Source organism: Panulirus ornatus, chromosome 16, assembly GCF_036320965.1.
Source record: "Panulirus ornatus isolate Po-2019 chromosome 16, ASM3632096v1, whole genome shotgun sequence".
Classification (NCBI taxonomy): Eukaryota; Metazoa; Arthropoda; class Malacostraca; order Decapoda; family Palinuridae; genus Panulirus; species Panulirus ornatus.
In genome coordinates, this window is record NC_092239.1 from 12,451,112 (window position 1) to 12,523,200 (window position 72,089).

A 72,089-nucleotide genomic window follows, 5' to 3' on the forward strand; every position below is an offset into this window, starting at 1 on the left:
TCATCAGTGCAGGTGTGTGCTGCTTTTCTGGTAAATAATTACATTTATAGAGTTTTGTATGTATTATATTTAGTATTTATTTTGCTTTGTTGCTGTCTCCCGCATTAGCGAGGTAGCGCAAGGAAACAGACGAAAGAATGGCCCAACCCACCCACATACACTTGTATATACATACATGTCCACACATGCAAATATACGTACCTATACATCTCAACGTATACATATATATACACTCACAGACATATACATATATACACATGCACATAATTCATACTGTCTGCCTTTATTCATTCCCATTGCCACCCCACCACACATGAAATATCAACCCCCTTCCCCCGCATGTGTGTGAGGTAGTGCTAGGAAAAGACAACAAAGGCCACATTCGTTCACACTCAGTCTCTAGTTGTCATGTATAATGCACTGAAACCACAGCTCCCTCTCCACATGGTTTACCCCAGACGCTTCACACGCCCTGGTTCAATCTATTGACAGCACGTTGACCCCGGTTTACCACATCGTTCCAATTCACTCTATTCCTTGCATGCCTTTCACCCTCCTGCATGTTCAGGACCCGATCACTCAAAATCTTTTTCACTCCATCTTTCCACCTCCAATTTGGTCTCCCACTTCTCCTCATTCCGTCCACCTCTGACACTTATATCCTCTTGGTCAATCTTTCCTCACTCATTCTTTTCATGTGACCAAACCATTTCAAAACACCCTCTTCTGCTTTCTCAATCACACTCTTTTTATTACCACACATCTCTCTTACCCTATTATTAATTACTCGATCAAACCACCTCACATCACATATTGTCCTCAAACATCTCGTCTCCAGCACATCCATCCTCTTCTGCACCACCCTGTCTATATCCCACACCTCGCAACCATATAACATTGTTGGAACCACTGTTCCTTCGAACATACCCATTTTTGCTTTCCAAGATAATGTTCTCGACTTCCACACACTGTTTAACACTCCCAGAACTTTCGCCCCCTCCCCCACCCTATGATTCACTTCTGCTTCCATGGTTCCATCCACTGCCAAATCCACTCCCAGATATCTAAAACACTTCACTTCTTCCATTTTTCTTCATTCAAACTAACCTCCCAGTTGACTTGTCCCTCAGCCTAAAAATCTTGCTCTTATTCACATTTACTCTCACATTTGTATGGATATGTATTGATATACTTTCATATGCTGTACCTATCTATTGGTGTATCTGTGGAGTATTGATAGAAATGTACATGGCTTTATTAAAATTTGCATATCATTTATTGTTTTTAGGCTGATGAAAACCTTCATCAAAGGATTAATGACATGCAAATACACTTGTGAAATTTTCATTTCATATGACCCTTTGTCCTACACCCAACCAGATCCTTAATATGTTTATACCAGCAGAATTTTCCTTCCTCATTTTAGGCTTTTAATTACTCGCTGTGTGATTCATGAAAGTTTCTCAAAGCTTAAGATGCTATTCTGTTTTACAAGAAGTTGATTCTCATTTACATGGTGTGAATCAAGTACATGTATATGCAAGCATGCATCTTTTGTGGGAAGTGTTTATGCAAATTTTGGATCTCCAATGTGAATCTTGGAGGCTGGCAAAGGATGTTCTTACCCTTACCAGACTGTAGAGGTACGGGTGGGAATCTCAGCTCTGCATGTTCTTGACATTCAGAAGGTGCTTGTTTTTATGCATTTGATTTAAGCAATGTAACGAGAAATGGAACGCAGTAAACTTTTAAAGATGGCTTTTAGTACAAAATTTCTTGGAAGTCAAACATTTTATCTTTTGCCAAAGTGTCTGACCTATTCTTAGGGATTAATTAATCTCTATAGTTGTGTGCTCTGGAATTGAACATGCAGGAGGGTGTCAGGTGTGCATGAAATATGGTGAATTAGGATATGGTCTATAGGGTACAATGTACTATCATTGGACTGAACTAGGGAATATGAAGCAGTTAGAAGAAACCACAGAAAACCCTGTGGGACATGGTTATGGGTAACGGGCTGTAGTTTTGGTGTATTACACTGACACCTACAGTAAGAATCTGAGCAAATGAGGTCATTTCTTTATCACTTTGTAGGGTTGTTTTTCTGATGCAGGAAACTGCAAACAAATATTAAAGAAATGAAAATTTTTATGTATTGCTTAGAGAGATCTTTGAATGAGATAGTCTTCAAAAGTGTGTTTAGTTAGAAAATATCATAATTCTTTACTTTTAATGTTTTAGGCAAAAGACTATTGACACAAAAACCATTTGCCGCTCTGGGGAATGTTCAGGAATACGTGGAATGTTCTGCGGACCATGTTTGAAAAATCGTTATGGAGAAGATGTCAGAGAGGCACTGCTTAATTCTGTGAGTTTTTTGCTTTTCTTTTGTTATTGGTTGTTTAATTTGTTTATGGATGGGATGGTTAGGGAGCTAAGTGCAAGAGTTTTGGAGAGAGGGGCGAATATGCAGTCTTGTAGATAATAGGGCCTGGGAAGAGTCAGTTGTTGTCTGCCGATGATACAGCTCTAGTGGCTGATTCATGTGAGGAACTGCAGGGGTTGGTAACTTAGTTTGGAAAAGTGTGTAAAAGGAGAAAGTTGAGAGTAAATGTGAATAAGAGCAAGGTTATTAGGCTCAGTAGGGTTGAGGGACAAGTTAATTGGGATGTAAGTTTGAATGGAGAAAAGTTGGAGGAAGTGAAGTGTTTTAGATATCTAGGAATGGATTTAGTAGTAGATGGAACCATAGAAATGGAAGCAAGTCACAGGGTGGGGGAGGGGGCAAAGGTTCTAGGAGCAATGAAGAGTGTGTGAAAGGAGAGAAAATGTTATATTGAAGAGCAAAAATGGGTATGTTTGAAGGAATAGTAGTTTCAACAATGTTATATGGTTGTGAGGCATGGGCCATAGATAGGGTTGTAGGGAGGAGGGTGGATGTGTTGGAAATGAAATGTTTGAGGACAATGTGTTGTGTGAGGTGGTTTGATTGAGACTTTTTTGTGCTCCTATTTGCCTACTTTTAAATGTTTTATGCAATATGCCTATAATTGGCATTAATTACATTGTGTTCCTTAAAATGAAACTTTGGGATGTTATTTACAGAAATGGATGTGTCCTCCATGCCGAGGGTTGTGCAACTGTTCCATATGCCGTAATCGAAGTGGAAAGTCTGCAACAGGTGTACTCATTAACATTGCCAGGACCCAGGGCTTTGACAATGTGAAGGATTATCTGGAAGGTCTTATAAAGTAGCTTAACATTGAAATGTTCTTTTTGAGATAGGGATTTTACCCAAAAAAGGTGCCACTATGTTGACAGGAAATACTGTTTCAAGGTCAAAAGAATACTCAGATATTTTAGTACATATGTCCTTTGGATATAGAATATGGCAAACATTGACAACTCCAACATATGTAAATTTTTTATCTTGTAATATCTTTCATGCAGGTCATGGTTGTGACTTTTGAACTTGTGGTAACAAAGATATTTGGTTATTCCTGTAAATATTTTTAACATAGTCATATTTAGATGGCCAAAGATTTTTAAACAAAATGACTTGCTATGATCATATTCTTATCCAAGGTGTTGAAGTATTTGTTTAATAGATGAGTATCTATGAAAGCACTGTTAGATTTATTGCAGTATTGTACTGTCATAGAATTCTAAATTATAATATATAGGGTATAGATAAAAATTCTATTAAAGTTATGTAAGTTTAGAGAATATGAATAAAAATATTTAGCTTTGAGTACAAATTATTATGTATATATTGTAGAGAACATACAATAAAACTTTAACTGTTAGCCTCAAGATAGTGAAATTGAAATTAAAATCATGAAATAAACTAACCGGGAAAGATGGTATAACTAGAAAATTACAAAATTTCAAGATAAAACTGCTTATAGACATTTAAACATATAACGCATAGACACAAAAGGAGCGTTAGACTGGGGGAATAACAGTGTGGTTTCAGAAGTAGTAGATGATGTTTGGATCAGTTGTTTGCTTTTAAGAGTTGTGTGAGAAATACTTATGAAAACAAGGATTTATACATGGCATTTATATATCTGGAGAAAGAATATGAAGGGGTTGATAGAGATGCCGTGTGGAAGGTTTTGAGAAGTACATGGTGTTGGAGGAAAGTTGCTAGAAGCATTGTCGAAAGTTAGTTCACAGTGTAGTATACAAAGCAGAAAAAAATGTAGATTTTCTTTTTACCTGTATCATTATCAGATAGGTTGGGAAGAAAGCTTAGTTCTTGCATTTGTTTTTGCCTTTGGGTGGCTCAACCTGGCAACTGGGACGGAACAAATCTGCTGTTAAAAACGCAGCAAATTTTATACTGAATGAAGTACACCCTTCCCTTGTTATATGTTGGATTGATATATGCAGTTTTGTTATTCTGTAAGGAACCTACTACCAGTTCCTCTTTTTAAGCAGTCAGAAGTGGGTGTGTGGTCAAAATCTTTCATCCCATCCCTTCACCTCTGACACATATATCCTCTTTGTCAACCTTTCCCCTTACATTCTCTCCATATGTCCAAACCATTTCAACACGCCCTCTTCTCTTTTCTCAACCACACTTTTTATTTCCACACATCTCACCCTTTCATTACTTACTTGATCAAACCATCTCGCACCACATATTTTCCTCAAACATTTCGCTTCCAACATATCCACCCTCCTCCACACAACCCTATCTATAGCCCATGCCTCGCAACCATATAATTGTTGGAAGTACTCATCCTTCAAACATACCCATTTTTGCTCTCTGCGATTACGTTCTCTCCTTCCGAGCGTTCTTCATTACTCCCAAAACCTTTGCCCCCTCCATCACCCTGACTCGCTCGTTTCCATGGTTCCATTCACTGCTAAGTCCACTCCCTGGTATCAAAAACATTCCACTTTCTCCATTCAATCTAATCCCTATAACTTGTCCCTCAACCCTGCTGAACCTAATAACCTTACTCTTATTCACCTTTACTCTTGACTTTCTCCTTTCACACACTTCCAAGCTAGGTTTCCAACTTCTGCAGTTTCTCACTCGAATCAGCCACCAGAGCTGTATCATTGGCGAAGAGCAACTGACTCGCTTTCCAGGCCCTCTTATCTCCAACACTCTGCATACTCATCCCTCTCTCCAAAACTCCTACATTTACTTTCTTAACCACCCCATCCATAAACAAATTAAACAACCATGGGGTCATCAACCACCCCTGCCACAGACTGACCTTCACTGGAAACCAATCACTCTCTGTTCCTACTCATACACATGCCTGAAATCCTTGGTAAAAACTTTGCTTTTTGCAACTTGCCTCCCACACCATGTACTTTTAAGACATTCCACAAAGCATCTCTATCAGCCCTATCATATACCTTCTCTGGATCCATAAATGCTACATACAAATCCATCTATTTTTCTAAGTATTTCTTACACATTCTTCAACACACACTTGATCCACACATCCTCAACCACACTGCGTGTATGAGTGAATGGATCTTTCTTCGTCTGTTTCCTAGTGCTACCTCCCTAATGCAGGAAACAGCAATCAAGTATAATAAATAGATAGATATTTCATAGGAATATATCACTAAAAGGAGTGGATTTGGTTTGCTGATGAAAAATGTGACAGTAACAACAATGAACACAAATGCTAAATGTTTCACTCTGTTCTTGACTGGTACTTCTTTAAAACGTAGGATTTGATCCTGTTATGCTGTTGACATAATGTTAAAAATTCATTCAACATAGGCTACCAGTGTATGACCTAAAAGTTCGATAATTTTCAATTACTTTCATTATTGCTGTTGGGTACATGGCCAAGGAGTGCTGCATGAAGTAATTCTTATTTGGACAAGAGTCTGCATATGTAAAGTAAAATTATTTTATTAGTTTTGTGCCATGTATTTATTTTGACATTTTCTCTTCACTATTAGATGTGTGTGTATTCTTAAATGTAAAACCTCATTTGTTCTGATTTGGAAAATCCCCTCCTGAATTATCTTGGAGCATGAATGATCGAAAGCTGTAGTGCAAGATTTTTTGAAGTATGGATGTGTATTTTAGAAGGTTGGTCCCTGAGAAAGAAGGATGATGAATATGTAAAAAAGATTAAAAGCCAAGTTCTGATTGATTGATGTGGGCATAGCATCTGATAAAGGTGGGACTTACAAGAAAAATAAAAACTGTATTCAGGTAAAATCATGGGAAGTAGGCCAAGAGAGAGGTAGAAGAACACAATGGGGGATGTTTTATGTGCCAGAGTGTATGTTTCTGCAGGAAGAGAAATATATGGACAAACCTTTGCTCAAGCTACCCTTCGGGATGGCAGGTGAAGCAGTTGATATGAGTAGATATATTTTGAATTGCTGGTAATAGATTACTGGTGAATGATTCTTCACATATGACTTCTCATTGCTTCTGATAGTTTTTGCACTTAAAGGGACTGGGTGATTTGCATTTTTTTTTTATTATATGTCTTGACCTTCTTCTGTTTCCCATTTTAGAAAGTTAAAGTACGAGGAGGGGAGGATTTCTGGCCCCCGCTCCCGTCCCCTCTAGTCGCCTTCTACTACATGTGAGGAATGCGTGGGAAGTATTCTTTCTCCCCTATCCCCAGGGGTAATATATATATATATATATATATTATATATATATATATATATATATATATATATATATATATATATATATATGGAGCGGGGGGCTGGAAATCCTCCCCTCTTGTTTTTTTTTAATTTTCCAAAAGAAGGAACAGAGAATTGGGCCAGGTGAGGGTATTCCCTCAAAGGCCCACTCCTCTGTTCTTAACGCTACCTCGCTAATGCGGGAAATGGCGAATAGTTTGAAAGAAAAAGAAAGAATATATATATATATATATATATATATATATATATATATATATATATATATATATATATATAAACGCGGGAGACAGCGACAAAGCAAAAAAAAATATATATATATCTATATATATATATATATATATATATATATATATATATATATGTGTGTGTGTATATATATTTTTTCTTTCTTTCAAGCTATTCGCCATTTCCCACATTAGCGAGGTAGCGCTAAGAACAGAGGACTGGGCCTTTGAGGGAATATCCTCACTTGGCCACCTTCTCTGTTCCTTCTTTTGGAAAATAAAAAAAAAAAACGAGAGGGGAGGATTTCCAGCCCCCCGCTCCCTCCCCTTTTAGTCGCCTTCTATGACATGCAGGGAATACGTGGGAAGTATTCTTTCTCCCCTATATATCCCTATATATCCCTGGGGGTAGGGGAGAAAGAATACATCCATGCCTCACAGACCTTTCCATTAATTTTACAATATCTTAGCCCAGTAGGCCCTTTGGTTGCCCATTGTACCTATCTGATCATGATAAATTCACAAATTCTTGATGGTCTTATGTACTCTAGTATTTCTCCTTTTACCACAACGGTTTTCTAGAAGGCATACATAATCAGTATCGATTACCAGAAATTTAGGATTATGTAAAGCTTGTATAGTTTTATTTACAAATGTTTACTGTACACATTATATATGGTTTCATAACATTTTTTAGAGATCTGTCAAGTAGTGTAGAATATTTTGGCCCCATGGTACCCAAGTCCTTAATATACCACTGATTTCGAAGCTGATCAGACCTAATTGATGTACAACTCTACAACACTTATTTTATTTATGTGAATTTAATCTGGTAATTTTATGAACAAAATTCCAACATAAACTCATGAAAGGTTGGTTTCCAATGACAAAAAACAGTTCTGAATATAATTCCAGTGCTTATAAAGTTATTCCTCTTCTACATAAATGTTGTCATAACATTAAATTCAAAAACATCCTTACCATTTGAATAATTATTTAAATAAACTTACTTTGCTCATACTAGAAAATGGCTAATACATGTTTTACAAGCAAAAACTTTCAAGGTCATTATCATGGACATTATTAATTTGACACATTTTTTTTATCTATTTTGAATTTAGGACTAATCCTGTGTTTTTCATGGCATCTTGTATGGGACCAAGGTTTAGGTGCACTTATGGACTGGATTATTACCTGCAAAATTCCTGCTAGGAGAATTTCCAGAAAATTTTTCATAGTTCCAACCCATTGTCCAAAGAAGAGGTTGAGATGTCTTGATTGTGACTTTTCCATGACATGTAGGATCATATGTGTTTGATGTGCTCACCAAGTGTCCAAATGCCAACACCTGGTTGTCTAAATTCCATTTCAAGCCAGTCGTGGAAACAGTGGATGGTTGTCCAAGTGGTATAAGGCCACACCATGACCACTTAGGGTCAATCACATCATCCGCTACCTGGATGGTGTGGTCTCCAATACTTAGTAGCCAAAATATACTTCCTCGACTCAGAACTACTACAGGTACAGAGATAAGAGTTCCTACCTTATACAGTGTGGCCATATTAGCTATGACATGGTCAAAGCGCTCACTGTGAATCCCAGCAATTATAACCACATGATTTATCTTCAGTTTTTTTTCCTCAACATGTTTCTCCAACACTCTCACGGATTTAGTAAAGTCTGTTTCATCCTGGTCAGGTGTTGATACGATATTAACACCTAGACTGCCATAAAGTTATATATATATATATATATATATATATATATATAGAGTGAATTGGAGCGATGTGGTATACCGGGGTTGACGTGCTGTCAGTGGATTGAATCAAGGCATGTGAAGCGTCTGGGGTAAACCATGGAAAGCTGTTATTTTTTTTTTATTATACTTTGTCGCTGTCTCCCGCGTTTGCGAGGTAGCGCAGGGAAACAGACGAAAGAAATGGCCCAACCCCCCCCCATACACATGTATATACATACGTCCACACACGCAAATATACATACCTACACAGCTTTCCATGGTTTACCCCAGACGCTTCACATGCCTTGATTCAATCCACTGACAGCACGTCAACCCCGGTATACCACATCGCTCCAATTCACTCTATTCCTTGCCCTCCTTTCACCCTCCTGCATGTTCAGGCCCCGATCACACAAAATCTTTTTCACTCCATCTTTCCACCTCCAATTTGGTCTCCCTCTTCTCCTCGTTCCCTCCACCTCCGACACATATATCCTCTTGGTCAATCTTTCCTCACTCATTCTCTCCATGTGCCCAAACCACTTCAAAACACCCTCTTCTGCTCTCTCAACCACGCTCTTTTTATTTCCACACATCTCTCTTACCCTTACGTTACTCACTCGATCAAACCACCTCACACCACACATTGTCCTCAAACATCTCATTTCCAGCACATCCATCATCCTGCGCACAACTCTATCCATAGCCCACGCCTCGCAACCATACAACATTGTTGGAACCACTATTCCTTCAAACATACCCATTTTTGCTTTCCGAGATAATGTTCTCGACTTCCACACATTCTTCAAGGCCCCCAGAATTTTTGCCCCCTCCCCCACCCTATGATCCACTTCCGCTTCCATGGTTCCATCCGCTGCCAGATCCACTCCCAGATATCTAAAACACTTCACTTCCTCCAGTTTTTCTCCATTCAAACTCACCTCCCAATTGACTTGACCCTCAACCCTACTGTACCTAATAACCTTGCTCTTATTCACATTTACTCTTAACTTTCTTCTTCCACACACTTTACCAAAATTATTTGGTAAACAGAGAAGAGGTAGTGAAAGCTTTGCGGAAGATGAAAGCCGGCAAGGCAGCAGGTTTGGATGGTATTGCAGTGGAATTTATTAAAAAAGGGGGTGACTGTATTGTGGACTGGTTGGTAAGGTTATTTAATGTATGTATGACTCATGGTGAGGTGCCTGAGGATTGGCGGAATGCGTGCATAGTGCCATTGTAAAAAGGCAAAGGGGATAAGAGTGAGTGCTCAAATTACAGAGGTATAAGTTTGTTGAGTATTCCTGGTAAATTATATGGGAGGGTATTGATTGAGAGGGTGAAGGCATGTGCAGAGCATCAGATTGGGGAAGAGCAGTGTGTTTTCAGAAGTGGGAGAGGATGTGTGGATCAGGTGTTTGCTTTGAAGAATGTATGTGAGAAATACTTAGAAAAGCAAATGGATTGGTATGTAGCATTTATGGATCTGGAGAAGGCATATGATAGAGTTGATAGAGATGCTCTGTGGAAGGTATTAAGAATATATGGTGTGGGAGGAAAGTTGTTAGAAGCAGTGAAAAGTTTTTATCGAGGATGTAAGGCATGTGTACGTGTAGGAAGAGAGGAAAGTGATTGGTTCTCAGTGAATGTAGGTTTGCGGCAGGGGTGTGTGATGTCTCCATGGTTGTTTAATTTGTTTATGGATGGGGTTGTTAGGGAGGTAAATGCAAGAGTTTTAGAAAGAGGGGCAAGTATGAAGTCTGTTGGGGATGAGAGAGCTTGGGAAGTGAGTCAGTTGTTGTTCGCTGATGATACAGCGCTGGTGGCTGATATATATATATATATATATATATATATATATATATATATATATATATGAAAAATGTAAGAAATAATTTAGAAAACTGAAACTTCTAGATTGAAATGAAATGAAAAATGGATGTCACATAATGGCTATGGAAAAGGAAAATGTATAATTTATTTACACAAACGTCAATAGTAGTTTTCATCAATTTAACCACTGTATCATACTGCCTGGTCCACTTCTTCTCTTATCATGAAACTGGAATATAATGATATATAAATGGAACTTTTACCCAAATCAAAATTGTTTACTTAATGCAGCACTTTCTGCTATAGATTCTGTTTTGATTTGACTTAACCTTTTACATTTCTCTTTACTGTCAGAGGCAAGCAAAGTGACACCTATATTCTGAATAGGATCAACTGATGTTTTACATACAGTGAACAGGATTCTGTTAGTAAAGTTACAAGGGTATTTTCATAAGAAAAACATCATGTCCAAGTCATTGTTGTAACTGTGATTATGACGGAGCATTTTCACTACATCTTGACAATTATAGCACTAGATTTGACCTGAGATTTTCAATAATAATGAAATCCTTGTAATAGTATTGGAAAGGGTTCTGTTCAATGTACAGTACAAAATATGCAGGAATCGCTTCTGCTTCCCTGTGATACTAACAAAAAGAAAATTTGAATCTAGGTTGCTAGCCACAGCAGAAAGCACTCTGCACTTAGCATATTTCAGTCCAATTAAAACTTCCAATTAGAAAAATTTACATATTCTAGATCATACGTGTAGGAAGAGAGGAAAGTGATTGGTTCTCAGTGAATGTAGGTTTGCGGCAGGGGTGTGTGATGTCTCCATGGGTGTTTAATTTGTTTATGGATGGGGTTGTTAGGGAGGTGAATGCAAGAGTTTTGGAAAGAGGGGCAAGTATGAAGTCTGTTGGGGATGAGAAAGCTTGGGAAGCGAGTCAGTTGTTGTTCAGTGATGATACAGCGCTGGTGGCTGATTCATGTGAGAAACTGCAGAAGCTGGTGACTGAAATTGGTAAAGTGTGTGAAAGAAGAAAGTTAAGAGTAAATGTGAATAAGAGCAAGGTTATTAGGTACAGTAGGGTTGAGGGTCAAGTGAATTGGGAGGTAAGTTTGAATGGAGAAAAACTGGAGGAAGTAAAGTGTTTTAGATATCTGGGAGTGGATCTGGCAGGGGATGGAACCATGGAAGCGAAAGTGAATCATAGGGTGGGGGAGGGGGCGAAAATCCTGGGACCCTTGAAGAATGTGTGGAAGTCGAGAACATAATCTCGGAAAGCAAAAATGGGTATGTTTGAAGGAATAGTGGTTCCAACAATGTTGTATGGTTGCGAGGCGTGGGCTATGGATAGAGTTGTGCGCAGGAGGGTGGATGTGCTGGAAATGAGATGTTTGAGGACAATGTGTGGTGTGAGGTGGTTTGATCGAGTAAGTAATGTAAGGGTAAGAGAGATGTGTGGTAATAAAAAGAGCCTGGTTGAGAGAGCAGAAGATGGTGTTTTGGAATGGTTTGTGCACATGGAGAGAATAAGCGAGGAAAGATGGACCAAGAGGATATATGTGTCGGAGGTGGAGGGAACGAGAAGTGGGAGACTAAATTGGAGGTGGAAAGATGGAGTGAAAAAGATTTTGAGTGATCGGGGCCTGAACATGCAGGAAGGTGAAAGGCGGGCAAGGAATAGAGTGAACTGGATCGATGTGGTATACTGGGTTCGACGTGCTGTCAGTGGATTGAATCAGGGCATGTGAAGCGTCTGGGGTAAACCATGGAAAGTTCTGTGGGGCCTGGATGTGGAAAGGGAGCTGTGGTTTCAGGCATTATTGCATGACAGCTAGAGACAGTGTGAACGAATGGAGCCTTTGTTGTCTTTTCCTAGCACTACCTCGCACACATGAGGGGGGGGGGATGTTATTCCATGTATGGCGAGGTGGCGATGGGAATTAATAAAGGCAGTGTGAATTGTGTGCATGTGTATATATGTATGTGTCTGTTTGTGTATATATATGTGTACATTAAGATGTATGGGTATTGTATATTTGCGTGTGTGGACGTGTATATATATATACATGTGTATGGGGGTGGGTTGGGCCATTTCTTTCGTCTGTTTCCTTGCGCTGCCTCGCAAATGCGGGAGACAGCGACAAAGCAAAATGAATAGATAAATATGTGTCTTGCCCTCTTTATTTCACTGCACAATAGAATGTATGGTATGTTTACTGAAAATTTAAATGTTTTCTGTGAATGGAATGAGTTAATATTTTACTATAGTTAGATTTTCTGCACTTTGTTTCGTTATAGTAGTTTTATAATTGATTTTGTTTATAATCTCTTCATATAGAGGAAAATATTTGATATTTTATTTATGTGGGATCTGTCCTAACAAACATAGCTTTAACCCTTTGAATGTGTTTTGTTTCATGAGCCAGTTCCTTTAAAATGTCATTTTGCCATGAAAAAATTATTCATGTGACCTTTATCATTACTTTTTATGTGAAAAGATTCTAAATTTTCCATATGTGGCATAAGAATTGATTGAAACTGATGTGTTATGGTGAGAAATCATTTTTATCCAAAAGTCATGTTAAATTTGCATATGTTCAGTCTGAAATGAATTATATGATTATTGTCTCACTTTATTCCAATAAGGCCAGAATATATTCTGAAGCATGACAAATGCTTTCTTTGTATTGTAAATCTTCATAATACAACCATACATATGCATATATACTTTTCCATCTCCAGGGGAGAAGAAAAAATGACATGTTGTGATTTGGCTTGATGTCTGGTAAAACAATATGCAAAGTATGGTAATGCATTTTCAATACAATAAACTTGTGAAATGTGATATGTACCCAATATATTCTATCAACTACTTCAGTCCTTGAGGGAACTAACCTTTAAGGGGTGGCTATGACAGAAAAACTTGTACCATTTTGTTCAGTATCAATATACGATTACTGTATTGTGCTGAATACAAAAAAGAAAACAATGACATGAAAAACAAAATAAAACACTTGCACGGTGCAGCTATAATCTTCCCTTCTGTATGTGTGGATGGCAGTAAAATGCCACTTTAATATTGGAAATTCATTTAACCGTAGTTGAACAGTATCTCCAAAGGGTTAAGGAACCCCAATTATTACTGAAGGTAACTTCATTAGTGGAGTAAGTAGGGGCCTCGCAATGAAGAGAAACCTCCCTACTCTAGGTGTATGTTGACCTGAGCATTCATGGTGTACCTATAATTGCTCTTGACATTTTTATGCATGTGCTCCACCTTGTGTACATGGAATATGTTAAATTTTTGTTATTTAATATACCTTTAGCTTTTTAAGGAAAGATTGTCATGCATGAAATGAAGTAAAGTCATACCTTAAAGAAATGTATTATGATTACCTGTTTTTGGAATACTTTTGTCAATTGACCTGAAATTTTTTTTTTTCAAATGTATAGATAAATACTACCATTATAGTACAACTAAAAACTTTGACTTGAATAACATGTAGCATGGGTTCATTCAGAACATCACATAAAGATCCACTTTTGGATAAGCAATTCACTTGTGTTTTTAATGCTTTTAGATACATATTTTTTTGGATCAGATTTTATGAATAAATTTGTGTCCTTCAAAAAATCCACTCATTACTCTTCCACCTCTCCTTCAGGCTAGTATTCTTTCAACTTTCAAAGATGTGTTTGAAGGTAAGGGGCACAAAAATGAATGTTCAACTTAGAGAGGTAGAAATATGATGAGTATATTTAATAATGTGTATGGGTGAGTGGTGATTTAAAAGGTCTTAGCACAGAGCAGCTTAATGGGAAGGTTTTAGGAGTTGTAGACGGTATATGAACCAAAAGTTTGCAATAAGGAATTTATGTTAGAATGAGAGAGTGAATTATAACTGGCATTCATGAATTTGGAGATGTATGTTAGGGTAAACAGAACAAAAGAAACTATGAAAAGAATGTAGAAAAGGCAGCTAAACATACAAAACTATTTCATAAATTTATCAGAACCCAGTTGTAAGTTTAAGAGCAGGAAATCAAGGCTGAGAGACTTAGAAGGAAGTATTATAGAGGATGATAAGGCTATAAGATGAACTGAATAGCACGTTCAAAAGTGTTTTTGCAGTGGTTAACACAATAGCTTCAACATAAAAGAGATAGAATGGAGAGGAGGCTTTGGAAATTGTGATATCTTGAAAAGATATCAACAATACCAAAAGGACTTAACCCATAAAAGGTCCATGATCCTGATGAAATTTCAGCATATGTAATAAAGAGATGTGCACATACGTTTAGTAGACCACACAAGTTACTGTTCAAGATGTTACAAAGACAGTGTCAAGGGAACAGAAAAGGGCAAACCTCATACCTATATAAGAAAGGCACTGAGCTACAGATTGGTTTCATTAACAAGTGTGGTTTTTGAGGTTCTGGAAAAGATTAGCAAGTGGATGACTTGCTGTGGAGTAGAAATTTTCTGAGTGAAAGACAGTATGGTTGAAGGGAAAAGAGGTCGTGTAATTAACCTCTTTTGAGTTTTATGAGAGTCAACTTGGTCCTGGACAAAAGGAAAGGCTGGGTGGACTGTCTGTATCTGGTTTGCCAGAAGGCATTTGCAACTGTACTACAGATAAGGCTGGATCATCAGGCAGTAATAAGGGTAAAATCCTCCAGTGAATAGATTACGTCAGTGGGTGAGAACAAAGGAGGCATGTTAGAGTTGGGGTGAAGTGACTAGCGGAGTGTCACAGGGTTTAGTTCCAAGACCATTACTCTTCATGCTCTATATGAATGACCTATCTGAAGGTATGTATTCCTACCTGAATATGTTTGCAAGATGATGAAAAAGTCATTAGGGAAGTGAAAAGCATAGGCACTGCATCAACTTACAAGGGGACCTAAACAGACTTCAAAGTTGGTGTGAAATCTGGATGATGAAATTCAACCCTAGCCAATGTAAAGTAATGGGGATGGGACAAAACAAAAGACAGCCTCAATATGATTATCATCAGGCAGGAAATAGATTTCAACATTGTGTGTGTAAGAGGGACTTGGGAGTAGAGATCCCAAATGTGGTGCGAGAGTTCCATGTTAGGAGAATAGCCGAGATAAACTCTTTGCTGGTAAAAATCAGAATGACTTTCAAGTTTATGGATAAAGAAATATTTGGCAAGCTATTAATGTCCTATAGAAGGACAAAACTAGAATACCCTTCTCAAGTATGGTTTCCACACCTACAGAGGTACGAAGACCTTATAGAGGTCCAGGGAAGGGCGGCAAAGATGTAATCAGATAAGAGAGCTAAGCTACACAGAAAGGCTGGAGGCATTAAATCTACTCATAGTGAAAGAGTGAAGGCTAAGGGATGACCTGAACATAACCTTGAGTTTAAGAAGAGATGGACAAAGCAGACAGTTGAAAGTACCTTATGTGATGTAGGGATAGAGCCAACAGATCACATAACTAAATTGAGCAAGCAACCTTTAAAGAAGAGTATAAAGAAATGGATGAATGGAAAAGAATGACTGAGGACATGGTTAATGCAAACTTTACATAAATTCAAAAGATTGTGTGACAGTACAGTGTTCAAGGAATGAAGCCCCACGAGGGCAAAACTCCTCACCCTTACAGTACATCCATATAGGTAATTAAATCCTCCTTCGTCCATTCTTTCTCAGCCCATGGCTTGTAACCATACACGGTTGCAACTACTTCACCTTTAAACTGACCCATTCCCCCCTCCCCCCCAGATAACAATCTCTCTTTCCATGTACTCCTTCATGCTCCCAAACTTTCATCCCCTCACCCACACTGTGACTCACATCTGCTTCATGGTTCCATTCATTGCCATGTCCACTACCAGGTATCTAAAACACTCAGCTTACTCCAAATAGTCTCAATCCAAACTCACACTCCAGATAATCTGTCCCTATACACTGCTAAACCTAATATCTTTTATTCAAATTTACTCACAATTTCCTCCTCTCACTCACGCACCCAAACTCAGACACCAGCTCCTGCAGTTTCTCACTGAATCTACTAACAGTGCTGTGTCATCTGTAAATAACAACGTTCAATTCCTAGGATCCTTTATACGCTACGGACTGCATACTCGCCTCTTTGAAACCCTTGTTTTTACCTCCCTTATCACCTGTCCATAAACACTTGAACTGCCATGGTGACATCACACACTCCTGCCACTGACCTGCCCTCCTCTTTACGCACTCGTACACACACCTCACACTTTTGATAAAAACTCTCTGCTTCTAACAACTTTCCTGTCACACCATATATCTGGAACACCTTCCAAAAAACGTTACTGTCAGCCCAAACATTTATACTTTCTCGGGATTTATTAATGCTAAATACATGACTAGAGGTTTTGGGAAGGTCTGTATCACTAACAACGTAAACTTAACCAGTTTGGTCACTCAGGAACCTAGTTATATAATCACTGGGGATAATAGGCTGTCATTATTGCCGGTAGTAATTAACCTGCTGCATTCTTAAGCAGCACTGGACAAGCTATGTCGAGTCGCTGATTAATTTTCGTTCGGCAGCTGTGGAGGAATGTGCTCCTGTAAAGTGGGAAGGTAATACCATTCAGTGAGGGAGCTGTGTGATTTAAAAGTTCTCCAGTGGAAAGCTGGTGTTCCAGTGGGTAGATGTGACATAGGGTTCTCTAGTGAGGAGTTATGTGACTTGGAATTCAACTATGAGGAACCATTACCATTTCTTTAGGTAAGGTTAAAAGAAAAGAGAAAATCAAGTGCATCCTCGACTTCGGTGATCTAGGCTGGCTGCGTTTTGACAAGGCGTCTCTATGAGGGATGACTCTGAACGGGAGATCTAACGGCGAGTCCGAACGGGAGACGGCCGTTCAAACGGTGGGGGATTGGGTACGCTGTGGTCAGAGACGGACTAGTACAGCCGCCTACCCTGTTATACTACCAGACGCAAAAATGATATAATGATGACTGTCATACGTAGTATTTATGTACCTACTTTTTCTCCAGTGAATGGGATTGTCATTCTCCACAGGACACTGGAAAGTATGACGTCTTGAGCGTCCATTTAGGAAGCAGAATATAGTACCAGCACTGTCCTTGAACATTTTATGTACCAGGTATCCATGCGCCACCGCTCACATAATGGGTAGGAGTGCACAAAGAATTTACGGCTCTTGTGGGAAAAAATCAAAATCAATGCTGCCAGACGAGATTCTCCACCTCAACACTGACACAAATATGTTCCTTAACTTAGTAAAGGTGGGCTTAGACCGTGTGGTAGACTGTCGGATATATATATATATATATATATATATATATATATATATATATATATATATATATATATATATATGAATAAAGTGCAAATGAACGCGCACCTTCATACAACATAAAAACCTCCAACTGCCAGGATGCCAGGATGAGAGAGCTTGGGAAGTGAGTCAGTTGTTGTTCGCTGATGATACAGCGCTGGTGGCTGATTCATGTGAGAAACTGCAGAAGCTGGTGACTGAGTTTGGTAAAGTGTGTGAAAGAAGAAAGTTAAGAGTAAATGTGAATAAGAGCAAGGTTATTAGGTACAGTAGGGTTGAGGGTCAACTGGGAGGTGAGTTTGAATGGAGAAAAACTGGAGGAAGTAAAGTGTTTTAGATATCTGGGAGTGGATCTGGCAGCGGATGGAAACATGGAAGCGGAAGTGGATCATAGGGTGGGGGAGGGGGCGAAAATTCTGGGAGCCTTGAAGAATGTGTGGACGTCGAGAACATTATCTCGGAAAGCAAAAATGGGTATGTTTGAAGGAATAGTGGTTCCAACAATGTTGTATGGTTGCGAGGCGTGGACTATGGATAGAGTTGTGCGCAGGAGGATGGATGTGCTGGAAATGAGATGTTTGAGGACAATGTGTGGTGTGAGGTGGTTTGATCGAGTAAGTAACGTAAGGGTAAGAGAGATGTGTGGAAATAAAAAGAGCGTGGTTGAGAGAGCAGAAGAGGGTGTTTTGAAATGGTTTGGGCACATGGAGAGAATGAGTGAGGAAAGATTGACCAAGAGGATATATGTGTCGGAGGTGGAGGGAACGAGGAGAAGAGGGAGACCAAATTGGAGGTGGAAAGATGGAGTGAAAAAGATTTTGTGTGATCGGGGCCTGAACATGCAGGAGGGTGAAAGGAGGGCAAGGAATAGAGTGAATTGGAGCGATGTGGTATACCGGGGTTGAACTGCTGTCAGTGGATTGAATCAAGGCATGTGAAGCGTCTGGGGTAAACCATGGAAAGCTGTGTAGGTATGTATATTTGCGTGTGTGGACGTATGTATATACATGTGTATGGGGGTGGGTTGGGCCATTTCTTTCGTCTGTTTCCTTGCGCTACCTCGCAAACGCGGGAGACAGCAAAAAAAAAAAAAAAAAAAAAAAAAATATATATATATATATATATATATATATATATATATTCTTTTTTCTTTTAAACTATTCGCCATTTCCCGCATTAGCGAGGTAGCATTAAGAACAGAGGACTGGGCCTTTGTGGAATATCCTCACCTGGCCCCCCTCTGTTCCTTCTTTTGGAAAATTAAAAAAAGACGAGAGGGGAGGATTTCCAGCCCCCCGCTCCCTCCCCTTTTAGTCGCCTTCTACGACACGCAGGGAATACGTGGGAAGTATTCTTAATCCCCTATCCCCATATATATATATATATATATATATATATATATATATATATATATATATATATATATATATACATATAGATATATATTATTCTGCTTTGTCGCTGTCTCCCGCGTTTGCGAGGTAGCGCAAGGAAACAGACGAAAGAAATGGCCCAACCCACCCCCATACACATGTATATACATACACGTCCACACACGCAAATATACATACCCATACATCTCAGTGTACACATATGTATACACACACAGACACATACATATAAACACATGCACACAATTCACTGTCTGCCTTTATTCATTCCCATCGCCACTTCGCCACACATGGAATAACATCCCCCTCCTCCCTCATGTGTGCGAGGTAGCGCTAGGAAAAGACCACAAAAGCCCCATTCGTTCACACTCAGTCTCTAGCTGTCATGCAGTAATGCCCGAAACCACAGCTCCCTTTCCACATCCAGGCCCCACACAACTTTCCATGGTTTACCCCAAACGCTTCACATGCCCTGATTCAATCCACTGACAGCACGTCGACCCCGGTATACCACATCGATCCAATTCACTCTATTCCTTGCCCGCCTTTCACCCTCCTGCATGTTCAGGGCCCGATCACTCAAAATCTTTTTCACTCCATCTTTCCACCTCCAATTTGGTCTCCCACTTCTCCTCGTTCCCTCCACCTCCGACACATATGTATATATACATATATATTCCTATGAGTCCACGGGGAAAATGAAACACGAAAAGTCCCCAAGTGCACTTACGTGTACTAATCACATCATCAGGGGAGACACAAGAGAGAAATATAACAGTCAGTTGATATACACCGAAGAGACGAAGCAAGGACAGACAAATATATATACATCAGGGGAGACACAAGAGAGAAATATAACAGTCAGTTGATATACACCGAAGAGACGAAGCAAGGACAGACAAATATATATACACCAAGGGTCAGGCGCATACACATTTCCCTGTCCATCGACATATTTGTCACACTATCGGAGTCGCGTGAGAGTAAATCTATGCTGTCCCCAATGAGGTGAGGTTGGGACACACGTGAAGCAGAGGCAGCCGAGTCCCTGACTAGGGTTCGAATCCGACCCTTGGTGTGTGCATATATATATATATATATATATATATATATATATATATATATATATATATATATATATATATATATATATATCCCTGGGGATAGGGAAGAAAGAATACTTCCTACGCATTCCTCACGTGTCGTACAAGGCGAATAAAGGGGACGGGAGCGGGGGGCTGGAAACCCTCCCCTCCTTGTATTTTAACTTTCTAAAAGGGGAAACAGAAGAAGGAGTCACGCGGGGGGTGTTCATCCTCCTCGAAGGCTCAGATTGGGGTGTCTAAATGTGTGTGGATGTAACCAAGATGAGAAAAAAGGAGAGACAGGTAGTATGTTTGAGGAAAGGAACCTGGATGTTTTGGCTCTGAGTGAAACGAAGCTCAAGGGTAAAGGGGAAGAGTGGTTTGGGAATGTCTTGGGAGTAAAGTCAGGGGTTAGCGAGAGGACAAGAGCAAGGGAAGGGGTAGCACTACTCCTGAAACATGAGTGGTGGGAGTATGTGATAGAGTGTAAGAAAGTAAACTCTAGATTGATATGGGTAAAACTGAAAGTGGATGGAGAAAGATCGGTAATTTTTGGTGCATATGTACCTGGGCATGAGAAGAAAGATCATGGGAGGCAAGTGTTTTGGGAGCAGCTGAGTGAGTGTGTTAGTAGTTTTGATGCACGAGACCGGGTTATAGTGATGGGTGATTTGAATGCAAAGGTGAGTAATGTGGCAGTTGAGGGAATAATTGGTGTACATGGGGTGTTCAGTGTTGTAAATGGAAATGCTGAAGAGCTTGTAGATTTATGTGCTGAAAAAGGACTGGTGATTGGGAATACCTGGTTTAAAAAGAGAGATCTACATAAGTATACGTATGTAAGTAGGAGAGATGGCCAGAGAGTGTTACTGGATTACGTGTTCATTGATAGGCGCGCGAGAGACTTCTGGATGTTAATGTGCTGAGAGGTGCAACTGGAGGGATGTCTGATCATTATTTTGTGGAGGCGAAGGTGAAGATTTGTAGAGGTTTTCAGAAAAGAAGAGAGAATGTTGGGGTGAAAAGAGTGGTGAGAGCAAGTGAGCTTGGGAAGGAGACGTGTGAGGAAGTTCCAGGAGAGACTGAGTACAGAATGGAAAAAGGTGAGAACAAAGGACGTAAGGGGAGTGGGGGAGGAATGGGATAAATTTAGGGAAGCATTGGTGGCTTGCGCAAAAGATACTTGTGGCATGAAAAGCGTGGGAGGTGGGCAGATTAGAAAGGGTAGTGAGTGGTGGGATGAAGAAGTAAGACTATTAGTGAAAGAGAAGAGAGAGGCATCTGAACGATGTTTGCAGAGAAATAATGCAAATGACTGGGAGATGTATAAAAGAAAGAGGTAGGAGGTCAAGAGAAAGGTGTAAGAGGTGAAAAAGAGGGCAAATGAGAGTTGGGGCGTGAGAGTATCATTGAATTTTAGGGAGAATAAAAAGATGCTTTAGAAAGAGGAAAATAAAGTGCGTAAGACAAGGGAACAAATGGGAACTTCAGTGAAGGGGGCTAATGGGGAGGTGATAACAAGTAGTGGTGATGTGAGAAGGAGATGGAGTGAGTATTTTGAAGGTTTGTTGAATGTGTTTGATGATAGAGTGGCAGATAGAGTGTTTTGGTCGAGGTGGTGTGCAAAGTGAGGTTAGGAAAAATGATTTGGTAAACAGAGAAGAGGTAGTAAAAGCTTTGCGGAAGATGAAAGCCGGCAAGGCAGTAGGTTTGGATGGTATTGAAGTGGAATTTATTTAAAAAGGGGGTGACTGTATTAATGTATTGCCTGGTTGGTAAGGTTATTTAATGTATGTATGACTCATGGTGAGGTGCCTGAGGATTGCCGGAATGCTTGCATAGTGCCATTGTACAAAGGCAAAGGGGATAAAAGTGAGTGGTCGAATTACAGAGGTATAAGTTTGTTGAGTATTCCTGGGAAATTATTTGGGAGGGTATTGATTGAGAGGGTGAAGGCATGTACAGAGCATCAGATTGGGGCAGAGCAGTGTGGTTTCAGAAGTGGTAGAGGATGTGTGGATCAGGTGTTTGCTTTGAAGAATGTATGTGAGAAATACTTAGAAAAGCAAATGGATTTGTATGTAGCATTTATGGATCTGGAGAAGGCATATGATAGAGTTGATAGAGATGCTCTGTGGAAGGTAATAAGAATATATGGTGTGGGAGGCAAGTTGTTAGAAGCAGTGAAAAGTTTTTATCGAGGATGTAAGGCATATGTACGTGTAGGAAGAGAGGAAAGTTATTGGTTCTCAGTGAATGTAGGTTTGCGGCAGGGGTGTGTGATGTCTCCATGGTTGTTTAATTTGTTTATGGATGGGGTTGTTAGAGAGGTAAATGCAAGAGTTTTGGAAAGAGGGGCAAGTATGCAGTCTGTTGTGGATGAGAGAGCTTGAGAGGTGAGTCAGTCGTTGTTCGCTGATGATACAGCGCTGGTGGCTGATTCATGTGAGAAACTGCAGAAGCTGGTGACTGAGTTTGGTAAAGTGTGTGAAAGAAGAAAGTTAAGAGTAAATGTGAATAAGAGCAAGGTTATTAGGTACAGTAGGGTTGAGGGACAAGTCAACTGGGAGGTAAGTTTGAATGGAGAAAAACTCGAGGAAGTGAAGTGTTTTAGATATCTGGGAGTGGATTTGGCAGCGGATGGAACCATGGAAGCGGAAGTGAATCATAGAGTGGAGGAGGGGGCTAAAGTTCTGAGAGCTTTGAAGAATGTGTGGAAGTTGAGAACATTATCGCAGAAAGCAAAAATGGATATGTTTGAAGGAATAGTGGTTCCACCAATGTTGTATGGTTGCGAGGCGTGGGCTATGGATAGAGTTGTGCGCAGGAGGGTGGATGTGCTGGAAATGAGATGTTTGAGGACAATATGTGGTGTGAGGTGGTTTGATCGAGTAAGTAATGTAAGGGTAAGAGAGATGTGTGGAAATAAAAAGAGTGTGGTTGAGAGAGCAGAAGAGGGTGTTTTGAAATGGTTTGGTCACATGGAGAGAATGAGTGAGGAAAGATTGACCAAGAGGATATATGTATCAGAGGTGGAGGGAACGAGAAGTGGGAGACCAAATTGTAGGTGGAAAGATGGAGTGAAAAAGATTTTGAGTGATCGGGGCCTGAACATACAGGAGGGTGAAAGGCGTTCAAGGAATAGAGTGAATTGGAACGATGTAGTGTACCGGGGTCGACGTGCCGTCAATGGATTGAACCAGGGCATGTAAAGCGTCTGGGGTAAACCATGGAAAGTTGTGTGGGGCCTGGATGTGAAAAGGGAGCTGTGGTTTCTGTGCATTATTACATGACAGCTAGAGACTGAGTGTGAACGAATGAGGCCTTTGTTGTCTTTTCCTAGCACTACCTCGCGCACATGAGGGGGAAGGGGTTTTTTATTACATGTATAGCGGGGTGGCGATGGGAATGAATAAAGGCAGACAGTATGAATTATGTACATGTGCATATATGTATATGTCTGTGTGTGTGTGTGTGTGTGTGTGTGTGTGTATATATATATATATATATATATATATATATATATATATATATATATATATTTATTTTGCTTTGTCGCTGTCTCCCGCGTTAGCGAGGTAGCGCAAGGAAACAGACGAAAGAAAGGCCCAACCCGCCCACATACACATGTATATACATACATGTCCACACACGCAAATATACATACCTATACATCTCAATGTACACATATATATACACACACAGACATATACATATATACACATGTACATAATTCATACTGTCTGCCTTTATTTGTTCCCATCGCCAACTCGCCACACATGGAATAACATCCCCCTCCCCCCTCATGTGTGCGAGGTAGCGCTAGGAAAAGACACCAAAGGCCCCATTCGTTCACACTCAGTCTCTAGCTGTCATGTAATAATGCACAGAAACCACAGCTCCCTTTCCACATCCAGGCCCCACACAACTTTCCATGGCTTACCCCAGACGCTTCACATGCCCTGGTTCAATCCATTGACAGCACGTCGACCCCGGTATACCACATCGTTCAAATTCACTCTATTCCTTGCACGCCTTTCACCCTCCTGCATGTTCAGGCCCCGATCACTCAAAATCTTTTTCACTCCATCTTTCTACCTCCAATTTGGTCTCCCACTTCTCCTCGTTCCCTCCACCTCTGACACATATATTCTCTTGGTCAATCTTTCCTCACTCATTCTCTCCATGTGACCAAACCATTTCAAAACACCCTCTTCTGCTCTCTCAACTACACTCTTTTTATTTCCACACATCTCTCTTACCCTTACATTACTTACTCGATCAAACCACTTCACACCACATATTGTCCTCAAACATCCCATTTCCAGCACATCCACCCTCCTGCGCACAACTCTATCCATAGCCCACTCCTCGCAACCATACAACATTGTTGGAACCACTATTCCTTCAAACATACCCATTTTTGCTTTCCGAGATAAAGTTCTCGACTTCCAAACATTCTTCAAGGCTCCCAGAATTTTCGCCCCCTTCCCCACCCTATGATTCACTTCCGCTTCCATGGTTGCATCCGCTGCCAGATCCACTCCCAGATATCTAAAACACTTTACTTCCTCCAGTTTTTCTTCATTCAAACTTACCTCCTAGTTGACTTGACCCTTAACCCTACTGTACCTAATAACCTTGCTCTTATTCACATTTACTCTTAACTTTCTTCTTTCACACACTTTACCAAACTCAGTCACCAGCTTCTGCAGTTTCTTACATGAATCAGCCACCAGCGCTGTATCATCAGCGAACAACGACTGACTCACCTCTCAAGCTCTCTCATCCACAACAGACTGCATACTTGCCCCTCTTTCCAAAACTCTTGCATTCACCTCCCTAACAACCCCATCCATAAACAAATTAAACAACCATGGAGACATCACACACACCTGCCGCAAACCTACATTCACTGAGAACCAATCACTTTCTTCTCTTCCTACACGTACACATGCCTTACATCCTCGATAAAAACTTTTCACTGCTTCTAACAACTTGCCTCCTACACCATATATTCTTATATATATATATATATATATATATATATATATATATATATATATATATATATATATATATATATACGTTTAGATATATACTTATGTATATTTGCGTATGTGGACGTGTATGTACGTACATACATGTATATGTGGGTGGGTTGGGTCATTCTTTCGTCTGTTTCCTTGCGCTACCTCGCTAACGCGGGAGACAACGACAAAGCTAAATAATAAGATAAATAAATCTATCTTTCTATCTATCTATCTATCTATATGCATATATATGTATATATATATATATATATATATATATATATATATATATATATATATATATATATATATATATATATATATATGTATATAATTTGACTGTCATCATGGAAAATAAGGACCGTTTACTTAGTGGTTTTAAGATTATCTTTAAACACCTCAAGAGGGTGTTAAGAGGCAATTAGTGTGGTGGCTGTAAGTTGCCAATGACAGCATTTAATGACCCTGGCAGGTTGTAGACCTATAGGCTAAATAACCAACCAATCATCCGAGCCGGAATATATATATATATATATATATATATATATATATATATATATATATATATATATATATATATATATATATATATACATATGTTGTAGACCTATAGGCCAAATAACCAACCAATCAACCGAGCCGGAATATATATATATATATATATATATATATATATATATATATATATATATATATGTTGTTCTCACTCCTAACAATGCTTTAGTAGCCCGATTGCATTACCTCCTACAATGCTCAACCACTGAGCCATTCACCTGGATGCCTCACAGCCACCATTCATTACGAAGAATTTAGTTTAGCAAGGGTTTATCCTCACAAAATTTCGGCAATATACTTATATACAACACACTACTATACAATCGCTTTTACAATAACAGATCCAACAGCATTTCCAGTATTACAGTACATTGCTACTGTAGCAGCAAGCATAACCGTATCACATCCCAATTGCCTCAATACATCAAAAAAATTCGTCTAAGCACCAGATCTTATGCTTTCGAAAAATCTGCAAATATAACAAAAAGTTTTATTTTCTTTCTCCTGGCAGTATCCGTAAGTAATCGTAATGTCACAATATGTTCTATACAACCTTTTTACCTCTGTGCCCCAGCTTGTTCCCTATATGGGTTAAGCCACTAATATAGCCTCTCACATAAAATCATGCCATATAACTAAACAATAGAATTAGACACTAATATCTCGGTCATTGTGTGGTGTATCGGTTAGCGTTACTAAGTCAAGCGAGTCAGTTGGGACAGCCTAGCCGGTCCGAATCCTGAGCACGGCAGTCGGCCTACACCCAGCCCTGATGTTCATCTTCTCTGAGCTGGTCGATAAGTGGATACCTGGCTTACGCTGAGGTGTAAGTTGGTGTGTTTGCATGCATGCATACGTAATAGTAAAGACATCATACATATAAACAAAGTTAAAAATGTGTCAACACTACCTGGTTAGCAATAACAAGCCGTATCACACACACACACACACACACATACACACACACACCTGCTTGTAACGCTACCTCGCTAATACCGGGAAATGACAAACATGTATGAATGAAAACGACCTCCTCTTGTTCATGTACTTGTGATAACGCCGTGAATAAAGTTACTTTTGGAGAGGCTATCATTATCACCGGATGAAAAAGAATATGTATAATTTATCCAGGACCATTCCACTCAATGAAAATCTATCACTTCCTTAACTACTTGATCGTACTGCAACGCTCAAGGTGCAAGGAACCCCCAGGAAAAGGTGGGAGGTAGGTGGGGGATCATGGTAATCGAAAATAATTTTTTTTTCGCGATAGCCTTGTCCTTAACGGTCGCTGCTCCTGCATGTTGCTACCTCCCATACGACCTCTCTTTGTTCCTGGAGGTGTCCCACCCTCGCCCTGTGTGTGTGTGTGTGTGTGTGTGTGTGTTTGGGGTGGGGGGGGGGGAAAGGATATATTCGTTAGCTCTGGCATGGGAGAGGTCCCTCAAGGACACTACAGCTTACATTCCGGGCAAGTTAGTCCGCAGTTGCCCTGCGCTGGACAAGCACCTGTTCCCGCCGCGTGCCCCTCCAACCCACTGGTGAGCTCTACCAACCGTCCATCATTGAACGTCTGAGTGATTATCTTAACTATATCTACCACGCCAGCCGGTAAATATCATGTCTATGTCGAATAACGCTTAATTTGGACGGCGTACCGATTTCTTGACTTTGTCATTCTCTGAAGCAAATTCAAATGATTTCCCCTCCCCTCTCTTTATTTTCCTGTTTCTGATCTCTCTCTCTCTCTCTCTCTCTCTCTCTCTCTCTCTCTCTCTCTCTCTCTCTCCCACACCCCACCCCCCATGTGAAAAGCTAACGAGAGTGCGATAATCAACGAAAGAAAAACAGTTTACTGCCAACACTCAGTGTTCTTGTCGTTACTCAGGTGGAGAGCAACATGGGTGCATTCAGCATAATGGACCTTCTCTCTCTGGAAAGGCTTGGCACCTTCTTCTACATGGTCAAACCCAGCAAGTCTACCTTCCAGAATGTTGACGACGTTCCCGACTACATCAATGAGGTAAGAGAGAGAAAGAGTTACTTACGTAGAGTTACAAAAGATACACAGACCACTCAGACCCAAGGTCCAAAGCGAAGTGGTCTGGTCCTAAAACTACTTAAAAATGCAGTCCCCTTTAAAAATCAATAGAAGAACAGGATAGTACTGCGAATGAACATAATGATAAATGTACATATATCTACTCATACTTTATGAAGATAGAAAAAAAGTGTGCAAACGTACTTGCGAGTGACCAAAAGTTCTCATAGAGAAAGGAGATAGGGAAAGCTTGTGATAGAAAACGAGAGTGAGCCAGCTGACGTTGCCAGCAGACTAATATTACCGCGGTGCTTCCAGCCACATATTTGTTATGCCTTTTCTTTTGAGGAAGAAAGTAAAAGAAAAAACTTGCAAATACTAATATAGACATATAGATATCATGGACAATATGAACACTACGTGTTAGGTAAGTCCTTTTCTTATCTCGTTATCTCAAATACTCAATAACTGATAAATTTTACGAGTCAATTAAAATGTTGAATGAATGCAGCTGTGGGATTTTTTTTTTTTGTCATGGACTATTACTGGTGAAGCTTGGATTATATTTCCCATTTTTTTTCTTTTCTCGCGTATGTAACGTACATATGAGGAAGGTTTGGAACTCGGCAGGTATTATTGAGGTCCCGAGATCGAGTGACGTCTGGCGTGAAGCCAGCAGAATAAAGATCATGATAGTCTGAGACACACTTATGATCAGCGTTGGCAATATTATCCAACCTGCTCCCGAGATTTGAACGTGCTGCCCCACTTCTTCTGAACATATATATTCCATATATAAATCTCTCCATATATATATATATATATATATATATATATATATATATATATATATATATATATATATATATATATCCTGGCTTTATGTACTCAATTATTGACTAGATGTTCAGTGGGTGGGGATGAGCAGCTAGGTCTGGGAGTATGTAATAAGGCTGACTACTTCGGCTGGCATGTGTGTGTGTGTGTGTGTGTGTGTGTGTGTGTGTGTGTGTGTGTGTGTGTTTGCCATTACTTGATTTTGCATTGAGGTAAGAGAATTTTACACCAGTAGGGCCCCATCTCTTGAATGTCCTTTACTGTCATACATTTTTCTAAAACTTTCGTATTCTGTCAAGCATTTACAATATCATCACTCAGCTTAATCTATTAATCCATTCCTCTCATGCTACGTAAATACTTCCTTGTTTCTCCTCTAACACGTCTCTTGGTTAATGTCTTGTCATGGTCTTTGGTTGCACTATCTTTGCATCTTCTCGAAGAGCTGATCATTGTAGATCTCATCAAACTGGTTCACAGCTTGAAGTTTATGATCAAGTCATCCCTTATTCATTTATGGCTCCTAAACTCTCATTTTAACAGCTCTCATAACTCTAGTATCATCTTGGTCGCCCTCCTCCATACCTTCTCTGACATTACTTTGTGCATCTGTTAGTGCACTAACTAAATTTCAGAAGCATATTCTTGTGTTAGCCTGATATACATCGTGAACAGGGAATATCAAATGCAATTAAATGCAGTTCTCATATTTCCAGGGGATAGCTTGTCTTCTTTATAGTTCTAAAGTGGAGCTATAGTGATAGATTGGACATAAAGTTAACCCAAAAGCTATTCACACCCACAGATTCTTGCTATATAATACTCACAAAGAAGCCTTCTCTTACTGCGTCCCATCCCCATTACTTTGCACTTTACTCGGGATGATTTTTAACAACCGCGCATCACAACCAACCCTGCAGTTTATTCAAGTCCCTTTGTGAGTTCTTGGAATCTCTTCACTTCCCGTTTATGTGTGTGTGTGTGTGTGTGTGTGTGTGTGTGTGTGTGTGTGTGTGTGTGTGTTACCTCAAACTGATACATTTCTTTTTCACGAACTTATCTATTGTAATCCTCGGTTCATTTGTTGCGTAGCGAAAGAAACACTTTATTAATGAATGATGTCATCAAGAAAATTAGGTATGATAATGATAATAGTCAAAGCAATAAGAGCAGAAGTAGCGACAACAGTAGTAGTAGTAGTAGTAGTAGTAGTAGTAGTAGTAGTAGTAGTCGTAGTAGTAATCATTGATGTTGTTGTTGTTATTGTAAAAAATGGAGTAGTAATAACAATATAGCAGTAATAGTATCAGAGAGAACAACTATAGTAACAACACTAAAATAGCAATAGTGACAGTAAGAAAAGATAGGTAGTAACAGTAACAAAATAACAAGATAACAGTGGTAGACAGCAGTAAGATTACTGTGGTAATAGCATATGATAACAACAGTAATGGTAAAATAGTGACTAACATTAGCAAAATTAAGATTGATAATAGAAAAAAATAGCTGTAATAAAAGCCCAGAAGTAATAGCCACAATATAGTCATGATAATGAAAGTGAATAAGCGTGGTAACACCAACAAAATAGCGAAAGTCATTGCTATAGAATAGCATAGAAGAACAACAAAAATAGCTGTAGTAATAACAACAAAAATAGCTGTGACAATAGCAACAAAACTGAGGTAGCAGCAACAACAAAATAGCTGTGGTAGTAGGAATAAGACAGCACAAAAGACCGCAACAAAATAGCCGTAGCGCTGGTGACAGCCGGAATACTAGTAATGATAGCACTGGCTTGACAACACGGCTCTGTCTCTCCCTCCCATTGTTCACAATAGGTTATCGTCTCATGGTTTTCATGGCGTCACGGCCCGCTTAACACCTCTCTCCCTCCCCCAACAGGCCATCCCATGGTTCATGGTGTCTGTGGTCATCGAGCACTTCTACGGCCTCATGCAGGGCAAGAAGGTGGGACGCCTCAGCGACAACCTCTCCTCCGTCGGACATGGTCTTCTCTATGCCTGCGTCAGGTAGGTACTAGTGCCTAAGGATATATCCACACTACTACGCGACATACTTCTGTCCCTAATGAGACCGAGGAGTTTCAGGAATTAGTATACAATGAGGGACATAACCTCCCTTCTCGACAGAGTTTATCATGTATGTGGTATGTTAATCATGAAACAGTTCATAACACTAGAAACACGCTTGTTCTCTTTGCAACACAGTTGTATTCTCCACAGGAACACAATTATACTTTCTGAAGCAGTAATACTCTCCCTAAGTCATGTTACTTGCAGCGCATGTGCACCCTCCGACTCGGTTATCGTCTAACACAATAATACTTTTCGCGATGCAGTCAATTTCTCCGTAACAGTAGATCTATCATTACTAAAACTTTGTTATAGTCACTGCAATACAACTATACGTTCTGCAACACCCGCAGGTTGGGGGTCTATCGACAGCCTAAAGTTATAAACAACCAATATAGAGAAAATATTCAGGTGTCTGATATAACTTTAGGGCCAATCATACACTCACTACAAATATGGCCCTTGCACCGCAGGTTCGATAAACACCTTTCACATTTAATAAAGTAGCCACATGTGACTGGCTACGTCTGCATCAAAGAACGCCACTATTTTTCCTCCTCTTTGGCTTTTATTGCTCAACTATGAGTGTGGAAGAAGTAGTTGTGTCTCCCATTTGTTTCACACCCAGATGGAAGGGGATATGGGATTGTGAGTTATAAACCAATGACCGTGATCGAATCGTATGCCTCTTACCCACAGGAGGAGGAAGAGGGTATGACCTAACCTTACCCAACGGCGGAGGAGGAGATTACGAACTACATACCAAAGTATGTAGCAAGATCTTAACAACAATATAACCCCTACCAACTTAACAAACAACACCTCTGTACACTTCAGCAGAAAGAGCTAAGCTCACATTGACGCCAAGAAGCCAAAACCTAACGTAACCTACAACTTTTGTTCATATGAATAAACGTAAACTTATGAAAGTGCATCAGGCGCTAGCGGTGTATGAACACAACTGAAGGTGATTAAAGAACGTATCAGTGGCCAGTAACAAACGCTCTTTGTGTCGAGATTGACATACACTATAGAGAGATAGGTAGACATAAAAACTGATAAATAATTTATTTATATTGCAATGATAACAAAGAGGCAGTATATTCTCCAGTACAAATTCAGTTCATATTTTGAACAATTATCTTCCTGTTAGTGGACCACCGTAGTGTAGCAGATATCATTGACGACTGAGGCGTTCGTTCACGAGCCGCCAGGGATCGAATCCGCAAATATTCTAGTTCTCTTCGCAGCAGTGTGTTCACAGGAAACCCAGCGAGGCCTGGTTAATGTATTAGGTACTTAGGTTAGGGTAACGTACAGCCGTTGTACAGCTACGTCAGGGAAACGCTGGTGGACCTCTTCTTCTTTTGTATATTCTTTTTCATTTCCATGAACTGGAAATCAGTAGTTACAAACTATAATACGAAGAAGCTTCCAAGTTGTCATTCATGTTATGTAAGTGTCCACTCGTTCGAAGTCAAGCCAATAGTTTTTCAACAAAGTGGACTCGGGTGAGCAATGATCCGATATCCTTATCCTTGACAAGTTGGATCATGAAGTTTCCATGTCGTTCATTAATTCATGACGCAGTTCTCAGAGGGAAAGCATGTTTGCTTCTACTTCCAGTCTTTCCACTTGAGTGTATGATAAGGCCAAAACAAGCACGCATGCATTGTTCTGAAACTTGTTTATCCTCCTCGTGTAACGCTCGTTAACCGGAACCCAAACTGTGAACAGAGACGAATTCAGGAATACTGATATTTCATTTCTCTTACAAACAATGACCAAGCAATAAGTTTCTTTATTCTTAAATCTTTTCCTACGGATTTCCAATCAAAATTCAAGTATAGAAATTCAGCAAAATTTTAAAGTGACGGTGTAAATAGTGACTGTGTGATAGATAGCCTAGTCCACCTACCGTAGTTTCCGTCTTCGTTACTTTAATTTCCGTATTTACTACTGAACTTTGCGCCTTACTATCGGTAGTTAAGATGACCAGAGAACTGGAAAACCGAAGTATTGTTTTACATTCAGATTCTCTCAGCGCAGTGCAAGCTATCGACAAACTGAACCCATCACATCCAACAGTGAGGGAAATCCAAGATGAGCTTGCAGTGATGTCCGCTTGACGCAAAACAATGAATCTGTGTCGGGTACTTTATTTATGGGAATGAACGAACTAGTCAGAAGGCGGAGGCGGCAGCGAATACCTGCTCTGATACTCGCCCGAGATAAGGGCATGTCTGCGCCACATCATGTGAGAATACGAAGGAAAACTGACTAAAACTGCGGGAGTTTAAGGGAGACCTTATAAGCTAGCTGTATGAAGAGTGTTTACACCAACCGACAGAGATACAAGTGGTTCTAACAAGGTCAACAAACGGACGAACAAGACAAGACTCAGGAGACCAAACTTCTATCTGTGAAGTGTCAAATATCAGACTGTAGCCCATGTAGTGGTCGAGTGTAGTGTTCAGTGCTTCAAGAAGGAAGTAATGATCTCTTCTCTCTACACTCAGGAGTATCCTGGAAAATATTCATTATACTATTCTGTTTGGTTTCCTACGAAAAAAAACAATTCACTTTGCTAGATATGACATGTTATAGTATTCAGTCGCTAATGATGATGTCCAAGTCTCCCAGAAAGAATTTTTTTATATAGTGTTGCTGCCAACACATTGAATCTAGCTCATCAACAGCACTGGGAGAGACGATAAATCGAACAAATACGTGTCTTCAAAATCTTTTCAACATGCGACAGTTAAATAAGAACTTGAAGCTTTTAGAGTGCATAGATGGTTAGCACTTGACCTTCATCACCCCTTTGTTAAGTGCTAATAGTCTTCTGAACTACAGATTCATCGTCTGTATTTTTTGAACTGATCTGCGGTAGATTAATGAGTGAGTAGCACTGTTTGCGTGGCCCTTAAGACCCCTACAACTCTACGAGAAAATGTATAAGTGCGTTGGTTTAAATGTGATCAGAACAGCCAAAGTTATAAGTATTTATTTCCTTATTTTGACGGGCGTGTCTCCTGGAAAGAGTGATCAGCCTCGTAGGAATGTGTCGGTATCCATCGATTCCAGTAAGGAAACTTTGTTGAGTTCTTTCACGTCGGAGCGACGCTCTCGGCAATCGCGAGTTTACTTACGTTAAACCTGTTCTATTCAGTCTTTTTAAAGGCTAACCAAGGTAACAGTTTCTTTTTTCTGAACGTGTTCTCGATGGGTTCATCGTTTCAAAGCCTTTAGCAGTTGCTTTGGAGGGAGGTTGAATTGTTGTTAGAGAAGATTTATTGATTCTCGGGCCAGGTGGCAGTTGAACACGTTCATTTCATTCTGAAAGGGTCAAAAAAGGATTATCTGAATTTCGGTGTCCCATGAATCTCCTTTCTGGCCTCATTTTATGTACGTCTGTCTGTGGTATGCAGACTTCTGGAAACCTATTTGCAGACCATTAATGGTTCAAGCGAAGGTGGTTATCCTTGCAAGTGCCGGAAAATGAATCCTTGGACATTTGTTGTTGTTATTCAGAGGTAAGGGTACTGTGGGACGAATTGGAAGGTAAAGAAAACCATGACACGGAACTTAAAAGATTAGAAAAATGAAATACAAAGGAGTTGAAAAGTTGGTGAGCTACCACCAGCCTAGCAGAGACCGCAAGGAGTTCCGTATGTCTGATGGTACTGAGCCGTTCGTTCGTGTACCTCACAACATTTTTCGTCAAGGAGACTTGCCAAATTTCAAGGTTACTTGGTGAGAGGGGAAGGCCCTCGTCTCGGGACGCGAGCGGGTAGGCAACAAGAGACTTGTCTGCCGCCAGCAACGTCTTCCATCAATATTCCGTCATGCTGCAGGGTGGGGGTGGGATGGGGAGGGGGGGGTATGGGTATTGCTGAGTCAGGAGACACTTGTTACCCGCTGGCCTCAGGTGCCTCTGAGGGGGGTAGGGAGAGGAGGGGGTCAATCGTCTCTCGCCGTCAACAAGTTTGGCCATCATTCGGGCAGTGTTTGCTCTGCTCGAGAGTTCTGGTGCATTATTACACTCACTATTGTCTATGATATCCCTATGAGAAGTCATGATTATCTTAACGTCACGACCTCAACTTCAGCTTCCTCAGCTTCAGAAGATCCTGAACCTGATGTGTGTGACCGATCTTTGATGAATGTCACTAGCCAGTCTCCTCCTCACCAGTTATGCAGGTCCAGCCTTGCCCGTGAATCACCTCCTTGATCATAGAGGAAGCGAAGGAAGCAGGACTAGGTGAACTGGTCACGACACCAGTAAGTCTGGTACCAAGAGCGGGGTCGGTGCACTATTCCTTACCCTGTGCTGGTCCAGCGGGACGATGCAATGTCGGTGGGAGCGAGGCTTGACCTCTAGGTACTGGATGGGTGTGGGAAAAAACCTGTTCCCTGGCAAGCAGTAGAGAGTAGGCAGTCGAACGTGTCTGTCAGTGGCGGACGCCAGGAAGTTGCAATTTTCTTTTTCCTCCGAATTTCTCGCAAGGGAAGAACACTGCTTAATCCAAACTCCCAGAGACTTTGGGGAGAAGAGACGGACGACGATCGTTCACAGTCAGAGAGCGATCACTAATGCAATCATCCATGCTGTAGGCGAAGATGAGTAGCGACGCTGGTTTGATGATGATGCGTGATTTTTCATGCGACTTGTAACCCCGAGTGAGAAAGTTACAATTCATGGCCACACGAAGCTAATTCAATGACTGTGAAAAACTTCAGGTCATGAAGGAAGGTCTCGTCAAGGTCAAGCCTTAACAACGAAGGAGAAAAAAAGGAATATATATATATATATATATATATATATATATATATATATATATATATATATATATATATATATATATATATATATATATATGCGAGGTTTTCGGATACAGAAAAACACTTTTACAAAATAGTTGGATTTCAGCTGCCAGGACTGATATGGCATAAATAATGACCAAAAAGAATGGAAGGAAAATAGATATAGGAAGGACAAATGAGGAGGATAGGTTTTATTATGTTAAGCCTAGCCTGTCTTTATCACCTTCTAAGATCGTGAAGACCATCCGAAATCGTCTTTCCCAACTTTTTCAGGTTTGCTATGTTGTAATGGGACGAAACAAAATTGGCAATAGCGACCCGTGTATGATAGTTCCAGGCATTTCATCCAGCACTCTTTAGCTGGGACATCTATCTATCTATCTATCTATCTATTTATCTATATGTCGTCTAACTTCAATTGGTGTAGACGAAATCTGGTTAAGCTTTTAATGTCTCCAAGACTCACCTCTCTATCGAAAATTCTTCTCATCTTCCCTTCTCTCCTCTGACGGTTATGTAATTCCACCATTTGCCTCTGTGAACATCCTTGGTATTAATGTAACACCCACTCTCTCTTGGAAGCCCGTGAGGTAGTAGCTAAGTTTGCCTCTAAGAAACTTGGTGTCCTGTTTAGATGTTGATTTTTTTTTTTTTCCTTCTGAACAGTTAGTTGCTCCCGAGAATTGGCTGCTTGTATGCCCCCAACACTAGCTAGGCCATGCATTACTCGACAGGCTGCTGGCCGTTGGCAACTGATAGATGGGTTGTTTTGAAAACCGTTTCTATGCCCACACCTCGAAGCTTTGGAACTTTCTACCCTCTCATATATTTCCCAATAACTATGATCTAGCACATTTCAAAGGACAGGTTTTTCAAATCCTTAAGATTCGTAAATACGAAGCTAGGACGCCATTTGGACAAGCACATGTTTACCAAATGGCGTCCCAGCTTCGTCTCTTCGATGTATATCAACTGACTTATATTTCTCTCTTGTGTCTCCCCTGATGATGTGATTATTACACGAAAGTGCACTTGGGAACTTTTCGTGCTTCATTTTCCCCGTGGACTCATAGGAATATATATATATATATATATATATATATATATATATATATATATACACACACACACACATATATATATATATATATATATATATATATATATATATATATATATATATTCATTCATTTATAGTACTTTGTCACTGTCTCCCGCGTTAACGAGGTAGCGCAAGGAAACAGACGAAAGAAGAGCCCAACCCACCCACATACACATGTATATACATAAACGCCCACACATTTCAACGTATATATACATATACACACACACACACACACACATATATATATATATATATATATATATATATATATATATATATATATATATATATACACAGACATATACATATATACACATGTACATATCCATTCATGCTGCCTTCATCCATTCTCGCCGCCACCCCGGCACACATGAAATGGCAAATTTCCCCCGCGTGCGAGCGAGGTATCGCTAGGAAAAGACAACAAAGGCCACATTCGTTCACTCAGTCTCTAGCTGTCATATATATATATATATATATATATATATATATATATATATATATATATATATATATATATATATATATTGGAAGAGGTCACAGTGGTACCCGTGATCTTGCATATGCATATATCTAACTCTCAAGTCATTGATAGCTGTGGGACGTGGAGCTGTTCAGGCACAATCTACCGAAACTAAAGGAGAAACAGGAGGCAGGCATGCTGGGAGGTAAACAAGCAGCAGCCAGAGAGAATAACGCCAAACCGGTTATCGTCATGGGAGGAATCGTGTGGGACAACGTCACCTTGAGGAAAGTTATTCCGGCGAGGTTTGTGTGTGTGTGTGTGTGTGTGAGCATTTACCTTACCGATTACAGTCATCGTAAAAGCCATGATGTTTACTCTGCTGGCGTGGTTCCACTCAGGACTGTGTCTTCTCCACAGTTTTCCTACATCGTGTTTTCCTTTCGGGATTTTGTATATACATTTCTTTCTCGGTTATTTAGAAATGATCATTTATAAAAGGTTGTGTCGCCATGCGAACACAGAATGGTACTCGACTCCCCCCCCCTCTCCAGACTGTTACGTATCGCGTTGTATTCCAGGAACAATCTAATCCTCTTGTCCTTGACAGGCCAGGCCTTCGACGGAGTCTCGTAGCCATAACCGTCGGTCTCCTACCAAACATCTACTTACGACATCGGTACTTAGAAAAGCCACACACCTGCGTATCACACCCTTTACAACTTCGCTGATTTCTAAAATCAACATACGAGTTAGCTCTCCTCTGGAGACTTGAGTTTACGTTTTTGTAATATTGTTCGACACACCCCCCCCCCTCCCCGCTAGAGGCCATTCTCCTTTGGCAAGATTTAGTAACAGCAGAGAAGTGGTTCGTGTTGCTTCGGAACTGTATCAGAACGATATAATCCATGTCTCGAACGGGTGTCGCTTCAGCTTCATATCTAGTCACGATAGTGCTTTGATCTCGTGTGTGTGTGTGTGTGTGTGTATACATACATACATATATATATATATATATATATATATATATATATATATATATATATATATATATATATATAATACGTAGAACCAATGCTAATGAGACGTCTAGCCAGGTGCATGTGCTAGTTGTACATACAGACAAGCCTGCGGGTACCCGTGCACGCAGCCTAGTGAGGACTTGCGCATTAGGATGAACATAATGATAGAATTACTAACAGAACCATCGAGGAAAACACGAGCCAGTCGTGGCTGGGACAGCATCCGAAGACTGACGAACCTCCATCTTTATCACCCTGTATGTCTCGTGTGCTCCAAGTTTAGCGTTCATGTGTTAAGAAAAACACGAAGCAGAAACTCTTGCATCATGGATCGCTGTGATGCAAACGCGCCGAGGCGCAAGGGATGACTTAAGGATGCGTCTGTCCTTCACATCTCAAGGCCCTTCGCATTTATTTTCCCACCTTCGATGTAGAGCTTAAGTCGTCGTACCATCTTGCTCATGGAAATACTTTCCACTTCCAGGGAAAAGAGCGATCGGTGCGCCCCTGTCTCTCGGTCGGTCTGACCAGTTGAAGTTGACGTGTGTGGGAAAACCACATTCTGGCTCACTCGCCTCGCTGCACAAGCACCATAGCACATTTAGAGATACATATACTGCAGGGCCATATGTAAATGACCTCGAATCTTATCGTTGTGTGAGTACTTCATGACACAGGCTTGGATTCATAGACCCGCGAGATCAGGCATGCTCTCTGCAAGGGAGAAGGGAGGAGGAAGGGAAGGTGGGGAGGGAGTTGGGCCGCGCGCCCTACGCCAAGTTTAATCCATCCCCGGAGGACAGCATACCGCTCGGGCTGTGAGGTGGGTAGACCTACACCAAAGCCAAGGGGAGGAGGTCGAGCCACCTCCACCATAGCCTTCGTCACGAGTCTTGTGTCTGGCTGGAAAGTTCACGAACGGAATGTGAGTTGGGGGGGTGTTACTCCCTCTCTCCCCGGGGGTCTGGGTGGGGGTGGGGGGTGTTCCTCGCTGACGAAAGCTAACCAAACGTCGACGCGATGAAGACCCAGACTTTACGGCTCTCTTTCATGCACGTTGACCAGAAGCTGTGCGAGCGGAAAAAAAAAGGTAGAATATCGAAGCCAACGAAGGAAAAAAGAAAAATTATAAATTGAACTCAAGCTAGGCCCAGGTAGGAAGCAAAGCGATCATGGAATGCACTTTGTTTCCCTTGGAGACACAAGGCCTTGATGTGGTAATCTCTCGTGCATCATCAGAGACGCTAAGCAGGTCTCGGCTGGGAGCTTAAATGTAACGCTATTCATCTTTCCAACTCTCCTCTGCATCTCTCTCTCTCTCTCTCTCTCTCTCTCTCTCTCTCTCTCTCTCTCTCTCTCCCTCCCTCCCTCCCTCTCTCTCCTCCCAACGCCTCGCTCAGAGAGACGATACCCTACCTAAGACGATATCCAGCCAAGGATGGCGAGGCTAGCACGGCGAGTTCACTAGTGAATGTCTTGATATAGAAGGCTATATTCCTCTCACCTGCCATTTCCATTCTCTGATAATTATCGATTCTGCGGCTGATTTCAACCATACGTTAGATGACAGAGAGAGAGAGAGAGAGAGAGAGAGAGAGAGAGAGAGAGAGAGAGAGAGAGAGAGAGAGAGAGAGAGAGAGAGAGAGCCTCCGACGCTATAGGTATAAACACAGAACCAGTTTAAGTTCAGGAAATACCCTGGTCCTTACGTCACTGGCTTCCCCCGTTTTCTTTCTCACCTGAAAATCCCGGTACAGCGTCAGCGTGGCGAAGTATACTGTATCTTTATAGAGGAATACAGGCAGTACCTCTTCCACAGGCCTACTTATGATGTTACAAGAGGACGTTGGATAACACCCAAGAAGAATGTTCGAGATGAAGCAGGGGCTAAATGGCATCAGTGGCTAGATCTGCTCGTAAAAAACGACATCTTGCCAAAACGTATATAGAAATGGATTTCTTTTCTTTTTTCTTTTTAAAGTCAGCTGAGACGACAAGGGCATGCGTCACGGTCAAGAACGCTAAGCGGTACACCACGAAGTTTCATTATCATCTTATGTAAGCATGCGTGGGTTCATTCGAATCCTCTGTTTACGTAAATTCTGATAGGATACAAAATTGCATCCGAACTACGAACGCTGTGTGAGCATTATTGTGATTTGTTTTCGACGTTTTCCACTAGAGATAATCGCTGAGAGTGACTGTATTCTCCTTAAGGATGGAATATGTGATGTATTCTCCTTATGGTGAATCATGTGGTGTATTCTCCCTAAGGATGGAATATGTGATGTATTCTCCCTTATGGTGAATCACGTAATATATTCATCCTAACGAGGATAATGAGATGTATTCTCCCTAACGGTGAATATGTGTTGTATTCCCAGGGTGATTTTTTTCCAAGAATGTAGTCTGTGATGTATTCTCTCAAACGGTAGCTTCTTTCATGTATTTTCAGTAAGGGCAAATTATGTGTTTGTATTCTCAAGGGTAGATTCTGTGATGTATTCTCCTCAAGGGTAAATTCTGTTATGTCTTCTCCCTAAGGGTAAATTCTTTGATGTGTTTGCCCAAAGGCTAAATTATATATTGTATTCTTCCTAAGGAGGACGTATGTGTTGGATTCACCCTAAGGGTGTGTTCTTTAACGTACTTTCCCTAAGGATGATTCCTGTGATGTACTCTCCCTGAGGAAGAAAAAAATCTTTGATGTCTTCTCCCTGAAAGCGTGTTTATGATGTATTCTTACTGAGGATGAGTTCTGTGATGCATTCTCTCCAAGTATGGAATAGTATGATGTATTTACGCAACGAGTTGATACTGTCTTGTATTTTCTGTATTGAATAGATTATATGAAACATTCACCTCCTAGGGTGAATTTTGCGAAGGTCATACCGTCATGCTGAAGGGTCGTACCATCATGCTGAAGGGTCATACCGTCATGCTGAAGGGTCATACCGTCATGCTGAAGGGTCATACCGTCATGCTGAAGGGTCATACCGTCATGCTGAAGGGTCGTACCATCATGATGAAGGGTCATACCGTCATGCTGAAGGGTCATACCGTCATGCTGAAGGGTCATACCGTCATGCTGAAGGGTCATACCGTCATGCTGAAGGGTCGTACCATCATGATGAAGGGTCATACCGTCATGCTGAAGGGTCATACCGTCATGCTGAAGGGTCATACCGTCATGCTGAAGGGTCGTACCATCATGCTGAAGGGTCATACCGTCATGCTGAAGGGTCGTACCATCATGCTGAAGGGTCATACCGTCATGCTGAAGGGTCATACCGTCATGCTGAAGGGTCATACCGTCATGCTGAAGGGTCATACCGTCATGCTGAAGGGTCATACCGTCATGCTGAAGGGTCATACCGTCATGCTGAAGGGTCATACCGTCATGCTGAAGGGTCGTACCATCATGATGAAGGGTCATACCGTCATGCTGAAGGGTCATACCGTCATGCTGAAGGGTCATACCGTCATGCTGAAGGGTCGTACCATCATGATGAAGGGTCATACCGTCATGCTGAAGGGTCATACCGTCATGCTGAAGGGTCATACCGTCATGCTGAAGGGTCGTACCATCATGCTGAAGGGTCATACCGTCATGCTGAAGGGTCGTACCATCATGATGAAGGGTCATACCGTCATGCTGAAGGGTCATACCGTCATGCTGAAGGGTCATACCGTCATGCTGAAGGGTCATACCGTCATGCTGAAGGGTCATACCGTCATGCTGAAGGGTCATACCGTCATGCTGAAGGGTCATACCATCATGATGAAGGGTCATACCGTCATGCTGAAGGGTCATACCGTCATGCTGAAGGGTCATACCGTCATGCTGAAGGGTCATACCGTCATGCTGAAGGGTCATACCGTCATGCTGAAGGGTCATACCGTCATGCTGAAGGGTCATACCGTCATGCTGAAGGGTCATACCGTCATGCTGAAGGGTCATACCGTCATGCTGAAGGGTCATACCGTCATGCTGAAGGGTCATACCGTCATGCTGAAGGGTCATACCGTCATGCTGAAGGGTCATACCGTCATGCTGAAGGGTCATACCGTCATGCTGAAGGGTCGTACCATCATGATGAAGGGTCATACCGTCATGCTGAAGGGTCATACCGTCATGCTGAAGGGTCGTACCATCATGATGAAGGGTCATACCGTCATGCTGAAGGGTCGTACCATCATGATGAAGGGTCATACCGTCATGCTGAAGGGTCATACCGTCATGCTGAAGGGTCATACCGTCATGCTGAAGGGTCATACCGTCATGCTGAAGGGTCATACCGTCATGCTGAAGGGTCATACCGTCATGCTGAAGGGTCATACCGTCATGCTGAAGGGTCATACCGTCATGCTGAAGGGTCATACCGTCATGCTGAAGGGTCGTACCATCATGCTGAAGGGTCATACCGTCATGCTGAAGGGTCATACCGTCATGCTGAAGGGTCATACCGTCATGCTGAAGGGTCGTACCATCATGATGAAGGGTCATACCGTCATGCTGAAGGGTCGTACCATCATGCTGAAGGGTCATACCGTCATGCTGAAGGGTCATACCGTCATGCTGAAGGGTCATACCGTCATGCTGAAGGGTCGTACCATCATGCTGAAGGGTCATACCGTCATGCTGAAGGGTCATACCGTCATGCTGAAGGGTCGTACCATCATGATGAAGGGTCATACCGTCATGCTGAAGGGTCATACCGTCATGCTGAAGGGTCATACCGTCATGCTGAAGGGTCATACCGTCATGCTGAAGGGTCATACCGTCATGCTGAAGGGTCGTACCATCATGATGAAGGGTCATACCGTCATGCTGAAGGGTCATACCGTCATGCTGAAGGGTCATACCGTCATGCTGAAGGGTCATACCGTCATGCTGAAGGGTCATACCGTCATGCTGAAGGGTCGTACCATCATGCTGAAGGGTCGTACCATCATGCTGAAGGGTCATACCGTCATGCTGAAGGGTCATACCGTCATGCTGAAGGGTCATACCGTCATGCTGAAGGGTCATACCGTCATGCTGAAGGGTCATACCGTCATGCTGAAGGGTCGTACCATCATGATGAAGGGTCATACCGTCATGCTGAAGGGTCATACCGTCATGCTGAAGGGTCATACCGTCATGCTGAAGGGTCATACCGTCATGCTGAAGGGTCATACCGTCATGCTGAAGGGTCATACCGTCATGCTGAAGGGTCATACCGTCATGCTGAAGGGTCATACCGTCATGCTGAAGGGTCATACCGTCATGCTGAAGGGTCATACCGTCATGCTGAAGGGTCATACCGTCATGCTGAAGGGTCATACCGTCATGCTGAAGGGTCATACCGTCATGCTGAAGGGTCGTACCATCATGATGAAGGGTCATACCGTCATGCTGAAGGGTCATACCGTCATGCTGAAGGGTCGTACCATCATGATGAAGGGTCATACCGTCATGCTGAAGGGTCATACCGTCATGCTGAAGGGTCATACCGTCATGCTGAAGGGTCATACCGTCATGCTGAAGGGTCATACCGTCATGCTGAAGGGTCGTACCATCATGATGAAGGGTCATACCGTCATGCTGAAGGGTCATACCGTCATGCTGAAGGGTCGTACCATCATGCTGAAGGGTCATACCGTCATGCTGAAGGGTCATACCGTCATGCTGAAGGGTCGTACCATCATGATGAAGGGTCATACCGTCATGCTGAAGGGTCGTACCATCATGATGAAGGGTCATACCGTCATGCTGAAGGGTCATACCGTCATGCTGAAGGGTCATACCGTCATGCTGAAGGGTCATACCGTCATGCTGAAGGGTCATACCGTCATGCTGAAGGGTCATACCGTCATGCTGAAGGGTCATACCGTCATGCTGAAGGGTCATACCGTCATGCTGAAGGGTCATACCGTCATGCTGAAGGGTCATACCGTCATGCTGAAGGGTCATACCGTCATGCTGAAGGGTCGTACCATCATGATGAAGGGTCATACCGTCATGCTGAAGGGTCATACCGTCATGCTGAAGGGTCATACCGTCATGCTGAAGGGTCATACCGTCATGCTGAAGGGTCGTACCATCATGCTGAAGGGTCGTACCATCATGATGAAGGGTCATACCGTCATGCTGAAGGGTCATACCGTCATGCTGAAGGGTCATACCGTCATGCTGAAGGGTCATACCGTCATGCTGAAGGGTCATACCGTCATGCTGAAGGGTCATACCGTCATGCTGAAGGGTCGTACCATCATGATGAAGGGTCATACCGTCATGCTGAAGGGTCATACCGTCATGCTGAAGGGTCATACCGTCATGCTGAAGGGTCATACCGTCATGCTGAAGGGTCATACCGTCATGCTGAAGGGTCGTACCATCATGATGAAGGGTCATACCGTCATGCTGAAGGGTCATACCGTCATGCTGAAGGGTCATACCGTCATGCTGAAGGGTCATACCGTCATGCTGAAGGGTCGTACCATCATGATGAAGGGTCATACCGTCATGCTGAAGGGTCATACCGTCATGCTGAAGGGTCATACCGTCATGCTGAAGGGTCGTACCATCATGATGAAGGGTCATACCGTCATGCTGAAGGGTCATACCGTCATGCTGAAGGGTCATACCGTCATGCTGAAGGGTCATACCGTCATGCTGAAGGGTCATACCGTCATGCTGAAGGGTCATACCGTCATGCTGAAGGGTCATACCGTCATGCTGAAGGGTCATACCGTCATGCTGAAGGGTCATACCGTCATGCTGAAGGGTCATACCGTCATGCTGAAGGGTCATACCGTCATGCTGAAGGGTCGTACCATCATGATGAAGGGTCATACCGTCATGCTGAAGGGTCATACCGTCATGCTGAAGGGTCGTACCATCATGCTGAAGGGTCATACCGTCATGCTGAAGGGTCATACCGTCATGCTGAAGGGTCATACCGTCATGCTGAAGGGTCGTACCATCATGCTGAAGGGTCATACCGTCATGCTGAAGGGTCATACCGTCATGCTGAAGGGTCATACCGTCATGCTGAAGGGTCATACCGTCATGCTGAAGGGTCATACCGTCATGCTGAAGGGTCATACCGTCATGCTGAAGGGTCATACCGTTATGCTGAAGGGTCGTTCCGTCACACTCAAAAGTCGTACCGTCGGACTGAAGGGGTCGCACCGTCATGCTGAAGGGTCATGCCGTCATGCTGAGGGGTCATACCGTCATGCTGAAGGTTCGTACCGTCATGCTGAAGGGTCATACCGTCATGCTGAAGGGTCGTACCATCATGCTGAAGGGTCGTACCATCATGCTGGAGGGTCGTACCATCATGCTGAAGGGTCGTGTCATCATGCTGAAGGGTCATACCGTCATGCTGAAGGGTCGTACCATCATGATGAAGGGTCATACCGTCATGTTGAAGAGTCGTATTGTCATGCTGAAGGGGCGTACTGTTGTCACCATCCGTGCTTATTTTGCAACCATTGACTACCTGCTGCTTCATCTTGCTTTCCTTCTTCCAGGCTGTTCACGAAGTGGTTTGAGATGAGCGGGTACGTGTGGCTCTACCGCTACCGGGTGATGGACATCCCTTGGAACTCACCGCTGGCCTGGTGGGCAGGGTTCCTCGCCGCTGACTTCGTCTACTACTGGTTCCACCGCGCGTCTCACGGTACGCAGGAGGAGGTTTGATGTGTGGCTTCTCTCTCTCTCTCTCTCTCTCTCTCTCTCTCTCTCTCTCTCGTTTGGTATTTCTATGTATCTAGTGTGTGTGTGTGTGTGTGTGTGTGTGTGAGACGAACACCTGGTTTGGGTGTGGGCTAACTGCTGCTCCTAGGATTCGAACCCATGCAGGCCCGGTGTGCTGTCTTATAGTTGGTAGCTGTGTGTGTGTGTGTGTGTGTGTGTGAATTGGCATGTGTGAGTCTTTGCATCCATGTATATTTATACCTTCGCGCATCACGAATACAAACTTAAAAAAAAGAAAGAAGACTAATCAGTATATCAATTAGATTTAATGCAGCAGGGAAGAGGCTGGTCCACAACATGAATATGTACGAACACCAACGTTGATAAGAGAGACACTCCTCGATTTCTCGAATGTATTACGTATTACCGTAGCGCCTCTGGCATGAGAATATCAAAGCAAGACTGAATTAGCATCATCTCCCCACAGATATCGTTCATACCTCCTCACTTGCTCTATGCCTCTCTTCTCATACAGTGGTGTAATGTGAGGGCAGGAAGTACGTGTATAGATAGGTACGTGCGAGTGTTATGATTCCCTATTCGTAATCTATGTGGAAGGAATTCTACACTCGTAGGCACCCTATCCCTTGAATATTCTCTATTAACTTATAATTTCTTTGTATTTTTTACACTGTCTGTGTTAACTGTGATCAAGTCCCCCCCCCCCTTACTCTTCTCTCTTCAATGTTAGGCAAATTTAAGGCTCCTTCGTGCTATTTCCCTATGACCCAGTTCTCTTAATTCTGGTACCATCTTTGTCGCCTCCTCTGGATCTTCTTCATTAGCTGTCTGCGACAGACATGCGGTGATCAAACGAGAAGCATATTCTAGTGTCGGTCTCATGCACAACGTGAACAGCCTGCTGAATCTTACGGTGACCCTGAACTTGAATGAAACTCGAATGCGTGCGCGCGCATTGTGTGTGTGTGTGTGTGTGTGTGTGTGTGTGTGTGTGTGTGTAATGGGGAAAGGCAAAGGATGGGGGATTTTGACCCAGTTTTGCAAAGGAAAAGAAAATAAGGCTGAAAAAATGAACTGCTGGTAACCTGTGTGACTACACTGGCAGCACTGGAGGGTTTAAGGTGTCGTAACTCATACACTGGAGGGGATGGTGTGTCGTGACTCATACATGGGAGTGGTTGGTGTGTCGTAACTCATACACTGGAGGGGATGAGGTGTCGTAATTCAATCACTGGAGGGGTTGGGGTGTCGTAACTCATACACTGGAGGGGTTGGTGTACTGTAACTCATACACTGGAGGGGTTAGGGTGTCGTAACTCATACACTGGAGGGTTTGGTGGGTCGTAACTCATACACTAGAGGGGATGGTGTGTCGTAACTCATACACTAGAGAGGCTGGTATGTTGTAACACACACTGGAGGAGTTGCTTTGTCGTAACTTAAACCACTGGAGGAACTGGTCTGGTAGCGTCGTAACTCAGTACAATCAGGGTCGTAACTCAAAATAAGAGGGGCTGGTGTAATTGATAGCAAGGCTGTTAATCTGAAAGAGTGACGAGTATTAACCTTGAAGTGACAGACGTACTTGAGTATCATACAGTAGGCTCAGGCATGGTGGGACGTGTCGCATTATGCTACACCAGCTGAAGGTATCTGGTATGTAGCACACCCACAGCACGGAGAGTGGGCGTAGGGGTGTGTGTGTGTGTGTGTGTGTGTGTGTGTGTGTGTGTGTGTGTTACAATCACTGTATGAACGCAATCGTCAAGTGTAGCTCCATTACAAAACGTCTTCAGACTACACTTATGGGACTCTGTGTATCATATATCGTTATCTGTTATCATCATCTTTATAAACCCCAGCATCTCTCTCTCCCAAGTCCACTGATGACGACGAATATTATGCATCCTCCCCGAGGGTAATATTCTACTCTCCTGCAGGTGGTAGTCAGGCAGTACCAGGGGCCGGCTTGCGTCTCTTCCCTGTTATATTCACTCCCTCTAGCAGTTCAGCGTCAGCCCAGCCTTACAGACGAGGTTCTGCCCTATGGCGAGAGCCCTCGTTGCATATGAATAGGCAGGCAACCTTGGCGTTCCATGCAACTTCAGTCTCCCCTCCTCCCTCCTCCCTCCTCATGGTTTATCCAACGACCATCGTCATTGGGTAGGCTTAATCCGTTCACACCTCTCAGAGACGTGTACCATCTTGAGAAGTATAATGTCGTCTGGTCCTTAGCGGCGGAGTCTCTCTCTTTTTTTTTCTCTCTGTCTCTCTGTCTCTCTCTCTCTCTCTCTCTCTCTCTCTCTCTCTCTCTCTCTCTCTCTCTCTCTCTCTCTCTCTTCTCCAGAAGAGCTACTTCCCTTCCGGATCTTTTGTCCTTTTCCCCTTCCATCTTTGCTGTTGTCTGTCTTCAAATACTTGTCTCGGTAAGTACAATCTCATCCTTGCTTATCTGGCTTAACACCAATCCTGGAATACTTAATACTTAATACCACCATTGGTCATTACCGCGATTTTTTACATTATTTCTGGTTTCGACTGAGGGAGACCATATTCAGTTCCTCTTATGTTCTTTGTTTTATGGACAGAACAACCTCATTCCTTTCCTCGACCTCCCTCACTAATGTCATTCTTAAAAGACGCTCGACAGATTATAGCATGACTTGTTTGTAGGTCTGGCTCAGCGTCACTGCGTTACTATGTTTCATTCTTATTGTAATGAGGGCAACTCTTAGGTTCATTTCCCTTCAGTACTGACCAGTTTTAATTGTTTTTCGTGTTTCAGAGACAATCAACTTCTATTTTCTTTTTTTTTTTTTCATGGCTTCCAGAATTTCATGCATTTTTTCAGTGCTTCCATAATCTCATGCATGCATTTTTTCAGTGCTTCCATAATCTCATGCATGCATTTTTTTCAGTGCTTCCATAATCTCATGCATGCATTTTTTTCAGTGCTTCCATAATCTCATGCATGCATTTTTTCAGTGCTTTCATAATCTCATGCATGCATTTTTTCAGTGCTTCCATAATTTCATGCATTTTTCTTTTTTTGGTCTCTTGTAGAAAAATGTACCTTTACTTAGCCCTCTGAGCTTGTCTTCTCCTACGGTTGTCATTGCCGACAATTTCCTACCAGTTCATGGTTCACTATTTTCGTAAATAACATTTAGTTGAATCCTGTAACTTGCCACCGTTTCCGACAATGTGTAATTATCTATCAGCTCTTCGTCTTGTATCACAACCAGTGAATTTCTTCCTCAGCTTCGAACTCAGTACGAAATGATCTCAGGTCTTCAAATGTGATGACATCATGTCCTATGATCGTGTTGTTTCCTTTTTTTTTTTTTTTTTACAACAGTCGTGTGAACCACTTCATACAGTCCTCTCTCTTTAGCCTAGTCCGGTTCTGTTTTTTTTTTTCTATAGAGGGATTCACCATTTACCCAATTCTAAAGTAATGATATCTTGTTTATCGTTATCTTTCGGTACATTTCTAATTGCTATTAACTGCTCTTTTCGCTCTCTCAACCCTTCTCGTTCACCCCGAGTGTCAATGTTAGCATCGTATCGTCTGCATGTAGCCATTATGTGAGGTTACTTTGCCGTTGCTCAAGATGATACACAGTCGTCTATCGTCCAGCAAGATTCTCCTCGGTCATGCTTCACAAGCTTGATCTGCGAACTTATGATATTCTACAATACATGTGACATCATCACCACATTTAATCCCTCGATTTTCCTGGAAGATGATTCCTTGGCTATTTGTAAACACTTTAAGCTGTGATCATGTCTATATATATATATATATATATATATATATATATATATATATATATATATATATATATATATATATAACCTATGGCTCATTAGTGTGTATGTGTAAGTGTGTATGCGTGTAAGAGTGTGTGTGTGTGTGTGTGTGTGTGTGTGTGTGTAAGTGTGTGTGTGTGTGTGTGTGTGTGTGCACGGATACATTTTTATACAAACAAACCACGGAAAGTGGTAAACAAAGTGATTAAAGTAAACTAAGTAGGTTACCCACTTTCCTTAAGATGACCCATACCACAGTCTTCCCAATGGCATCCTATCTTAATCCGGTGTAACCACAGTGGTTAGGATAGGTTAGGTTAGGGTAAGTTAGGTTTGGTTAGGTTAGGTTAGGTTAGTTAGGATGAGTTAAGTTAGTTTAGGTCAGTTAGATTAGGTAAGGTTAGGTTAATTTCGGTTAGGTTAGGCTAGTTAGGATAAGTTAGGTTAGTTTAGTTTAGTTAGATTAGGTAAGGTTAGGTTAGTTTCGGTTAGGTTAGTTAGGCTAAGTTAGGTTGGTTTAGGTTAGCTAGATTAGGTAAGGTTTGGTTAGTTTAGGTTAGGTTAGGTTAGGTTAGGTTAGCTTAGGTTAGTTTGAGCTTCCTAACTCCTGTGACTGATCAAGATCGTGTGGTAACGTGTGAAGTGAGGGACGCAGGAGAGATATATAGTTAAGCAAAAGCATCGTTCACCGTCTCCCGATGCCCATGTACGATCTTCATCCCAGAGATGATCATAGGCTGCAGTGAGGCACGTACTGCCCCCCAGACACACACACATACACACATACACACACACACACACACACACACACTCATTTCAATGCTAGGCGTCATCGAATGCATTCTTGTGCATCAAGGTGAGCTGCTGCAGTTCACCATGCATTACTGCGCTTTGCATTTAATGCTTGTTCTAGGATTGGGAGGCGCTGTGTACTGCGCAGGAGGTGCTACAATACGGATTAAGTACAGAGATTATTGCACAAGATGTTGATCAGTTATCTACCAAGGCCAATTTAACGTCATGAGCGCCGTGTGTCCTTTGAGAAAACGTAAAGAATATTAATCTTTCATACTCAGATTTACTACACATCATCTTGTGAGTATACTGATATCCCTTAGGAAACCAAACGAACTAGATATATCCCAAATGTTTCCCAATTTACTCCAAGTTGTATAGAACGTCCAGACACGGGCGACCACAATCAAAGGCGCCAGAAGTGGAGTACGACTGTTGGATCAGGTAGTCGCAGCTGCATTTGCTTCCTAATATGCGTGTTCTCTCCTACGACTGCTAGTGTTAGCGGAGACCCAACAACGACAAGCTTTGTGTCGAGCGGATAACGCCACCTTCACTATAACGTTGTACACTCTGCTCACCACTGCTTTGGAAAGGCATGTGCAGGATGTCAAGCACTTTGACAGGCGGCTTTGACAGGAAATTCATCTGTATTTGTGTGGTGAAGCAACATCCCTACAAGGCTTGGGGACTGGGATGACGATTGTTTCCTTCTATCTTATTCATTCCGTTCCCTCCTTGAAGATCTTGTTATACAAGGACAACACGAAATACAGAGACCCCTAGATAAGTGCTCACTCATTTGATCGGAGATAACGTCACTTCCTGGAGCTGTCATTCGGCAAAGATTGAGAACGGAATCTAATTTCCTACTCGTAAAGTGAAGGTTTCGGAGGATTCTACAGATCCTCAGCTGTTAAACGAAGGTGGTGTTCGTTTGATTCACCCGCAGCCTTGCGAACTTGTAAACCGTGTCCCATACGGAAAAATAACGTTGCTTCTGAATTTTTTGAAGACACGTAATGCAAACATAAGCTACATCTGGCTACCTCGGAGACTAGGCGCGGATCCCCATGCACTAAATCAAGGTTACATCGCTTGGCAGTCGTCTCACATGCAATAGTGCAACTTTTCCTGTTTTTTTGATGTCCTCATATGTACCATTGGAGTACAGGAGGTCGACAATATCTCCCTCTGCCTCCTGGGATCGTCGATTCTGCCGCATTATGGCTGTCATGCCTTTGAGAGTTGTTTATTTTTTCTTTGTCACAGACTGGACGTCCTCGACAGAGTCCTGCGTCACTGCAAGACGCTCAAATAGACTCCAATCAGCAGCGTCCTGTTGCCTTCGTTGTATCCCACTTGTCCGGGTGCAGTCTCGCTTGATAAGAATAAGGAAAAGATTGCCTCCGTGTAATTCTTTTTGAAGTCCCATGTAGAATCCAGTTCAGTATCTGCAGAACAATGCGACAAGTCATTATAGGAGTAAATCCTAGTGTGAAGGGGGAAATTGGTTGATCTAACACTCTCCTGGTGTTGGACATCCCGTCTCCCCAAGAAGAGAAAAGGGAGAGATTTAGCAATTCAGTCACGCTTTCCAAACTTACAATGTCCATCTCTTGTTGGGGAAGATGTATGGGTGAAACAGTGTATGACCTTATTAGACCAATCCCTCTGCCTTAAAATCAAGTGGCGACGCAGTTGGCAACTATCCTTGGTCGGTGATCCAGTTAGTAAGTTGTAGGTGTGGCCAAAGGGCCTTAAGATTTCACACCCTTCCAAGAGAGGACATACTTTCTGGGCCGAATTGGCTCAAATTGGCAAAGTGCAAAGGGGAGGGTTTGTAGTCTATTGGAGGAGAGCTGTTACTCTCAAGGTAGGGACACAATGACCAATAGAGGCAAAAGGATCTCTTTCATCGCCAGCCACAGCCTTTGACGGCCGACTCCCGCTTTTCCCGGACAAAGGAGCTTGGATGACCCCGCTGGCCTAAGTCCTCGAAGCATGCAAACCGTTCTGCCACGCTAAGACGGCTCCACTGGGAGGGCTCCATGGGTAGGGGGTGATCACGACGTAGCCTTACCACACCCTACTGTTGCCTTGATTAATACACAACAGCCTCTTTGTCCTTTGCTAGGCGAGGACGAAGAAAACAGTTGATAAATACTTAGCAGCTGTCAATCATATCAGAGCCACTAAAGCAACTCTATTAATATATAAAGTACATGTGTCTAAGAAAGTTGTCTCGAGTCCTACGATGGTCATTAGAAACTCTGTAGCACGAAAATAAAACATAAACACAAAGTTCATGCAACAAAACTGCCATTGCTGTAGGCCAGCGCATGCTTCCACCGCTTTGTGCCGGCAACACTAACCCTGGAACAGGGGCTGAGCGAACGCACACCCCTTCCTTACAGAGTACCAGCAACAGGAAGGTGGGACGGGCTGGCAGCAAACAGAAAGTATCTCTCCGACGACTGTTAACGAGCAACACCATCCAGGGAAACACCCTGACCGCCAACGCATAACGTCCCTTCCTGACAGTGTAACAGCAACACTAAGGGACTGGCTGTCGACAAAATTTCGCCCCGCCATACGTTATTCTGTTACCCTCCACGAGTAAGTAACGATGCCGTAGTACAAATACCAAAATGGGTGTCTCTACCCGTCTTACCCTCGCTTTGACGTCTGGTATCGATATCCGCGGGCGAGGTCAGAGCACAGATCATGCGTTTATGGCTCCCACTAACCACATTAAGATCTACAGGTATGAATAGGTGACACTCCACGAGAAGTGGAGCAGCTATCCATGAGGGAGAGGGAGGGATGATTCCACACGGGGACCTAGCAAACTAAAACTCAGGTGAAACACGAGTGTCTCATTTCCAGGAAACGGTGAAAGGCACGAGTGACCTGTCGTATGTGAGAGTTATTATTGAGTCGATGGACTTTCTTTTAACTGTCGCTCACCACTGGGAAATTCTAGACTTGAGAAAAGAGGCGTGTGAGTTGCAGGTTGTCAAGTCTTGTATGTGAGGTAGACCGTGTATGTGTGTTTGTGGGCTGTATGCCAGAAGCCTACGTGAATGCAAGATAGAAAGGAAGGAGAGCAAATCAGGTCAGGGAGAAAAACATGACAGCCACTGTAGTGCTGGCTGAGTGCATCTCCGTCACTAACCCTCCCGATGCTCAGGCGCTAGGACTTCCTTGATCGCCGGTTGCCTGCCATATACTGCCTGAGTGTGTATGTGTGTGTGTGTGTGTGTGTGTGTGTGTGTGTGTGTGTGTGTGTGTTTTAGTATACCATAAGGCACCTATCAGACCTTGTGTAACCTGATGGCCTCGTATGTCCCCACCAGAAATAAGCATCCTTTGGGCGTGGCACCAGGTCCACCACTCACACGAGGATTACAATGTCACCGTCGCCCTCCGGCAGTCCATGTTCCAGCGGCTGTTTGGCATCTTCTTCTACCAACCCATGGCTCTTCTGGGGGTCCCACTGCCCGCCATATGCGTCCATTTCCACCTGAACCTCCTCGTCCAGTTCCTCATCCACACCGATGTCATCGGCAAGTGTGGACCGCTCGACTGGGTCCTCAACACCCCGTCGCACCACCGCGTCCACCATGGTAACGTTTTACAATGAGAATATATACTCTTGTTGTCCTCCACAATGAGCAGATCTTTCTTCAGTCATTCTCGACAGCGCTGATGATACAAAGCCACAGAAATGCTTGGCGTGGATGCACATCAGAACGTCAGATGTACTTTTCCTTTCTGTTGGCTAAGGTCTGGAGTCTTGTCAGATTAGGAATTTTGTTATCAGTCAGCGTAGCTCGTTTAATTATAAATCTATTTTTCAGATCAGTTCCAGCATTAGGCTTGGTACTTTGAGTGAATGAGGTATATATATATATAAAATCGAGGACAGAGGACATAATTGATAACATTGATGATAATGATATCTGTGCTAGAGATATGAGCCTTTCGTGAACCTGGCTCATGTTACCTACCGTCCGCAGGAGCCAACAAGTATTGCCTGGATAAGAACTACGGTGGGTTCCTCATCCTCTGGGACAAACTCTTCGGAACTTTCGCTGCCGAGAGGGACGACGAGGATATCGTGTACGGCCTCGTCGATCAGCCGCAGGCTACTAACGTCTTCTATCTCCAGGTGCTGTTCTTATTCTCCCTTCGGGAACCTGGCTGAGGATATCGTACTTGCATGGCTGAATTATCGTATATGGTGTTATTGTGGGAAGTTGCTGAGATTGTCGGATTTATTATGTTGTTATTGTTCTCAGTTATACAGAAACGCAGAAACAAAAGCACGAGACTTACCCGTCTGTTCCACTGAACAATTTTTCGCAAAGTTATCATCAGGTACTATCACAGTGGCATGCCACCCTCTTGTAAACGTGGCTTTGAGCTTTACATTACATTCGAATCTTTCGAATCGTTGTGATTGTTTCTCCCTTGACGTCCTTTGCAGTTCTTCTACATCCGAGACATCCTGAAGAAGGCGAGGAACCAGGACAGCTGGGGGAACAGCCTGCGGGCCCTCCTGTACGGACCAGGTTGGTCTCCAGGTTCGCCTCGCTTGGGAGACATTGACGCCTTCCCGGACGTCAAGGCGCCGCGGGCTAAGTACAACCCTCAGCTCCCGCTCTGGCAGAAGACCTACACCTCCGTCCACTACCTTATCCTGCTCTTCCTCCAGCAGATGCTCACGTTACACTTAAAGGTATGGGAAAGTTGTATCATATCTCCTCCCTCCCGTAAGAGGCAAACATACAGTGCTTCTTCTTTCTTATTTTCTTCTTAGATTTGCTTTTAAGAAATCAGTGACTCATCGCTGGTACAGTGATGTGTGTATCTCCCTTAGTAGGGATCATGATGCCCAATGACGGTGCCAGCGGAGACACAATTCAGTCACTCACTCCAAAGAAAATTTCATTCCCTAAGCCATATGCAAATCGCCCTGGGTGTCTTTTTCCGGCTCTTCTCTAGCTTTTGTTTCCGTCCGAAATCATTGATGGTACGTTACCAGCGAGGCGAGACTTTTCTCTCTTCGAAACAAGTGCGTCAACCTCTGACCTCTCCTGTCACCGATAGGTCTTTCTGGTCTTTGCCCCCCCCCCCCCCACCCCAAGTAATATATTTCAAACAGCTTCAGTCGAATCTACGTTTCCTTTCCCTTTCCAGTTCGCTCATCCCAAAAATTGTCTCTCGTGATGAAAACGCAATTCTGTTTGGTTCTCTCTTCTCCTCAACTCCGCCTTCTTGACTACCATTTCCTCTGACTTCTGATTAACACAGTGTCCCTCCCTGTAATCTCTTTTCTTTTGCTCAGTTTACCAAGCATTGGAGACATTTAAAACGTATGGACCACATGCCATTCCTCCATGTGCTCTGAAAGAAGGTCCCTCTGAACTTGCCTCCGTGCTTGCTTCTCTGTTTCGCTTCTGCCGAAAAAGATAAAACGTTCCCTCCGTCTTAGAAACATACACTAGCGTAAGCTATACCAAGGAAGGATGACCAGTGAATCCTTTCGGCTTTAGTCCTATTGACGTTTATAATCCTCCAAGTGACTGAATCTCTCCTCAACTCCCACATCCTTAAACATCCTTAGTCTCAACGTTTTCTTCCTGTGTGTCAGCGCGGCTTCCGCAGAAGACAAAGAAAACGTATATAAATTCAAGGGTTTATACTCTATTATCAAGGGCTATTATTGTAGGAAAAGTTATATCATTGTTCATAATGGTTGTCATTGTGTCCAAGGTTAAGCCACTGTACTTGAAGATTAAAGACGCAGGGTTCCATGATGAAGTCATCATTTCTTCAGGGTTGTTACTGAACTCAGGAGTCCAGGAAGCTTCAGCTATAATGTGGCAATGAGGAATCAAGTATTTAGGAATAACTTCTTCGTTCTCATGGCCCAAGCGATCATTGCGGAAGTACAATCCCTGAGCCGATGGATTCCTTATCGCGATCCTTAAGGGAGAGTTCAGTCACTGGGAGAAAGGATTCTATCACAATCCTAGAGGTTTTTTAAAGGGTTATATACTAAATGGTCGGATCACTAGATGGGTTAAATCACACACTAAAAGCTGTCATGACCTGCAATAAGGTATATGATGACGTCAGACGTCGTGGACGATGTCATACGATCACCTCCTTCTCTTACAGTCGTACTCGTTGCTGACAGCCTTCATCATGGTCCTCTTCATCCTGGTCTCCATCTCCAACATCACAGCCATGTACGACCGGTGGATGTGGTGCGGGGTGGTGGAAGTGACCCGCTGCGCCGTCTATATCGCCTATGCTCGCGCCTCCGCCATCACCGGCCTCCACACCCTGGACGTGTTCCTCCTGGCCTGCTTCTTCGTCTCGATGGTACTCTGGACTCTGAGGGTGTTGCTGGTCAGCCCCGCCCAAGCCAAGGCGCTCAAAATTTCATGAGGAGGTTCATGTTATCACCCCTCCCTCTCCTCCCTCCCTCCTACTCCCTCCTCCTCCCACCCTCTACAACACACACACGCACACACACACGCACACACACACATACATGATAATGTGAAAAAAAACATGATAACGTGAAAACGAAAAACTTTTCCAAGTCAGAAGAAAAAAGATATTGTGAAACCTGTTTGTCTGTAGAGGGTGACTAAGTAAGGGTGTTGTGAACAGCTGCTGGGATCCGGTTTGTGACTGCAGCCACTTATCCTTCACTCATTACGGAAAGGCTGCTATGCCTGTGTACATAAGTCGAGGGATTAAAGTGCTTGAGAGAGAGAGAGAGAGAGAGAGAGGGGGGGGAGGGGGGAACGATGACTGTTTCTCATAGTCTTGAGAACAGTATATACTACAATTGCTCAAGGAGAGACTTGTAGAAAATAGAAATACAAAATTTCCTGTGAGGTACGACGTACAACCTTGTGGCATTTAACTGTGGGCATGACCTTGTTAATAAGAACGAAACGAAATGATCTCCCAGATGGGCATGTTGATTACCTATACGTAATAGACTAACCTAGAGTGAAAAAGTGTTACCAAACTAACCTTAAAGTGCCATGAAGACCAGTGAAATTACCCATGTGCCTATGGGTGATTACGTGATTAAGAGAGATGATTACTTTAGTAGATATTTTTCCTGTACTTGCTTTATGTTTTACCTTTACGTTTTACATATCTGCCGACACTCTTCCAAAGCCCTGGTCTCAATAGATGTGCCATGACTTAAGAAACTTCATTAAAAGTGACATATTTCAAGAGCATTGCCAAGACATGACGTCATTTCGTTAACATATGTGCCGGTGTAGTGTAGGATATACAAACAGTTGCTTATTACCTGCTCCTCCTTAGTCATGCTGAAATCATCTACAAATTCTCTGCGTGTCTCCCTATCTTAATTCTCTAACCTGTTCAAGAAGGTCTCTGATAACCTCTGTCATCACACACACACGTAGCCTCGAAGGGATCCAATGGTCTATTGCTGTTTGAATTCTTTGGTATTCCTTATGCCACTACTAATCAAACTTACGATAACACTACGATAGACAGAACAATATGTCATTATTGAATATATATGATCCAAAGATTAAAGGTAATGTACGTATATTCTTCATGTAAACCAAGATACCATATTCGGTAGGGTTTCGTCTGCACGAACGGTATGCGTAAACTATCAGATTTCAGGAAGAGGTTTGAATTAATACAGATCTATCATTGCGATAGATTAACCTACATAGTGGTCATATGTTCAGGTAACATGTAAATAAATCACATGACACCGTGTGTGTACAGAATATACAATAGAAATTTACGTAAAAGTGAAAGGAAAATTCCTCATGGATTAAGAAAATGTCTAAACTTCAGAGGAATATTCAAACGTATTGATTACATTATGCTTTATATTGTGTTCACCTGAGTCTAGACCATTAAAGTGCTTCTCGCTACTATTCCGTTAAGTCTTGATTCTCATTTTCCTGAGATGTGGACGACGTTGAAAATTAACGACTCTAAACCTAAGCATTTCGTAACATTTGCTTCGTAGCTATCTGGTCTTAATCAGTCATAACATGGAAGTCTTTACTACGACATTACTCTCTTTACTACATGAAAACAAAGCAGGTAGACTGCTGAACCTAGCCACTTGCACCTAGCTTGGATTATTATCATGGGGGTTGTGTGAAAAAGGGGCATCTGGTCTACACCACCCCACCCCTTGTCATCACTAAAGTACATTATGCTATTTTCTTCACTGACTTCGTTACACCCTTGTCTCCACTACACCTTTATCTGCACCACACCCTCGTCTTCATCACACCCTCATCATCACTGGGCCCTTACTATAAACTAATTTTCATTACTCTCATTTTCACTGCACCCTCATTCTCACTGCTCCCTTATCTTCACAGCATCCTCATCTTCACTAAGCGAGGTTCAAAGTCGGCCAAACCATTATCAGTTTCCGCCAGTCTTGAATTTACTGAGCCCGGATCATTCTAATGTTCATCATGCTCTCTTTCACTATCCCATCATCTTCACAATACCCTTATCTTCATTAAGCTAAAGTCAATATACTTTTCTACACTAGGCCCTCATCTTCACAGTACCCATATCTTTACTGAGCTAGGATCACTGCCGGCGGTCTTCGCCACACTCTCATGTTTACAGTACCCTTATTCCTTTCCAACTAGATTTGTTATCCTTTTGTTCACCCTACACCTCCATCTTCACGTACTTTTTTCTTCACTAAGCCACCAGGGCTTGTGAACCTAGATTGGATCATCTAGTCTTCGCCAGTACGCTTTTTCACTACACCCTCGTCTTCACTGCAACTGACATCACCACGACAACCCAGTTACACCCTCCTCTTCACTGTTATGTCCATCATCCCTCCACCTCAAAAATCAATACACCTTTCGATACCACTTACCTCTGACCTAACCCTATGGTGAAGTCAAAGGTTAGATATTTCCACAGACCTACAGACTGGAAGACAAACAGACACATGAAACTATTATCAACGTATAGACTTTGCGTTTCCTTAAATGGGTCTCGTTTGTACATTACAAACCATTGCTTTTCCACATTTAAAACAAGTGACAGACATAACCTTTGCTGAACATGTGGTTCAAACCTATATACCTCTATCCTGTGGATGTTAACTCTCCCATAACATCAAGATCAAATCCCAGCGAACCGATACGGTTGACACACACCAAGTTCAATTGTCTAAAAAAAAGGATCAGTTCAGTTCTCAACAACTTAAGAGCTATAGGATTAGATAACGTTGACAGTATTAGATGACATTCTCCCATAACATGTAAACTAGCATTAGCTAACGGCTCCTTACACAGGAGTTGAAGGGCTGGCTGATCTTGTGTCCTACAGGACAGAGGAGGTGGTTTTACCCATTTCCACCAGTGTACATCTCTACAACTGGGCGAACACAACCCAAAATTAGCTGAAAGGGATCCAAAAAAACAATTGAATACCTTACTAAGAACTCGTATCGTTGTCTCAACTTATATGATTCCGAGGCATTGCCCTAATTACACCAGTCCAGTATGTAATACTATTGTCAAGTACACACACACACACACACACACACACACACACACACACACACACACACACACACATAAGATCTACTACATAACTCCGTTGTTAGAGGACTTGACGTACATTTCTCTCGCCGGGCTCATTCTTCATGACCATATTGACAAGATGACCAAACAGGCCTATAAAACTTATCTGTCTTTAAGCATAACAAACAACTCTAAGTTCTTACATACACTTAACTACTACCCTAGTTATTGTAACAGGTACTGTACCACTGGACACTCCCACTAAAGCAGTGAGTGGTGGATTGTCCCTTTGTCGTCAACTTCAGACCCTAAGGTCTCAGATTTCGTGAACTGTCCAACTACCCTACTGACACGGGCAATATATACGAGGACGTCTCTTTCTATTGTAGCTGAGCTCTGCAAGCCCATGAGCCTCTGTGATGTAGCCAGAATCATCGACATCTGTGCACTAGAGTTGGTCGAGTGACTGTAATGACATTGGCCATGCCTTAGCATGCAGGGTGGTAAATAAAGTGATGAAACTGAATTCGAGTATATTATTCATCCGAGCAACTTTCTTTTGAGCTAGTTTCTGGTTTTTTTTTCCATGTTGGATGAGAAGGATACACAACAAAATCTCTAACACCTGGAAACTTACCAACATAATATCAGTCCTAAACCCTTCCAAATCACTCAACTACACCTCCTTCTAACGCCCTATATCACTCTATTTTTCAGTACCCAACTCTATAAAAACTGATCCACAACAGATTGAAGCAAAACATTTCACCCTCACCTACAGAACATAGCTTCAGATCCAAACACTCCACCACCGCACAATACAAGGACTTCATATAACATATCCTTAGATGGCCTTGAACCAACAACAAACTCCTGTATCGCACAATATCAGTGGCACCAGACATCAACCAAGCATTTGACGCTGTACTCCAACACATTCACAAAATATACTTGACACCTTCTACAACAAAGGCAAAAAGTGGTTGGCCTATTTCTCTGCTGGCCGCCATGCCGGCGTCACTCACAGAAGCTACACCTCTAAAACCCTTAAACTCTGCAATGGAGTTCTCCAAGGAACAGTTCTTTCTCCAACCCTCTTCAGTCTCCTCCTGCACGACCTATCATTACCGTCAGCAAGCTCCGACAAGAAGATCCTCTCTTATGGAGACGACCTCACCATCATATCACAACCACCACAATAGCAAAAACAGACATGCAACATTGCATTACACAAATGAGGCAATGGCTGACCCAGAACAGGATATCTGCTTCACGGGTCTTCAATCGCTCTTTTATCCATAGACAGGCTCGGAACCAACTCACACCCTTCAGTCATCGTAAATGGACAATCAATCCCACTGAACAAAACAACAACCTTTCTTGGCATCACACACACACACACACACACACACACACACACACACACACACACACACACACCTAAATTCGCTCCCCACACCAAAGCATCATCACCGAAGCCACAAACAAACCTTGCTCCAGATCTGGATCAGAAGAAAATCCCTTCGCAAGCGCTACAAGCAATTTATCCATGCATCCTAAACTGCACTACATCTGCAAAGTCTTCCATCCTGTCAAAAACAAATATGACAATGCCTTAAATCTTACGAAATAAAACAATCAGTCACTGGATGCCTAGAAACCACAAACCCTCATCACCTACACAATGTAGAGAAGATCCTCCCGATGCAGTCCTACCTTAACATATTCGGCACTCAGTTCCATGGAACAGCACACGAACCCTCCGACCCAAAGCACTTTACACAACTTTCAAGCAAAAATATAAAGCTTAACCCTGGCCTCTGGACATCATCTATCCATACAATACTGCAAACACCGATTGAGCACATCCCAAGACCACAACATATCAGTGAAGCAACAACCACAGTGGACAGCTAACACAATGCCTGATTGCCCTGCGAACTCTCCACATTGTGTGTCCCGCGCACTCTCCACATTGACACAAACACATATCACTACACTTTATGACCTATGTTCTTGCCCAGTGGACGTGGCCTGCTAACTAAGAGCTGTAGGAGCCTTATATGATATGGAGGACTCCTAGGGCAGGAGGTGATTAAGTATACAAATTAGTAGGTTGGTCATTTGGGATTTTTCCTATCAGCTGTCATGGGTCCGTAAGCCATCAGGATCATATTATGACTACTTGATGATCGAAGATATTTGCCCTCGATTTTAAATCAAGCCGAGTGCCACCATATGTTCTAAAATTGCTTAAGCTCTTGCTCTTCATGGAGATAACCAGTGAAGGCAAACCGATAGCAACATTTATCATTTACATAATTATTTAATCTAGTTTAGTTACTCCTACAATATAACAGAAAATTATTTATGAGGAAGTTTAAGAAAACGGATTTCCTTAGTTTAACAGGGACTTGAACATTATTTCTTAATTTGATTCGAGCGGTGTCTTTGATATATATATTTTCTGTCTTTATAGATATTCAATGATCAGGTTTATAGATCTAACCGTTGACGTATCGACAATATTTCTATCTACTTAAGGGTACTAGTCACACATACCTAGGAGTGTGCGGAATATGTGTTAAGATATAGGACAAACCCTTTAAGAACAGCCACATTACTGAGAGACAGACTGCAGGACAAAATAGAGAACTAAGCTATCGCGTGGCACCAAAAAGCTACAAAGCAATAGGAGTCTAAAACATAGCAAGGACGATGAGAGTCTGAAAGTCATGTTCGGTGACAATGTTTCTCATGCTCACCTGACTCCACCCCGCCAGTAGTCGACCAATGGAATACGCCTACAACACAACAGACTCACAGAAAGGCAGGATTATCATGGCTGTGAAAACTGTGTTGAATTACACAGCCAACTTGAAAAGAAAATAAAACAGAATGAATAGGGCGTACTAAGCTTGTTTATCTTGTCAACATGATCCCGGTATTGAGAAGCAAAATCTATGAGATCTAATCAGAAGAAATAAAAGTATTTAGTTTAAAAAAAGGGGGAAAATTAAGAGATGATTTGATACAAGTATCCAAAATGATAAGAGGCGTCGAGAATCCTAATCTGAGCTACGCTACGTCAGTCCGATTGTTTATACACTGGTAGGAACTGTACTCGTAGTAAAGGAGTCAAGCTTGTAGGCAAACTTTACGTGTGCTTCGAATGAGGCAAAATACTTTCCATGAACACCACTCTCATAGTATGGAATGATTTACCAATAAAAGTAAATGAAAGCGACAGTAAAGATACGTTTTTTTTTTTAAACCACGACGATAGATACCTCGTTTTAAGTCCAAGACTGACATTTGCCTGGTCTTTGCCAACAAAAGACGCTGCTAAGATGGCTATCAATACCAGCGATAGCAAGAGATGATTAGCGAGTGACATATGGTAAAAATATTTCAATATTTCTCAACATGGAAAGATGATAGTAAGTCTATAAAACAGTTTGGTTCTCAGTGTTGGGTTCAGCGGGTATGTTTCACAGACCACATCAGAGAAATGGTTAACTCCGCACTGAATCCAGTCGACAAAAGCTTTGTAAACAAAGTAAACCAAGTTTATTGACCAGTGCTTCAACCATCCTTTCACAATGGCTAACGGAGCAAATAGTAACACTAAGGTTTGCTGTCCATAGAGCAGCCAATAGCAATTCCTTCATCTAATTCTGGAAGAAGAATGCCCAATGTCTTCCAGGCTTGCTGTTGAATATCATGAAGGAAGACAAGGGAACCAGATTCTGTAGCGACAGATTCAAAGATCATGCACGAAAAGGAATGGTTAGCAGACATCCTACCTGGCTACCAAGACAGAGTCATTCCCAGTGGCTTCATCTTCCAGCTCCTCAATCTCTATGATAGTGTTCCCCAAGGAGCTACTGAGGAACCCTTCAGGTAATCCAAAGGTTTTAAGGTGACCAATGAAGACCTGAAGCGACTTTATATTCTATAGCCGAGCAACACTGACTACCATACCACAATAATATCTCCATATACAAAGAATCAACTTCAGAAGCTGTTCGAACCTAAACCAGTTACGTTTGAGCTCCTTCAACTTTGAGCAAAATCAATATCCATTCTCTGAAGGTAAATACGAGTCTCACTGGTATCAGAAAAGCAAGCTTGTCTCTCTAAGTTTCCGTAACCTGTTTAACCCAAACCTCGTAAAAGCTACGTATCTCCTTAGCTTCATACCTAGTGTAAACTTCTGTCATTCCTCTCACATAAACTTCCGATTATCTCACGCAGCAGACTCAGTCGAAGTCCTTCTGAACAGCAGCTGCATCTTGGAAATTGGAAATTCAGCTCGGAGAGCAAAGTACTTATTTTCTACCTCATGAAGTACAAAACACAGACCGGTCATAGACGAAGCGTTCAGCAAACAGATATAGAGTGGCAACCCTGCACCCTTGGATATAGTGGCAACCCTGCACCCTTGGATATAGTGGCAACCCTGCACCCTTGGATATAGTGGCAACCTACACCCTTGGATATAGTGGCAACCCTACACCCTTGGATATAGTGGCAACCCTACACCCTTGGATATAGTGGCAACCCTGCACCCTTGGATATAGTGGCAACCCTACACCCTTGGACATAGTGGCAACCCTGCACCCTTGGATATAGTGGCAACCCTGCACCCTTGGATATAGTGGCAACCCTACACCCTTGGATATAGTGGCAACCCTACACCCTTGGATATAGTGGCAACCCTACACCCTTGGATATAGTGGCAACCCTGCACCCTTGGATATAGTGGCAACCCTGCACCCTTGGATATAGTGGCAACCCTACACCTTGGATATAGTGGCAACCCTACACCCTTGGATATAGTGGCAACCCTGCACCCTTGGATATAGTGGCAACCCTACACCCTTGGATATAGTGGCAACCCTGCACCCTTGGATATAGTGGCAACCCTGCACCCTTGGATATAGTGGCAATCCTGCACCCTTGGATATAGTGGCAATCCTGCACCCTTGGATATAGTGGCAACCCTACACCCTTGGATATAGTGGCAACTCTACACCCTTGGATATAGTGGCAACCCTACAACTTGGATATAGTGGCAACCCTACACCCTTGGATATAGTGGCAACCCTACACCCTTGGATATAGTGGCAACCCTACACCTTGGATATAGTGGCAACCCTGCACCCTTGGATATAGTGGCAACCCTGCACCCTTGGATATAGTGGCAACCCTACACCTTGGATATAGTGGCAACCCTACACCCTTGGATATAGTGGCAACCCTACACCTTGGATATAGTGGCAACCCTACACCCTTGGATATAGTGACAACCCTACACCCTTGGATATAGTGGCAACCCTACACCCTTGGATATAGTTGCAACCCTACACCCTTGGATATAATGGCAACCCTACACCATTGGATATAGTGGCAACCCTACACCCTTGGATATAATGGCAACCCTACACCATTGGATATAGTGGCAACCCTACACCCTTGGATATAGTGGCAACCCTACACCCTTGGATATAGTGGCAACCCTACACCATTGGATATAGTGGCAACCCTACACCCTTGGATATAGTGGCAACCCTACACCCTTGGATATAGTGGCAACCCTACACCATTGGATATAGTGGCAACCCTACACCCTTGGATATAGTGGCAACCCTACACCCTTGGATATAGTTGCAACCCTACACCCTTGGATATAGTGGCAATCCTGCACCATTGATTGGCGAGGGATACGAACTCAGCGAGCTTGTCCGTCAGCGAGTGAAGGCTACAACCTCTCCAAGCGACACGATCCTCAAAATCATTCCTGACTTGAAGTCAACTGAGCCCAACCCTCTCCAGAGTCCCTCATTGATCGAATGTTATGATTCAGAATAATCGTTTCGTTTCATTTAAAAATATGAAGAAAAAAAAGGTTTATTTAACTTGCTCCCAAAAAATGTGTATCTAACTCATCCCACACACTCCTAAATCAACTTACCATTTCTAGGAATCTCTCATCCTCCATCCTTTTACATTCAGCATTCATTCCTTTCGTGTAAGACTTAGATATAAATCCACTTAACTGTCCAAGACGCGTCGTAGGCACGCCGTTAACGTCCGAAGCCACATGCACCTTGTGGGGAAACGAGTCTCCGTTATTATCTGAGTCTTCAACCACACCAGCTGGTAGGTATTCCGTCAGGGTAGGTTGCTCAGTTGTTACCCTGTATGGACGAAAAATAAAGAAAAACAAATTACCCAAAAGATGTCAGATTCTGATGATACAATGTCAAAGAGCTGTCAGATACATGTATTATAATCGTCAAATACATGTATCAGGGATCTATCAGGCAGTTATCAAAGGGTTATCAAAGACAGGTATCAAAGGGTTATCAAAGACATGTATGAAACACTTATCAAATACGTTTATCAAAGAATCTCATACATTTATTGAAGAGTTATCAGACATGTATCAGAAAGGCATTCATCAAAGAGTTATAGATAAAAGTCCAAGAGTTGCATTTTTGTATTTTTCCTTTCCCTATCATTCATCTTTCTTCCATGCTGTATCAGTATTTATAGTCCTATTCAGCCTATGATAAAAGACGAGGCTACCTACATATTTCCATCAAATCATTTCAACTTCCACAGTAGTCCTGTATAGGCTTTAGATCACACACACAACTCCAACCATTCTTACCAAATATTCCAGCTGTATTTCTCTGGACATCCTTACATTGTATTTATTCATTAGCAATATTAATATTATACGACTTTTCGAACCCATACATATTCAACACTCGATTATTGACCTGACACCCATACCCACAGATTATTATTCTCACGTTTTCAACCATCTCACTTAGTGATCATCAATGATTTTTGAATTGTTATTTGCCAGTTTTCTGTACTTAGAAAATGCTTTACTTTCGCTATCATTGTAATGAATGATGTGTGCATTGTACATATGTCACAACTGGGTCTATAACTAAGCCTGGAATTTGTCTTTTCACAACCAAAACATCTTTTTATAAATCATCTATTTTGTTCTGCAAATCCCACAAGGAGAGGACCGAACTCCAACAGGTGATTTACAGAATGCATCAGATCAGCCATGCTGTAGAGGCTAACATATGTAGGCCTAAGGACTGCAACGCCCAACAGTGTGGTCGACCAACATCCCAACCCAGCAAGCAGCCTGTAAACCAACCCGGAGTGTTAGTGTATAGCAAACCTGGACTGCATGATAAATTTAACATCACCACTGCTATCCAATTTCCTCCAAATGAACAATTCACCTTCCCCAGAACTCGTGTCATGCGTACAAAGACCAAATTCACCCTCTGTAGAAGCTCTTCATCAAACCCTCCGTTTACATGATTCCAAAATTTTGCTAGACGATTTCAGGCACGCCATCTGTTGTCCGAGACTAAATGTACCTTTTTTTTTCTTTGGCCAGGAGTTTTGAGGAGTTTGGAGGACACGTTATGCCAAGTTCTTGAAGAAGGTAGTAGAATTAACCAGTTAAAACCTGCAAAGAAGAAAATCACAATTATCAGAGTTATCAGAGTCGAAAAAATTATCACAAACAAAGTTATCAAATGACAAAATGACTTTAGGTTGATGTCAATTATCAAAGTTACTAGTAACAAAGTCATCAAATGAGCTACCAATGACAAAACTGGCATACGTTGATGCGAGGCTGTCAGTGATACAGTACATGTCACTGACGCCTAAAAAGATTAATCAGTGATAAGGGTGATAAGACTTATCAGTCACAAAGTTAAAGATGAAGTAAGTAACAAAGTGAAATAAAGTTATGATCAATATTCTTTCGTGTTCTGTCTTTTTTTGTATTTCCATTAACGATCGATCCTCTTTCTTCCACTCTCGTCACTCTCACATCCATGGTTCCACTCCAGGTCAACTCATCCTCCCTTCCTTCCTCATTCACTCACTCACTCACTCGCACACTCGTTCTTTCTCTCGCGCTTTAAACATCGCCTCTTTGAATTCGGACCCTTGCAGCATCTCGGAGTAAGGAAGCAATAATCTAGTTAAACTGCTCATAAAACCAGTTTTCCTCCCTAACTCTCTCTCTCTCTCTCTCTCTCTCTCTCTCTCTCTCTCTCTCTCTCTCTCTCTCTCACACACACACACACACACACACACACACACACACACGCACGCACTCATTTCCCATTATATTCTAAGACAGTAAAATTCAACACTGTCAACCCTGAAATAACATCATAACACATGCTGAACATAGAATCCACAACCTTATCCTGGAAACCCTACCTAATCAACACTGCAAAATCTGCCATCTCAAAACCTGGGGAGTGTACTATGTATATGTGCCACGACCATTGCTCATGGGAGCAGCCACTCCATCCACATACATAGGAGTTTTATGGCCTCAGTATGGTATACTGCTCGCGTTTTTGAGCTTGTGTGTTTGAGCTGCCACCTCTCTTCAATCATCCCATTCTATCTGCTGTGATGCACCTGCTGCTGCTGCTGCTGCTGCTGCTGCTGCTTGCTTTCTTCCTGTTCCCACACCTTCTATGGCTAAGTTAGACCCATGGCATTCGACTCGCTGTTGCTTCCAATCGATTTTGTGTAGAGACTATCCACACGAGGATCAGTCGTTATGATATTTCCTTCTTTCCTAAAACGTCGAACCTTTTTGTCTACTCTTGTGACAGTCTTATACACACTTCAGGTTTAGCTATCAACCCAATTCTTCTTCTCGGACTCTGCATTTCTCTCATTCATCCGAGATGGTCATGATTAGATCATGTTTCTGCTCGAGAGTCATTCTGGAGCCTCAAAACAAAAGCTATCGCGTTGTTCTAAAAAACAAAAGCTATCACCTTGTTCTAAAAAACATTATTAACTAAAGTGAAACATTACTGGACAACGTAATAGTTTCTACTGATAAGAAGCGAGTATTGCCGTCATATATTACTGATAAGATGCGAATATTACCGACATATATTACTGATAAGATGCGAATATTACCGACATATATTACTGATAAGATGCGAATATTACCGTCAAATATCACTGATAAGAAGCGATTATTACCGACATATGTTAATGTTGATGACAATATCACTGACAAAACTAGCAAATTTATCATCGACCGACCGAGTGATCAGTGACAAAGGATCAATGATGATATTATAAGAGGCAAGTTCCATGCAGCAGAAACATCACAGCATCAGCCAACACACGTTAACACAAGGGATTGAGTTACGAAAACTCTAACAAAATCACCACGATAGAGTTAACACTACATTACCTGTGAGGGAAACAAATGATTATCATCGTGGCAAATTTTAACAGTTGCCATCGGCAAGAGGAAAACCACATTATCAGCGATAAATGTAACAACAGTTATCAGCGGCCAAGCGAACACAAGAGTTAGTTATCAGCAGTAAACATAATTATCCGTGGCAAAGGTAACGGACTAATTACTGAAAAAAGATAACCATATATCATTAATGGTAAAAGTTGCTAATAATGACTTCTCATCGGCAGGGGCAACTTATCATTTATGACAAGGTAAACAAACTATCAGTAGCAAAGATAACAGTCTATGATTAATGGGAATTGTAGCTGTTATCATTGGTTAAAAGATGATAAACAAACATATGAAAAAAATATATCATCAGTGATAACACGAAATATAAACTTGCTGGTACATAATGCATACGTAAAAAAAAAAAAATGTTGACAGACGTTACTAGTAACAACAAGTAACAAAGATGATAATACACACAGGGGGAAAAAAAATGCATTGAAAATGGAGTAGATAGCATAATAACACGGCAACCTTATGCAGAATAAAAAGAGAAAAAGCGAAGAAAACGAGTGAAAGCGAAGAAAACGAGTGATGATAAACAACAAACATTACCGACAGAATTTGGTCAAGCGCAAAAAAAACAAAAGAAGTTATGATCGAGTAACAAATGTTGGTCACTAACGAAATCAGTTAAACATATTAACAATATAAACGAAACTACTGAAAAAGACAAGCCATATGATGGAGTTGTACACTAATGTGGATGAAGAAGGTTCAAGAAAATTACATAGATAAGCAATTCATAATTTCACGATGGATTCTGATGCAGAGATGTAATAACAGTGGTATACAATGATATAACAATATATATACAACTCAAGCCAAGGAAATACAACCTTCGGAACCTATGATAACAAAAGGTCAGCAAATTTGACAGTTCGAGACGACAACAACACGTTACATCATCATTACGTAACTCTGGCATGACAAGAGTAACATCAGTAACGTGGGAGTGTGACTTACGCGTGCTCAGTGTGAAGTGTGAGGAGAGTGTGGGGGAGAAAAAGCTCAGTGCTCGGCTGCCTCCTCCAAGTGAGTCATGCCACTTCCTCACCAAGTTCATAACTGGGTGTGCCGATCTCCTCCTACTCCGAACCACTTGAGTTCGAAGCCAAGATCGAACGAAAACTGTTCCGTTCAAGGTTGGTAGTGTAAAAAGACTTTTTCCTTTTACGTAAATGTTAATGGCAAAGCTATAGTATTATCAATCGACCTCCACCAGCATTACTATCATTGAAGCTTACTTAACACAAGGAATAATTCAAGTGACAAGAGTTCCTTGTCTTAACATTTGGCGTAAAACATTATTGTCATACATCTCGCAGATGTGCTCGAAACATTGACTCATGGTTTGGCGGTTTCCTGAAGCGCTTCGAAGCCAGTGGATCTTCTGAGCCCACGTGACCGATAACGATTCACTGCCAGAATTTAAGATGGAGGAGGTCCATCCCTCCTCCATAGTAAGGGAAACACACATACTCAAAAAAAGGAAAAAAATGACAAAGTAAAGAATAAGGAAAATATGACAAATAAAAGAGTCAGTAACAGGCTTTCGGGAATAAAGTTATGAATTTCCTTCTTGACTGTTGACTGTAGTGGTTAGGTTTTAGGGGACGTAAAATTTTTGGCAATAAGTATTAGGAAAAATGAAGATTAAGAGAAGGTAAGGAAAATAAGTAGGAGGAGAAGAAAGATAGGAGCGATATTCATCTCCATTATCTACATATTCGACAAAGCTATGAATGGAAGGCATCTCTGTATCTAAAACTGTTAGAAAAGATTAACTTATCTGCGAACTGTTCATTGTGCTAACAATCATCTAACCTTTTTACAGTCAATATGTAAAGTAAATTACAAGCGGCATTGGAGTTAACTGTGAGTCACGCTCGACCCCGACGAGGCTTCGAATGACAGTTAAGGAACTCGACTCACAGCTAACTTAGCTGTTCATCATCCTTCCTCCCATCCCCTCAGGACTGATCAATAAGTGGATATCAAGTGCAGGTTGAAACACACACACACACACACACACACACACACACACACATATATATATATATATATATATATATATATATATATATATATATATATATATATATATATATATATATATATATAATTCTTCGTATAACTGGATTACTGCTTTCGTTATTGTTAAATTCGTCAGGCCTATACTTTAAGACAGGTTTCTCATACTGAAACCTGTGCTTTAAAGGGGAACTTGTACATATCTATACAACCTACAAGAGATAAAAGACAGGAGTTCCTGGGGATCGAAGATAATGGAAAGTTCCTGAAATATGGTGAATATATTTTGCTTATCAATTCATTTCTGTGAATATATTCAACAACGTATGAGTAGCAGCCTGTGATGTTTTTTGAAGACTCCTATGGTCAGTATATGAGTCCAGGACTGACGCCCCTAAATGACTAACAATAGCCAAACCAGATCTAAGCAGGCGTCCTTTCTTAAAATCTAGGTTGACTGAATGAAATGGGTTTTCACGAGATGTTCCAGGGAAGTTTCTGACCATGTTGTTGCTAGGTCTTCATGAGCGAATGAGGTCCATTTCAAAGCATTCAACCAACA

At 42.0% G+C, this 72,089-nt stretch overlaps 3 protein-coding genes across 4 annotated transcripts in view; 2 read left to right on the plus strand and 1 right to left on the minus strand.

Annotated features, from left to right (window-relative positions):
- The window catches only part of LOC139754145 (uncharacterized), a 31,499-nt gene extending 27,693 nt beyond the window's left edge, over positions 1–3,806 (plus strand). The window contains exons 5-7 of the mRNA XM_071671283.1: positions 1–12; positions 2,242–2,368; positions 3,106–3,806. The exon at positions 1–12 is cut by the window's left edge and continues 275 nt beyond it. Coding sequence (XP_071527384.1) covers positions 1–12; positions 2,242–2,368; positions 3,106–3,255 — 289 coding nt within the window. The 3' untranslated portion in view covers positions 3,256–3,806. The remainder of the gene's footprint in view (positions 13–2,241; positions 2,369–3,105) is intronic.
- A 3,229-nt stretch (positions 3,807–7,035) lies between these two features.
- On the minus strand, positions 7,036–8,607 carry LOC139753900 (thiamine pyrophosphokinase 1-like; the record flags this gene model as incomplete). Its single annotated transcript, XM_071670857.1, has 1 exon — positions 7,036–8,607. A coding segment is annotated over one exon (567 nt), but the record flags the coding sequence as incomplete, so codon positions are not given.
- An 18,660-nt stretch (positions 8,608–27,267) lies between these two features.
- On the plus strand, positions 27,268–60,673 carry LOC139754146 (alkylglycerol monooxygenase-like). Of its 2 annotated transcripts, none has more exons than XM_071671284.1 (8): positions 27,268–27,388; positions 27,736–27,870; positions 30,628–30,755; positions 45,757–45,905; positions 53,911–54,180; positions 54,574–54,725; positions 55,044–55,295; positions 56,741–60,673. In XM_071671284.1, exons 1-8 carry the CDS (start codon positions 27,278–27,280, stop codon positions 57,011–57,013), a joined length of 1,470 nt encoding a protein of 489 aa, XP_071527385.1. In that variant the 5' UTR covers positions 27,268–27,277; the 3' UTR covers positions 57,014–60,673. The 2 variants fall into 2 exon arrangements, with proteins under 2 accessions (XP_071527385.1, XP_071527386.1); XM_071671285.1 differs by having other exon boundaries at positions 27,324–27,458.
- The last annotated feature ends 11,416 nt before the right edge of the window (positions 60,674–72,089 follow it).

What these genes read in the sequence shown, in the direction of transcription:
- LOC139754146 (XM_071671284.1), top strand. Translation starts at nt 27,278, where the DNA reads ATGGGAGAGGTCCCTCAAGGACACTACAGCTTACATTCCGGGCAAGTT. An exon ending in CTTCTCTATGCCTGCGTCAG is followed by an intron (nt 30,756 to 45,756) that starts GTAGGTACTAGT and finishes TCCTTCTTCCAG; the next exon opens with GCTGTTCACGAAGTGGTTTG. An exon ending in GTTCCACCGCGCGTCTCACG is followed by an intron (nt 45,906 to 53,910) that starts GTACGCAGGAGG and finishes TGTCCCCACCAG; the next exon opens with AAATAAGCATCCTTTGGGCG.